The sequence below is a fragment of the Nesoenas mayeri genome (assembly GCF_963082525.1).
Source record: "Nesoenas mayeri genome assembly, chromosome: 21".
Classification (NCBI taxonomy): domain Eukaryota; kingdom Metazoa; phylum Chordata; class Aves; order Columbiformes; family Columbidae; genus Nesoenas; species Nesoenas mayeri.
In genome coordinates this window covers 3,487,501-3,539,749 of record NC_137571.1, presented here as the reverse complement: position 1 = coordinate 3,539,749, position 52,249 = coordinate 3,487,501, and the positions used below count along the sequence as shown (strand labels likewise).

The 52,249-nt window shown below is 46.6% G+C and overlaps 4 protein-coding genes across 18 annotated transcripts in view; all 4 read left to right on the top strand.

Annotated features, from left to right (window-relative positions):
- Positions 1–11,170: 11,170 nt before the first annotated feature.
- On the top strand, positions 11,171–30,403 carry NIPAL3 (NIPA like domain containing 3). 5 transcript variants are annotated; one of them, XM_080357492.1, is made up of 13 exons: positions 11,171–11,236; positions 12,363–12,776; positions 14,538–14,606; positions 14,705–14,876; positions 14,973–15,032; positions 15,570–15,715; positions 16,469–16,565; positions 17,766–17,901; positions 18,116–18,204; positions 19,490–19,553; positions 21,301–21,395; positions 21,659–21,854; positions 30,291–30,403. In XM_080357492.1, exons 2-13 carry the CDS (start codon positions 12,678–12,680, stop codon positions 30,295–30,297), a joined length of 1,230 nt encoding a protein of 409 aa, XP_080213618.1. In that variant the 5' UTR covers positions 11,171–11,236; positions 12,363–12,677; the 3' UTR covers positions 30,298–30,403. The 5 variants fall into 5 exon arrangements, with proteins under 5 accessions (XP_080213618.1, XP_080213614.1, XP_080213616.1 ...); XM_080357488.1 differs by lacking the exon at positions 30,291–30,403 and adding an exon at positions 25,254–25,738; XM_080357490.1 differs by lacking the exon at positions 30,291–30,403 and adding an exon at positions 24,520–25,738.
- RCAN3 (RCAN family member 3) lies at positions 30,335–34,231 on the top strand (the record flags this gene model as incomplete). The annotated part of the gene is made up of 4 exons (XM_080357493.1): positions 30,335–30,529; positions 32,044–32,217; positions 32,361–32,526; positions 32,881–34,231. 4 exons carry the CDS (start codon positions 30,335–30,337, stop codon positions 33,087–33,089), a joined length of 744 nt encoding a protein of 247 aa, XP_080213619.1. The 3' UTR covers positions 33,090–34,231.
- Positions 34,232–44,082: 9,851 nt separating this feature from the next.
- NCMAP (non-compact myelin associated protein) lies at positions 44,083–44,988 on the top strand (the record flags this gene model as incomplete). Its single annotated transcript, XM_080357686.1, has 3 exons — positions 44,083–44,167; positions 44,286–44,370; positions 44,847–44,988. The coding sequence occupies 3 exons, from the start codon at positions 44,083–44,085 to the stop codon at positions 44,986–44,988; spliced, it is 312 nt and encodes a 103-aa protein (XP_080213812.1).
- A 4,493-nt stretch (positions 44,989–49,481) lies between these two features.
- The window catches only part of SRRM1 (serine and arginine repetitive matrix 1), a 156,610-nt gene continuing 153,842 nt past the window's right edge, over positions 49,482–52,249 (top strand). For all 11 annotated transcript variants that reach the window (XM_080357387.1, XM_080357388.1, XM_080357391.1 and 8 more), the window contains exons 1-2: positions 49,482–49,589; positions 51,735–51,824. In XM_080357387.1, the coding sequence (XP_080213513.1) occupies positions 49,569–49,589; positions 51,735–51,824 (111 nt within the window). In that variant the 5' untranslated portion in view covers positions 49,482–49,568. The remainder of the gene's footprint in view (positions 49,590–51,734; positions 51,825–52,249) is intronic.

The following is a 52,249-nucleotide window of genomic DNA, read 5'->3' as shown; positions in this document are numbered from 1 at the left end:
TTCTATTTCGTTTACCAGCTGAAAGCACCAAGAGGAGTTATCTTGCACCTTGCATTAATCGTAGTAATCATTCAACATCTACACAACTGGAAGCTTTCGATCAACTTTAGCTAATTATCATCTTTCGATATATACTACGAAGCACCACTAATTAGCTGCTGAGCCACCAGCCACAGTGGGCTGAGGGCAGGGTTGCTCACTATGATGTAGTGTGTGTTTTGCACAAATCCTGTCTGAGGACCCTGCTCTGGTGCCCAGGTTCTGCTGCTCCCAGCGCTGGGAGCCGCTTCCCACCGCAGCTGTGGATGCCGGCACATTTCCCGGGTGCTTTGGGCGAACAAGCGCCCGCAGTGACAGAAATGCATTAAAAAAAGAGAAATGCATTAAAAAAGAGAGCCATGGCAGCACGTGAGCTGAGTTGTGCAAGAGCTCTGGTATCCCCGGTGCTGGGTGGAGGGCTCCGCTCCTGTCTTCTACAAATAACACCCAGTTTCTATGTCTTTATTCATGCTTATTCATTCCTTGCATCATCAACCAAGCAGCTGAGGATCTCGGTGTGTGGTGTGGTTCTCTATCGTTGTACAAGGAACAACAGCATCCTGTGTTCTGTTGGGACACCCACACGTTGTGTTTGAGATGCCCTGGTGCTGCGCTGGGTATCGAAGAGGATCAGAGACAAAGTCACCTCTGATCTCACGACTGCGAGTTTTGATCCAATGGAATTTTCTTCCCCTCTTTTCAGGCTGGAGAGGAGATGTGAGGTTTTTTTCTAGCAACAGAGCAAAGACTACATGGATGGTGACAATGGTGTCCCCTTGTCCATTCTGTGCACTGACATGTATTGCACGAGTTTGTAATATATTTGGCATGAAAGACTGAGGAAAATGAAAGACGGCATTTCTCTGCCATCTGCAGAAGCTGTTTCTAGCGCATCCACTTCCTCTTTAATTACTTTGGGTAACCCTCCTTAACAATTCTGGGCCAGATCTTCAGCATGAATAAACTGGCCCAGCTCTGTTCCTTGAACTGAGAGTGATTTACCTTGGCTGGGGATCTCGTCCCGGCTTAGTCAGCACAACAGCTCTCGGGGAGCTGCGTGTTGCCGCAGTGCATTACAAGTCTGGGATGTGATCCGGCCGCAGCTCCAAAAAGCCCATTTACCCCATTTGTGCTGCTGCAAGGGCTCTGGAGAGACCGATGTAAAGAGGTGTAAAGCCAAGCAGACGGTGCTGGGCGCTCTGTAACGCTGCTCTCAGCTGGGGCACAGAGGCTTGTTCTCTCTCCCTGTGAGCGCTCCTCTTTTCCAGTCAAACAGAAACACATTGCAGGCGAAATGTCTGTTGTCTCAACAGCCAGAATGATGTGATAGTTTTACACATGCACCAGAACTCACAGAACCTGTTTGTCAAACGCACTGACAGCCAGTGATGCTTTAATGGCCTTTACATTGCAAACACGCTTTTCTCAGTCTTGCCTTAAAAAATAATATTGTAAAATACAGATGAACAAGTTAAATAAAGAGCTGGCGGCTGGGACTCCGGCACTGCTTCTGCCACATTGCTGCTGTGGGGCCCTTTGGAGACCGCTCAGCCACGTTAGACCATCTAAACATGTCAGGAGGCGCCATGCTCCGATTTTATATGAATTTAGATACTTGGTGCTCATCACAAACCCACTGTGCTCCACTCACAAAGGGTCCTACATGCCCTGTGCGAAGCCCGGGTGGAGGAGGATATTTACTCGGTGGAATGGCTGGAGCAGGGAGTCAAGCAGCATTTCTGTCTGTCAAGAAGAAACAGATATAAGGAACTCATCCCAAACTGATGAGGTTTTATGCCTAGAAATAAAAGCTGCGGTTTCTGTTAAGTGCCCTGGGGAGGTGGATGCTTTATCTTCCTAAGCCAAAATCTTCGGGAACTGATGTGGGGGAAAAAAGGGTCCAGTTGCAATGCCATAGGCAGCCCCTTTGTTTGTTGTAAAATACCAAGACTTGTGGTCCAGCCTCTGCAGAGACCAACTGCTCCAGAGCATGACAGTGCTGAGCCCAGGACAGCCCAGGACAGCCCAGGACAGCCCGGGACAGCCCCAACAGCCCCGACAGCCGCGCCGAATGACTCCAGTTCTCTCCTCCAACCCCAGCACTTGGGCGTGGAGTGTTCTTGTGTTTTTTGATAATACATACTGGCGATCTTCTCATATTCAATTTGCCCTTTCCTCTGGTCCTCTGTTCTTATCAACTGCCACTTGGCACTGCTTCCCTCCCAGCCTACAGCTTCCCACTCTTTTTGCAAAACACCTGTTATGAGATACAACTGCTGAGAGATGTAGTAAAGATACACCTGTTGGGTAAGGAGAGCCATGGGCTCTCTCGTGTTCTCATTCTTTTCCATGGTCAGGAATTTATTGTTGATCTTAATCTTAGGCCAGGCAACGTCAGTGCATAGTGACAATAAATTTACTTGGACAATTTGCTGATAGGCAGATTTATTTGTCTTCTCATAAGGATACCAAGGGGGAGGAGGAAGAAGGGAGTTTCATTTCATGCCTTTTAATCTCTTAGAAACAAGTGGTAGGATGGATACAAGGGATGGCAGCTGTGGCTTGAATTAAGTAGCTGAGACTTTCACAAGCCCCTTTCCAGCTCTAATTCCCAGCTTTAGATGGGGCTGAGGAGATGTCAGTGTTTTACCCATCGGGTTCCTTGAGCTGCTGCACAGCAATGAGCATCCTCCACATTCCTGCCCAGCGGTTCCCATATTCGGCTCTCTGTGCTCAGCGTGTTCCTCTGGGGCTGAGTTTAGGCACTGGCGATGCAAAAAGAAGCGCAGCCTAACGCATAAAACCTCTTCCTGGGACGTGAAGGATCTTTTTCCAGGTCATGTGTGCTCTGGCTTCTTGCTCTGCGCAATGGGGATAAGAAATTACCCCTCCATCATAAGGGTGGTGCAGTATTTAATTACTGTTTGTAAACGTCTGAGGGATCATCTGATAAAGGTACCTCTGATACGCTGCTCCAGGGTGTTACCAACCCACACTCCCCTCCAAGGCAATGCCCTGGGACACTTCACCCCTGAGCCAGTTCCTGTGACCCTGTGGCAATAACTGGCCCCATCAGACCAGGTGACATAGTGGGGACGTTGCAGGAACACTGTCCCACGTCTGCCAGGCTGGACCTGCCTGCAAGGAGCTTGCTTTGCTTCCCTGGAGGTTTATATGAGTTGCAGGTTCTGGAGTAAATCTGTCCACCCTTGTTAAGAGGAAGGTTTTTGACTTGAAGCAAGATGTTATACCCTTGGGAGACACCTCGATGAGGGAACCGGTGATGTTGTAGTGACCTATCAAACAGGAAAAGGATGTAAATACCAAACAAGGCTGCAACAGCGGCACTGAGGAAAGAGAGCGCATCAGTCAGTGAACGTAACAGAAGGAAAAAGAACCGGTATAACAGGACTACATGAGGAAATCACTTCTGGATTTAAAACGTGCTGTCCTGGGCAGAGCTCATTTCGAGGGACGCTGATAAGGCAACACTAAACTTTGTCCTGAGCCATAGGAACAAATGGAGATACTAGCAATTAAAACAAAAATCAAACAGGAGGAGAACTCGCTCGCGGTATAACTTGTGAGATAAGCTACAAAGCTACGTGTCCTCGCACTCCGGGTCTCAAAGCTCACCAGGCACTGGGCCAGGAGCAGACGTCTTTTGCAGATGGAGTACTGTGGATCTTGGTACATCACGCACTAAAGTGGCTTCTCCTGAAGCCTCTGGCATTTACACGGAGTTGTGGGGCGTTCTAGTGAGTCCTCATGGCTACTCAAAAGTGTGAGGATGGTTTCTGGATGGTTGTCTGAGCAGAGGTTCAAAGGGACCTATCCACAGCTCACTAGTGTCCTGACAGCTGCTTACATCTAACGTGCCTTAAGAAGGTCTGAGTGACCTGAATGTGCGTGTGATGGTGCTTTGTCCCCTGCAGAATCAGAACTAAAATCACCAGCAACATCTTTCTTCCCAGCTCAAGGCTCATGCACACAGAGGAGGCCATTTTCCCAATTTTTCCAGTTTAATCCTCTTGTGGTTTTGGACACAGAAATGTTGTTGCTTTGCTTGCAGAAATCCATAGAGGTCTGCTTCAGAAAAAGAAAAAGGGCTTGTGAAAGCCTTTGAATTGACTTCACCTGTGGGTAATTACCGACAAAGGAAAACCCACATTTAAAATCCAGTTGTCTCCATTGTGAGTGACTCTAATGATACAGCTGTTGGCAGCATTAGGGCCAGAATCTGGGAGCGCTCAGCTGGTGTAGGCAGATCCCTTTGTGACCGTGGTGAGGCTGCATTTACAGACGCTGAGGGCTTGAAAGTCTTGCAGAAAATGTGATTCTGTGTGTTTAAGTCTCCTGATTGTTGGGACTTTTTCTAACCAGGCCATAGCTAGAGAAAACATCTACCAGGTAAGGCTGATTCATTGGTGTAAGTAGAAGACTCTATGCAGAAGAGTGAGGAGGTAGCAAGAAACTCACGTAATAGATTCAAACACAATACTGTTGCTTTTTCCCTGTTTTCTATATTCAACTAGTGAAATGCCTACAGTAGCCACAATGTTTAACTGGCTTTATTTTAATATCAGTTTTGAGGACAGCTTGGGACACTGTTTTCTTGTTTCTCACTCCTTTTTTTCTCTAATATTAGTGATCTTCCAGCTGTCTTTGTCCCAAAAGCTGATCCTCCAGTTACCAGACAAAAGCTTCTTTTAGCCTGAGAGGAGTGACCATGTAAAAACTGCAGGATTTGGCCTTCTTTTTCTTTTCAGATGTCTCTTTGTCTATAGTCATAAATTATCAGACACTGCCATCTTTTAAATAGATAGTTTCCTGTTCTGCTTCTTGTAGGTTAGATATTATCTCCTACAGTAAATCATGAGTCAGTGATTAATTCAAGAAGGCCGTTCCCAGAAGCAAATTCTTACAATGTTAAAAATAATATGATGTGAATCCATTATAGTATGATATAGAAAATAATTATGGCCTTCAAACTAGTGTAATCAACTCAGAACATGCCGGGGCAGATACTCAGTTGGAGTGAGTCACTATAAGAAAGTTCAGCCTTAGCGTATAGGTTGTGTGAGCGAACACGGTTACCTCACGTCAGCTGGGCCTCGGTAACCCTGTACGTGTGCTCTTTGCACACCCAGATCGTGAGGTAAGACATGTTTGTCTAAAACACCTTTGCTGATGTTTAAACTATATCAAATTACTTTATAAAAGCATGAATTGCTTCAAGAACATGCACGCAGCCAGTTAAGATGTCTCGGTTGATGAGTGGCGGCTTATTAAGCTTATTAAATGGTGTCGTCTTCGTTCTGTCTTCAACAGCTGTGCAAAGTCATCAGATATTACAAAGAGGCACTGTGCTCTGCCTCTCCACATAGTGGATGTATCTTGCATTAAAGCGCAGTTGAAAAACGGACAGGCCACTAGGAAACGGCTGCAATGCAGACACGCTGTGCGGAAAAAGACAAAAACTCTCCCGAAAGAATAACAAAACAATCCAAAAGTAATCACAGCAATAGCAACACGCCATTGAAGGGACAGGAAAGTCCATTAGCAGTGTGTATATTATTATAAACTATCTGATAATTGTTAATAACACTTTATGTTTTGTTATTATCTCCTGTATCTCGGAACACGCTCTGAATTCCTGCGGATTAAAGCTTACAACACCCCAGCGAAGCCTGGTCACCGTGGGGCGGGTGGGGAGCAGCAGGCCCAGAACAGTTAAGTGACTTACACAAGGGTGAATCAGCAGGAGGTTCAGGAACTGAACCCCAAGGCTGGGTCCTCAGCTGATGCAAATTGGTGCAGCTCCACGGCGAGCGGAAGGGCACAGACAGGTACACCGGCTGTACGTAGGCACACCTGAGCCCCAGCTCTGAGGCTGAACCTCAAAACCCAGAACCTGTTCAAGGTGTAACATTCACCTGCCTTGAGCTCCTTGGCGAGAGTTCTGTACAACCAACTAAGGCAGGTCGGATTTCTGGGATGAAAACGCACTGGATGCTTTTTGCTTTTGGCAGCAAAGCCAGTGACAGGTTGGTGACACTATCAAATCCTGCGCCTGGAGTTGCATTCTAGCGAGAGAAATAGCACACGCGTTGACCAAGGTGTAATAGTTATTATAATACCTGTCTCCCACAAGCACAGGCTCACCCTGATGCCAATGGGACAGCTCCTGTCCCCAGTGCATCCCTGCTCTTCATCTTCCTGAGCACAGACCAAAACATACCAATTATTTCTGGAATAACTCTGAGAACAGTGATGCTGGAGCAGAGCAACGGTCCGTAAAGTCCATATGTGTCCATATGTACCTAAACAACTTTTAAACCCCTCTTACAATTGATCTTACTGGCCCTCACAGCTGAGTTCCATAAATGAACTACTTTTTTTAGTTTTTTTAATTTGTGTATCTCTTGATCCAAACAGCTTTCATGGTAAACTACCATCCCACTTCACAAATAGAGGATGAACAGTGTTTGTACATTTACGTCCTCCTTTCACACTTAAATATCTTGGGTTTTGAGTTTATGATGATATTATTCTGCTTTATATGATACGGGAAAACTCACCATTTCATTTTTCCTAATTATGTCACATACATTTCAAGGTGTCTGGAACACCTTGCTCTCCCTTAGGCAGGGTCTGCTTGGTCTTGCTCTGCTTAGTCTTGCAAAAGAGTAGAGCAAGGATAAGAATGGATGGGAGTGGGCAGGCAGTGCTATCTGCTGGAGAAGACGCTGTTGATTTACAGTGAGATCACGGGCAAATCGCTTCACCAGTCTGTTTTTTCACTGCAGCTGAGCTGTTTCTTTCCTACGTGCATGGACAAGTGTAATAGTGTTCCTACAGTGCTAAAAATAATAAACCCCAAATATGTGCCACTTTGATGAAAACTGGAAGAGCACTGCAAGGCATCAGACCGCAGGTCTCCAGTTCTTGTTATCTGCACACATAATCCTTGTGGATTTGCTCACAAATAATCTTTTCCACCTGTTTTTCTTTCTAGGAAAACGCTCCAGTACAAACCAAAAGCTGCGGTATGTGATACAACTCCAGAAATTTCAGCAGAGCCGCTCTGACTTGTGCTTCATTTCAGTTTAGCCCCTGTGTGATTCTCCAAGGATGCCCAACTTCCAGGAGGTTTCTGAAGCCGTGGTGTGAGGGTTTGCCCACATGGAGCAGGATCCTGAGCTGGCTGGTTTTTATCAACCTCCAGAACTAGAAGCAGAACAGACAGAGCACTGCTCTGGTCTTCAGCTTGCATCTCCACATGGCCAAGCCATGTAGAAACCCTGCCACGTGCCTGAGGTTCTACACCCTGTGCTCCGTGGACAAGAGGGTTGTGCTGAGGAAAGCAGGATTGGTCCCATTTGCTAGAACTGGCTATTAAAATTGCAGCAGGTTTCCAAAGCAGCTGATAAAAAACTGCATCTGCAAGCTCCATTCCCTGACGTTACCCAGGCTTGGCTGCTCCCGCTGACCAGCCTGCTGAGGTTTGGATGGAGTCCCATGCTCAGCCCTGCCCTACAACAGGAGTTACCACTCTGGCAGCACGTTCTTGATTAACGCCTTCCAGGAGAGCACGTGTCGGGGAAACGGCTACAGAGCCCTTCTCCATCCAGTGCATCCAGCTCGGGTTTGCCATGCCCATCATCACCTCGGTGTTGTTGAAAGTAATTGGAGATTAGACATCTACACGCCTATGGAAATCTGCCTCCTGCTAAAGTGACTGCACACCTTGGTGCCCTTTGAATCGTATTCTGGTAATAGAAGGGGGTGCTGAGCTGCGAGGTGAGTCCATCAGAAATACCTTGCTAACTCTAGTGTTCTGATACCCAAAGGGATGTGTGAAGAGAGTGGTAAACTGGCAGAGGTACAAAAGTGGGTCAACTCACCTGTTAGGTATTCTAGGTCAGGCAGTAAGAAGCAAATAAGCTCTTTGTTTAAATTACAAGCGGGTAAACTTCAGGTACTGGCATTTATCCCTGACTACTCTGCTAAAGGAATGTGTTCCAAAATGGCTTGTGTTGGAGAGGATGGAGTCAAGTGCTTTTGGTGGAGGAAATGAAGTCAGCAGCCCCTCCACAGTCTAGTGTTAATGGATCGAATGCTTTCCATCCCCTCCCTGGTGCAGTAACTTTTCTCTAGGGATAAAGCTCAAGAAAGAATCAGCCAAGCCCTTGTGTAGCTTGTGGTTTGGCTTCCTGCCCACTCTGCCCTTCGAGCAGGAAATTCTCAAAGGGAAGGGAGTGCTTTGTGAAGCTACCTGAAGACTCTGCCTCTTCTCTTTTAGTCACAACTTAGCATCAGGTCACCTGGAACTCCTGGAAGCTGACCAGACAGACTGATGGCGCCTACAGAAGGTTATTTAAGCAACTTCTCTACCTTGATCATTTTCCCCTCATCTTTTGTCCTTTGCGTCCTTGATTGCTGTTATTCAATCCCGAGATAATACACTCTTGATATCACCGAGATGGGAGAGACAAGCGAGGAGGAAGAGATCAAAGGAAGAAGAAAGAGAAGATGCCAAAGGCAGAAGAAGAAAGAGGGAAGATGCCAAATACTTCCTTGATTTACCTACTTTACATACCCGGTACACAAAGTTTCAGAAATTCTTAATATACTTAATTTTCAGAGTTCTGGGGTTACCACGTAGTCACCAGACAGCAGGAGACTGTCAGCAGGGGCCACGGGCATCCTCCTTCCACCAGCCAAGGAAACAGCTTGAAAGCTGGATCCAGAAAGCCCAGGAGGCCCTTGGCACCTCCTGAGTGTTGGCTGGACTTGAAAAGGAGCCCGGCAGAGCTCAGCCTGCACAAAGCACGTTTTAAAATATCTTTCTGCTTCCCTCTGCTGGCCAGAGAACAGAAGCACCAGTGTAATTCCTCCACATCAGGAAAGGATAAGGGTGAAGAACAGGAAAAGATAGGAGCGTGCTAACACTACACAAGCATTAATTTCACTAATTTATTTGAATTTGCTCCTGAATTTCACAAGAAATGCAATATATATGTATGTGTCCTGGGGAGCTCAAGAATATTGGAAATGGGACCAGAGAGATGGTACAGGCGAAGGGCTTGTACGCGGAGTGATTTCGAAGTTTAAACCAATAATGTCACTTTACCATTTTTCTCATCCTGTTTTCAGTTGTGATTACAAAGTTATTTGAACAACCTTGATCTAAACTTCATTGTTGTTCTTGTTACAAAACAGGATTGGTATGAGTTGCAAAGAAATTCAGACCAAAAACATGAACTTCAAACATTTTTGTTACTCACTTGGTTATACTGAAATCTCTTTGGGAATTAAATCCCTTTTTTTTTCTGAGTTTGAGATTTCTTTCCTATGCTGTTTATAAGGACTGGAGGAAATCTTGAAACTTAAAAGGAATAGACAATGATAAAATTCTGAATATGGAGATACAGGAAATATATAACTACAGCACCGTCTTTCATTTAAATAGGATGTGTAAGTTAAAGGCAAATCTAACATTAATGCAGTATTCAAGGCAAGAAATCAGCAGACATTTCTGCATTCAATTTCCCTGTTTTATTTAAAAAGCAAAGCAGGGGGGAAAAAAACAAGCACTTTGAAGCACTACTGTTGATGAATGGGCTTGAAGGGTGACTCAGCGCTGTTAAATCACTTTTGCAGATTGTCCTCATGTTCTGAGTCAGGCGTCTGAACAACTCGCAGCACAGGGTTTACCCTCCCAAAACCGAAAATCTGAGCAAAGATGCTGAGTTCCCCGGCTCCTGCCCAGCTCAGACGTGGAGCTGCTCGGTGCCACCCAAGAAGTGCTCCAGGGTTATGATTTGACAGCATTTCTTAGTCCCTTGTGCTGGTTTGTACCCAGGAAGAGCAATTTTGCGTCTGAAACACCCGCCTCTGGCTGTAGATATGAACTGTTCTGGATGCCATTTCCTATTGCTCAGTTTCATTGATGAACTCTTGCTGTGCTTGGAAAGAAAAACCTTTGTTTGGTTGGGGTTTTCCTTTTTCAGCTGTGAAGTGATTGCTTCAAGTGCTGCTCCTGTTTGCTCCATGGCACCAAGCGGTGCTTTTCTGCTGGTTGCTCCAGAACACTCCTGAGTGTTTGTGGAAAGGCAGGCACCTATGTTAGAGCTACTGCACATCGAATGTAATGTCTCTGTGCAGCGCCATTTTGTGTTTTAAACAAATCAGAGCTATTAACGTCCAGCAAAAGGACAGAGGCTGGAAGGTCTGGGTTGGTTTTCTACACCGATACAACGGGTCAGCCATAACCTTTGGTTTCTCCATTCACCAGGCTGTTACAGTCCTGCTGCCTGCGCACAGGATGATGGTGCAGGGGCAGAGGGGAAGCCGGAGGAACTCGGAGCCGCGGCCTGAGAAGCCTCCATGGTGGGACAACGCGGTGCACGCTGGGATCGCCGTCAGTCCGCCCCGGGAGGCAGCGCTCTGCACGCCGGGAATGGCGGGTACCTGACCGGGCGAGGCAGCGCGGTGTGCGCCGGGGGGACCCCCTCGCCCAGGTGGGGCGGCCTGGTGCGGCCTGTACCTGCCAGTACCTGCCCGTGCGTCTCGGCGGCACCGGCGGCTGAGGTAACGCGTACACCTGGTTGCCAAGACAACGGCTGACCCAGCTCTCCTCCAATCAGTGCGCCTGTTACTTTGAGCCCTCCGGCAGGTGCCCAATCACAGACAAACTCTCAGAGCCGCTCTGCTCGCAGCTGGGCATGCGCAGTAGATTAAGGAGGGGGGCTCAGTGGAGCTTCATTGAGCATGCGCATTAGGGCGGCTCTGGCGGGCCGGGCGCGAAGCGGAGCCGTGGCCCCCGGAGCGGGCAGCAGGCGCGCACACGGGGCAGGCTGTGCCGCCAGGCTGTGCCGGGGCGGGTCGGACCTCGCCGGGTGAAGGTGCTGCCGCCACAGCCTCCGCCCCGCCTGGAACGAGCGGCGGAACTCTGCTCCTTCCTTCCTTCCGCCCGCCCCCTCGGAGTCCATAGGCTGGGCCAGGCCCGACCCACGCCTGACAGCCAATCCCCGCCGGCAGCCGGGGCCCGGCCCCTGATTGACAGCGCTGACGGCGAATCGGAGGGGCCGGGCAGGAACGGAACGCGGCGCTCGGCCAGGAGGTTGGGGGTCAAAGGCCCGGGCCATGGGGGCAGAGCGGCGGGGGTGCGGGGCGCTCCCTGGGGGAGCAGGTGAGTGCGCGGGGCCGGCGGGGGCGGCCGCCTCGGCCCCCTCGGCGTGGCGGGTTTTCCGGAGGGTTTCGGTGGGGAACAAGCCGTCACTAGGGTCCGGCTAAGGGACAGGGCGGCCTGACCCAGGGAGGGTGTCCTGGGCGCACCCGCTGCCCTCAGCCAGGCTCTGCTCTGCCCGGGCAGGGTTTTCTCACGACCCGGGGGGAGCTTTGCCCCCCACTTCCCTTCAAAACGGGGTGGTTTTGCCTTTTCATGGCTAGGCTGCCATGCTGCCCTTGTCCTCCCCACACTGGAGGCGCTGAGGCAGCCCATGAGTTAATGTCACAGGCCAAGAGATCTTGCATTTCGGTGCCTGAGTGTGGGATGGGTCCTGCTACCTCAGGATGTGACCACAGCCCAATTGTCCAGGGTGTAAGGGGTGCCCAGCCTGCACCATTTCAGGAAGACTTTGAGTGGGGCAAGAGGGACGCGTCACTTGTGAGGATCACACCCCTGTAATGTCTTTACAGCAGCATCCTCCTCTCTACAAAGGGGTCTTTCCACCATTCGTTGCTCAGGGTTGCTGATGCTCCTTGAGGTCTTTGGTGAAAGGAGCCATCGCGTGCAGGGACTTCAGACCGGTTTGCTGCGTGTGGTGCTTTCCAGACACTGGTAATGAGTCTGGCTCTAAGGAATGCAGCCTCCAAATGCTGCTCACAGCGATTACACTGACATGACCTCTGTTTGCCAGAAGAGCAGCACTGTCATCCCTGGCACGTGGGGAAGGCGTGACTAACGCTGCATCCTGAACAAAAACCAGAGGGATGCAGGCAGCAGAGAAATTAAAAGCAGGGCTTGGAGGACTTCAGAGGCTTTTTGATAAGAGCTTTCTAAATGGCAAGGCCTGATGTTAAATGCCAGCTGAATCTGGCACCCGTGGGGCCAAGCGAGGCTGTGAGCTCTTTAAGAGCAAGGTCTGTGTGAGTTTCTGGGTGTGAGACCTGATGTCAGACTTTGTGAGAAGGCATTTAAACGCTACTTTTGCTGCTGATACATGCAGCTGTTAGTTTGATTCTGGCAACTACCCTTCCTTGCAGACCATTGAGTTCATTTCACCTAATTTTCTCTATATTTTTTCTTTTCTTAGTGTCACCTTGGAAGAACACAACACTGCTGCCCCACTGACTTGCTGGAGATATCGGCTTATCTACACTTTCTGCCCACGGTACCTACCCTATCTCGATGTAGCCTGCCCAGAGAACAAAAGCAGCAGACAAACTACAGAGATATTTTTTTTTTGTACATCACTGAACTAATTGTTGCTTGTTCAAGAAAACAGGATGGATGGGAAAAAGTGGTACCAACTTACAGATAAGGCAGTTCCAGCAGGGTCCAAGTCTCTTCTTTGAAAAGAAGTTCCAGCATCAAAGAGGCTGAAAAGCAAACACTCTGATCAACCAAAATGGAAGGAGGCAACAGTCCAAATCTGCAACTTCAGCAACTCCCATTGGCCACAGCAGCAGTTTCTGTGCAGCCACACACTGACTCCTTTTCTTACAAGGTCAGATTTCTACCCCAGTCTATCCCTAGAAGGCCATAATTAGTCAAGTAAGCTGATAATACCACTGTATTTTGGTAATATTTTTACAGAAGGTGCACTGTCTTTGTACTCAGCCATGCCTGGGGGCTGCAGTGTATGATATTAAATTCTGTGTCTTGAAGAGCTAGACAAAGTGAAGAAAGAATGTCTGGCTGTTAAAAGATCATCTGGATGTCTAAAGGTGGTTGGGTGCAATAAATTCTGCTGAGTGCCTTTTCAGACTAACCCATTGGTAACAGAGATCAGCTGTTGTGGTGCCTGAACTTCAGGAGGCTCAGTCCGCGGTCAGGCACAGAGCCTGCAGCTGAGGTGGGACGTGGTTCCTCCTTAGTGTCCAACTGGGAACGGAGCTGTTCCCAAATACATTTCCTCTGAATTCCTGTTTTTGAATGTGCTCAGAAAATCCCAGTAAGAAGGGCTTTTTATTCAGTGGAAAAGGAACTTTGCGGTCCTCTGGTTGTAGGAGCTGAGCAGAGTGATGTTGGCTCGCAGGCTCACGCAGTCCAGAAGCCGATCCCGAACCTGTGCTGCACTTAGGGGCTTTTCACCTGCAGCATCATCTCTTCCATGTCTTCTAAACTGAAGGCCAATTGCTGAACCAGTAAACTGTGCTGAGCTCTCTGGCTACATCTGTGATCACACAGTGACATTTTTCTGCCAGCTTTACTGTCTGTTGTGTGACAGCTTTCAGGTGATTTTGAGTGAAGCTGCCTGGGTGAATCTTGGTTTTGTATATCCTGATAAAGAGATTTTTGTTCCACTGATAAGAACTTGAAATCTTAAAGTCTTTGTCTTACTATGTATGAGAAAATCAAGAATAGGATATTTACTGCTAAGGGAGGAGTATGAATGTGAGCTTGGTTATCCCAAATGAATCAAACTAGACTGTATCTTGGAGACCAGCACTGAAATGAAAAGTGCTAATGACACCTAATGAGATTTAGACAGTTGTTGGAAGAACACAAATACTAAATGGCCTGGCTTAGCCTCAGGCTGTTCTCTTCACTCCTAATGTACATTTCCTTTGTGACTCAGCCTGCTTTACATCCTTTTTTAATTTCAAATTCTGTCTTTAGACCGTGAGAATTATTGCTGAGCTGGGAATGTTAATGTAGAAGGGGTTGGGAGCTTGCTAGGAGCTGCTACTAGTTGCCTATTATCTTGGAATAACTGGTTCATATAAAAAGCAGTATAAAATCTGTGGTAATTGGGCTGCCTCATTAAATGGGCCAAATTACCCACTGAACCAGCAGATGTTATTAGTGGAGAAGAGCAGAGTAGTTCTTAAGATGTGACCTCCAGAGTGCAGAGGTTCCTGATCAATAGTCTGCTCCATTCCAGGGCAGCAAATGTCCTCATGAAAAGAGTTTTTCAAAGGGAAAATGAGTGCATGGGTCCTTGTGTTCAGCTTTATCTTCTTCCTCTCTGAGAAAATGCAAAGAATGCAAATCTATGCATGATAATTGAAGTCTCTTGTAGAAAGCGTCTGTTGAGGAAGGCTTATCGCCTGAGTTTCACAGAGTTGGAACACGGCCACAGGGAACTTAACCTGAGTTGCCCCAGATCAAGTAGAAAGGGAGGAACATAAACAGATTTTATTGACAGGTGATCTAGGAACTGTTTAAAAAAATCCGCTCTCTTCCTTATTGTGCAAAAAACTCCAACTTCCTTCAGGGCCCAGAGGCTAAATTTAATACTTATGTGTTTACTTTGTTTTTGCAGGAGAACTTGATTGGTGCATTACTAGCTATTTTTGGACATCTCGTTACCAGTATTGCACTTAACCTCCAGGTGAGTATCATGAAGCAAATAATCACCCTGCCTCAAGCATCCTGCATTAAAGAGCATCAAGCATGCCAAAGCTGCTTTGTCTTTATTTTCTTTTCCAGAAATACAGCCACATCCGGCTGGCAGGTTCCAAAGACCCCCGAGCGTACTTCAAAACCAAGACATGGTGGTGTGGACTGTTTCTGCTGGTGCTGGGAGAACTGGGAGTGTTTTCCTCTTACGCCTTTGCTCCTCTTTCACTGATTGTGCCCCTCAGTGCAGTGTCTGTTATAGGTAAGGGGGAAAGATACAATGGCCGTACAAGTGTGGGATTTGCTGATCGTTGGAGTGATATATAACTCGCTGTTTCTCTCTCCTTTTTTTTAATAGCTAGTGCAATCATAGGAATTATATTTATTAAAGAAAAATGGAAGCCCAAGGATTTTTTGAGTAAGTTCCACAGTTCCTTGTCGTTTTTTCTCTCTGTGCTAAATCATCTGAATCTCACAAACATTAGAAATACATGGAAATGGTGTTTGCAGGATTTGAGAATCACGGTTCTCTGGGCTGAAGCTGCAGCTTAGGGCCTTGACTCTGCAACAGCGTAGGCACAATTGAATCAGCTGAATTTCATCCAGGTGCAAATGTTTGCAGAACTGGGCCATTCTTTCTTCCATTTCCCAGAAGATGGGCTGTGGGCAGTGGCAGGCAAGGTAAGCCCCAGATACGAAGTTGTAGCTCCCATTTGTTTAGCAGATGCTACCTGGTAGGAGCTTTTTTTTCCTCAACTCAGAGCACACACATTGCCCAGGGTTTTTTGGTTTTACTGTTTTGAAAGTAGGGCATGAAGGGCAGAGGAATGAGTCATTCAGAGGAACGTGCACGATGCCGTTACTGGTCACTGTGCATGTGCAATATTAATTCTATGCATCCACACTAACCCACTAACTTTGTCCTCTCTCTTTTTTTGTCCTTTGGTTGCCGAAGGGCGCTATGTTTTGTCCTTTGTAGGCTGTGGTTTGGCAATTGTTGGAACTTATCTGCTGATAACTTTTGGACCTAATAGTCATGAGAAGATGACAGGAGAAAATATCACTAGGCATTTAGTGAGCTGGCCATTTCTGTTGTATATGGTAAGATGGCCCATAAAATGTGGGACAGTTTTCTGCTCTATGCCTGACTAGAAGTTTCATTTCAAGCATTATTTTTCCTTATTGTTACTAGCAATATTCCTCGTACTTTCTAATGAACCTATGCCAGCTTTTCCTGGTGTCAGTTCTACGTTGCCTGTGGGCAACCTGCATGCACAATTTGGAACCCTCCCATTCTTTCTCTGAATTATTCTGTTCAAACTTTACAGTGAAAGGTATTTAAGTGGTAAACTAGCCAGCTCTCTGCCTGACCCATCAGCTTCAGCCCGCGGCAGCTGCGCGAGAGGTGTCCAAATACTGCGCTTGCAGCTGGGCTTTCCCTAGACTGACTTTCCTGCAGCCATCAATCTCTCATTGTAAATCTTGTGAAATCTCTGATGGAGTTTGATCATGAAATAAGATGTGTGCTGCAGGGATCACTCAAAGAGCCTCATTACAGAAAGTAGGCTGAGATCTCTGATGTGAATACTCAGTCGGGATTATTTGATCTGGTGCTTTACCATGAACAGAATGTAAAAAGGGTCCCATGTTTCCTGTTCTGTAAGAAGCTATCTAATATCTCATCTAATTAGAGTCTAAGATCAGGCTAAATTTGATCTACAGTTGTATGAGATCCTTATTTTCCTTTTATTTGCCCTACAGTCTAATTCTAATGTTTGACTGACTCAGAATCCCATTTACTGTCAACCCCACGTACCCCACAATTTTTCACGTTCTCATTTCTGTCTCGTGTAGCTTGTGGAAATCGTCATATTCTGCCTGCTACTATATTTCTACAAGGAGAAAAATGCAAACTACATTGTAGTTATTCTTCTGCTGGTCGCTTTGCTAGGTAAGTTGATAGGGACTTGTAAGGTCTAACTCTAGCCTATAACAGTAAACTACAGTAAACTGAAGCATTTATAGCATATATATATATTGACCTAATATCTTGCAGTGATGTTTAGGATCTTTGCAAATGACTTTTGAACAATTCAGACTTATTTCCTTGAAGGATGAATCTGCCAAATACAGAAAGTGCAGGTTATTTATTAGTGTTCTTAATTTTAATCTGTGCACGCAAAGCATGGTACGATATCTATTCTGTGGGTAGGGAAGCCTGATTGAGCGGATCAAAGAGAGGATCTGACCCACCAGAATCTTCTTGGCTGTGGAAGGATTTTCTGTGTGGTAAAATAAATGATAAATACTCTGCCGTGCCAGTATGTCCCTATTTAAACTGGGAGATCCTCTGGGCATGGGGTTGAATGATGCCTTTGATATCCTCGTAGCCTAGAGTAGGATCCTACAGGGAATTTGGAAAGGCCAGGATTTCGCTTGTACCTTTCTCCCCATTAATCTGGTTTTTATTATTTTTAAGAAATGGATCAATTAAACTTTAAAAAGGGTTAATAATAGCAGGGCAGTGTCGCAGCCTGCCATGCTGTTGAATCTATGTCGCAGTTCTCAATTTTTGCTATTTATGCAGCTTTAGTCACCACGGTGTCTTTTTTTCTTCTTTTTTGAACCCTTTGGGGCTGGATTTCAGTACCTGGTGTCTCCGAGGCCGTGTGAATCATTGACAAAGCCACTCTCCTCATTCTGAATGGCCCCGACTTGTGCTTTCAAGAAAAGGAAAGGAAGTGGGCTCTTCCTGATTCTTGTTTTGAAAACTTGCTTAGCTTTATCAATTCCAATATGGCATCAGAAATGAAAATTTGTATCCTTCCATCATGTGATTGCACAGCCCTGTTTAAAAAACAAATGAAACCTGTAAGTGTTCCCAGTCCTGTAGACAAGAGAACCATGATACAGAGAGGTAAAGTGATGTATAGAAGGTCACTGTGATGAAGTAGTTGGGAATAAAACTGACAGAGTTGGGGATAAAACAGGCAGCTTGCATCCCTTGTTTGGCCTGGCAGAAGGAGGGTGCAAGTTCTTGTGGATCTTGGTGTTGTTTGCAGCTGCACGTCCTGTATAGAGTGACAGTGCAGTGTTCTGTCCTGCTGAGCATGGATCGGTGCTTCACCCAAGTCTTGGTAAACGTTCACAGGTTCCATGACGGTTGTGACGGTGAAGGCTGTTGCAGGCATGATTGTTGTCTCGATACAAGGAAACCTGCAACTCGACTACCCTATATTTTATATCATGTTGGTGTGCATGATTGCTACAGCCATCTTTCAAGCAACGTAAGACATTCGCTCTTTTTGGCTATAACTGTGCTTGTTTCAGTGGAGCAATAATGAGTGGGCTGTTCATTTTATCAGAAAGAGAATAAAGTTTCTTAAGTTTATGCATCAATTTTGAAAGGTGTTTCCAGAAAGGAGACCTATACCAGCCAATGATAACCGCTGTACAATTGGAATATCCTTCCAAATCAACCCCTTTTGTCTTGTGTTGCAGATTTTTAGCTCAAGCCTCCCAGCTGTATGACTCATCGCAGATCGCCAGCATCGGCTATATCCTGTCCACAACAGCAGCAATCACAGCAGGTACCAGGGCACAAAACAGTCTATTGGTCCTTTCCAAAAGAAAGGCAAAAGATTTTGGAAAATAATCCTCACTTAGAGACGAGGAACATGAATACTCAGCAAGATGATGACTTGTATTTTCCTGTCATCTCTCTTCTGCAGCTGGCTTTGTTTCTTTTTTCTTTCAAAAATGTGAATTATCCCACTAGACTGTGCTGAAATTTTCTGTTAAGTTCTGTCATTTTCTTTAAAGTGCATGGGAACTTATCTTTGGGACTGTATTACTCACCCCATGCTTGTGTGTAGAAGAGGGTGATGCATGCACTCAGATGTGCAACTGGAATACACAGCTAAAATTTCTCCTTGTGTAATCCTCTCCAGATTTTGTAGAAACATATTTGCTTCGTCTGTACAAAGGTGTTAATGATTCTCTTCCTGATAGTCTAGTTTGCATTGTATCTAGAGTGCATCTGTTCACAGCCTCATAGGTGCTTTGCTCCAATTTCAGCCCTTGCCCTCGTTAGCCAAAGCTTTTTCTGCATGAAAGATGAGCATTTTAAACCCCTTAGGCATCAAACCTGACCAACAGCCTTTGTAAAGTTTTGCTCTCCTCAGTTAGACGTATGAACAAAACTAGAGGGGAAAAATAAACAAAACAACCCAAAACCCCAGCACTGGAGAAAGCGCATCTGCTTGGCGCTGATGGATACGATCTGTGTAAACAGTAACGCTCTTCGAGGTCTGTAAGGGCAACAGCTTCCCCCATAAATTGCACATTGCCCTTTAATGCTCTTCTGCAATGTCACGAGAGGGTATGGCCTCCTCTTGGGCTAATGTTTGTTTTCTGTCATGTCCCAAGCCATATGCTGCTCTCAGATTCATCAGCTTATTTACTTTACTCCAATTAGAAATGTAAAGAGTAGGAGCCAGAATACGTGTCCTGTTCACATCCAAGACACCAAGGACACTTTCTATCTTATAATTTTGAGTTGTATATATTTTTGGAGGTCAGGAGTTTATATCCTTTCGTAGTTAGAGAGATCCGATGTGATTTGTCATTTGGACAACTATTTTGGTAATGCAATTCTAAAAGATTTGTCAATAAATTGTGTTAAAAGAGAAATCAGGGCATCTTTCTATTTTAAGATCATTTTTAAGAAACAAAACAAAACACCAAACAAAGGTGCTGACTATAAAATAGGGATCTTACATGATTTGGTTTCTAGAGGGACTAGTGCTAGAGAGGTAGCACCAATTGCTCGTGTAAGCTGGGAAGAAAGATGTCATGAATTATTTTGTTTTCAAGGAGCAACTTTTTACTTGGACTTCACCGGTGAAGATGTTCTCCATATATGTATGTTTGCACTTGGGTAAGTATTTAAAGTTTCCTTAATAGAAAACTGGAAAATATCTTTTTCTTATGACTAAACTGGCCCAGAGAGCTCGGTATCTTGTGTGAGTGAGGATGGATGCTCCAAAAGGATTCCATAGCACGAGGTGTGGCAGAATGCAGACCCCCCTCTCTGCCCCTTCCTCCTTCATCATGGAAGGAGTAGACACATCTCTCTCTCTGCTGCTTGAGGCCAACAGCTGCTTTTGTTTGGCCCCAGAGCCCCTTGCCAGGGCCGTTAATAGAGAGGAGAAGGGAGCGCCGAGGCGCCAGGGAGCCGCTGGGCACCTGCGGCCAGTGTGGGGGATGTTTGGAGGCTTCAGGGGCACCCACAGCCAGTGTGGGGGTGCAGAGAAGCTTCTGGAATGCCCACAGTCAGATCTGATCAGGCTATAAAACGGGATTCTCGTAGAGACTCCGCCACTTGTGCGGATCTCTTGGAGTTACGAGCTGAGCCGCTGCTGTCAGGAGCCACTGCCCGCACCCCTGCGATGGAGACTCCGCTTGCCTTGCGCCACCTGTGTGAGTGAATTAACCCTCGCAGGATTGTGAGTGTATCTACTTTCCGTGCACGTTTGCACGTGTATTTTCCTTGCTCAATATGAGCATGTGTATAAATTATTTCCTCGCATAATCGCAGGTGTATTTTCCTCCCGTGCTTCCACATAAGCACGTGCAATATTCCGTGCACATTTGCATGTGTATTTCTCCTCGCAGGATTGCGAGTGTATTATAAATTTACCCTCGCAGGATTGCGAGTGTACACTTTCCGTACTCTATACGAGTACATGTATCCCTTTAAAATAACCCCACACCGTGTTCAGGCCAGTGTGGGCTCTTCCTAGATTCAGGGACGGCTCTGACATTGTTTTGGTGAAGCCACGTGCATGCACACTGTGGACCTCCTGTTCTATTAGTTGCTGCCCCTTGATAATTTACCTCAACTGATATCTGAACCTATATTCAAGTCACTTTGGAGTGCTAAAACCCTGTTTCTCACTGGTTTAATACAAGTTGGTTTGGACCCTGTTGTCTCTTAAACTAACCTGGGGTGCCTCTGTGACACGGGGTTATGCACGATTGTACAACATTAAATACTAAATCCCTTACTGACTGCACTGGAGCCCTGTTCCTTAGGGCATGGGCACTCACACAGTGCAGATACAATCAGTAAAACATTTGCTGTGTAACTCAGGAATTAGTTCTAGTACGATGTCTTGATGTGATTAGCTCTCTGTAATCAGGGGACATTCTGAAATGTCTTTCACATTAGTACAGAAAAAAACAATTGGGAGATTAAGGTAATGAGCTGCGCCTTTCTCTGTCAACATACTGTCAAAATCAAGATCGACAGTTGTTGGTGTGTTTACTTATGGGAAACCTTTCAAAGGTCAGGCTGCTAAATCCTGGAATTTCATCAAAGAAAACCAGATTTTGATATGCTTCCTTTCCCCTTTAGTTACTCAAGGTTAATTAATTAATGTGAAAACTTTTCCCAGCATTTTGATAAAGAAAAGGTGAAACTGTTCTGGTTGCTAGGTGGATTTTGATACTGTTGAGAGGGTTATTCAGCTGAGGCAGTTCCCTGTAATTCTGACTTCACGGTTCTTTTGCTTCCAGTTCTGAATTCTTTCTGGTGCCACATGACAGGCACTCAGAAGCAACATGCAGAATTACCTCCCCTCCCTTTTCACAGTTGTCTCAGTAGATTTTGTCTTCTCTCTCAGGTGCCTCATAGCCTTTCTAGGTGTCTTCCTGATCACAAGGAATAGGAAGAAATCTGTACCATTTGAACCTTACATCTCAATGGATGCTATGCCAGGTAATGGTAAAAATACAGTTGTTTATCACTTTTTTAAGTGTTGGCCTTCACAGTGAAAGCTCCAGCTTTGGACTCTGTTAAGTATACAGACATATCAGGTGACTGTGGTGTTTTGTAGTTTTTCCTTTGTTTGTTTAACGCTCAAGGAACTGATGAGCCACATATCACGAACACCGAGACTTTATAATTTGCTGATGTAACAGAGTGCAGGCAGAATGCACTTTTGTTCCTAAGCATTTAATCTTTGTCTTTGCTCTTTTCAGGCATGCAGAACATGCACGATAAAGGGATTGCAGTTCAGCCTGACCTCAAAGCTTCTTTTTCTTACGGTGCCCTAGAGAACAATGACAACATGCCGGAAATTTATACTCCAGCTACGCTGCCGATCGTGCAGGAGCAACATGGCTCCAAAGGAGTTTCTGTTCCACCCTACCGAGTGCTGGAGCACAGCAAAAAGGAGTGAGTGACCTTTAAGGAACTGATTTGAATCCGCAGAATTATGACGTTTATTTATTTACTCATTAAAATATAAGCAAGTGTAAAGCCAACCTTTATGTAGTTTAAAGCCTGTCTCAAACTTAATGCCCAAGTCTGATTATTGAAATAAACAGCTCTAGTTGTGAAGTTGAAAGCATTCGTCTTAGCAAGAAGTAAATCCTGGTTCTCCATTGAAGGCCGCTGTCTGGAAGTGTGAAGTGGTGAGTGCAGCCTCACGGCTGTACGAGAGCAATGACATGGTGGAGCTGTGGGAAGAGAAGTGACGGTGCAGTTTTTAGTCCTGCGGGGAGTGTGTTTATCTCCAAATAGAAGTTTTCAGGAGTTGCTCACAGAGACAGGAGGGCAGGATTTAAGCTTCATATATAAAGACTGTGACTAATTTCCAGAAAAGCTGTAAATCCTCATGTCTCTGGCATGACCACTAAACTACCTTAACATGGCAATAAAATGTAATTGTTTTCAAGCACGAATACTGCAACTTACTGTGTCTTTAGAGCAGCGTATTTGGTTAGAGTAAGCAAGCTGCTTTAATCCTTCAACACATGAATCTTGGGCACTTCCTGTATAATTATTCTCTGACTAGTATCGAACATATGCATGGCGTACGTGAATTGTTTTTACAGCACTGCTGGATTATATGGCAGCATAGAACAAAGATTACTTGCCAGTTTTCTGGCTTCATAAGAGAAGCTTCCAGTTGGATGAAATGCTGCAGAGGGAACACTGTGAAGTATGAGAACAAGAAGTGGGAATAGTAACGTGACTGGTTCTCTATGACTTTTTTTTTCTGGTTGAGGCAGGATTTCCAACTTTATTTAGTGGTTTTAAACGTGTTGACATTCCTTAGTAAAAAAGCTCAGTCTAGGTGTTGTAGGCTGGGGTGTGCCCCCCATTTTTTTATTTAAAAAAAAAGGCAAAAAAATATATTAGTCTGATATTGTGAATGATCTGAGCAGTGTGCACAGTCCAGCACTTGGTGATGACTGTAAGAATAATGGAGCATTGTGTACTCATGATATTTATCTTTCCAGCTTCTAAGAGATGGCTAGAAGCTGATACGAAGGGAGAATAGACACAAGGAGGGGGAACTTTTCAAGAGCAAAGGACAAAGTACCACATTTACTGGCATACGCAAGTTACACTGGCACTTTGGTATCGTCATCTCCTCTAAAAGCCGCTGTTTTGCTGGGAAATAGAATTTTAAGTCTGCTTGGTGTGTCTTGGACTGTATGCTTAGTGGAGCGTCTCCAGGACCTTAGAAGACTTTATTTGAAATGAATAGTGCTTGTGTTCCATGCATTTTAAGTGGTTATTCTGGGGTTTGGGAGGATTTTGGATTTGACAGTGGCTTTTTGCATTTTTTTTAGTTGACTTATGGCCAGTTTCTGTTCCCACCACCAAAAATTCCCAAGAACTCCACTGACTTGTATATAATTATTCCAGATTCTTGCTATTGTATATGACAACAGAGCTGTTCTTTTCCATATGTTTGCCTAGCCAGCTATAAATACTAACTCAATCTGGAAATACTTGAGATTGCTTTAGCATTTTTGTGCAGCGTAGAAAAATTATAACCTTCCCCCCTGCGAAGAGTAGATCCCTGGTGGCTGTACGTGCACCTATACGTGAAGTTTCTTCACCAACTTGGCGTGTCTGACAATTCAGATCCTATCAGTGGTATCCTGGACACTACAGCTTATGAAACCTCAAGAAATAACAGCTTTTCTTTTACTCTCGATACTTTTTGTGCCTAAGTAAGATAACAATGTTAATGGGCTAATACTGCCAGAACATTAATCTTCTTAGAGTTGCAGTGACACTGATTTACTACCTTTGGCTTTCTATCCCCGATAATCAATTGTTTGTGAATTTATGTGCAGCTTTTGTTCATTAACAATACAAACCCAAGTAGTACAGGGGAGGCTGAATGGGAAGGGTACAAGAATGCTGGGTTTTCTTATCACTTCCCTTTTAATCAATGAGGCAGTAGCTGTTTTGACCTATTAGTTCTGAAACCACAGAAACATACCATTTTAAAACAAGCCGTGCTAAACCATGCATAGCTCCAAACTCTGCTTCTTACATGGCAATATTATCCATGTTTCATTATTACGGATGTTGCTGTGGTACAAAATAATCAGAGGCACCTAAATGTTTTGCTATTGACTTGTACTATTATGTGTAACAGAATGCAGTTTGCTCAGTTCTTAGTTTTTCGGTACTATTTAATAACTGCAGTTGACTGGTGTGCAAACTTTGGAGCCAGTAAATGGCTCGTTAGGTTTTTCTCCTAATCATGGGACTTGGCATCGTGAGAAACTGTGTGTTTTGCCAGGGGGGACAGAGCTACTCTGATGCTGAGCCCCTGCTCGGCCTTCTCTTTTGTGGGCTGCTCCCCCCTGCCAGAGAGCCCTCGGTTGTCAGCATGTGGGCATCTTCTGCTCTGAGTGACATTTCCTCCAGCCAGAACCTGAGCTTTACTATTTTTGCGCTGTTTTGGCCCTTTTCTTTCAAAGATTCTAAAGGCAACAGTCTTCCTCTAAAGCTTTATATAACCACACTTTATTTATGCAGTCTGTGTGTTTAAATAATTCTACTGAATAATGACAGTTCCCTTTACCTGCAGCGAGACTTGATTTTGGAAACTTCTTGACAAAGGACTCCCAAGGGAGGTGATGTCTGTTTCTACAGCACATAAATCACAATATTTTAGATTGCTCCATTGTGCCATGCCAGTAGTGCCTGAGGTGTTTCTTGGGCTCTGGGCCTCTGCTCAGTGCACTGACGATGTACGGGTTGCATTTTTGCTGGTCTGTGTTAGCCGCTGTACACACGGCAGTAGGATGGCCATGCTGCACCTCACTCCTGCTTGCTGCCTGTGTTCAATACTTGAATTTTAAAATGTGGTAGTGTTTTGTATTTTATGCACTTCCCCTTTCCTTGCTCTTTTTCCCAAGCTTCTGAAATATTTTATTTTCTGCACAGTCTTACAGCTGACATCTCTGTTGCTGAGAGGGCATGAACAGGGCCCCTAAAAGCCTAACATCTGACTGAAGGACTTTGTGCTCTAACAGCTGGAGGGGATAGCTCAGGATTAAAATAAACTCCTTACCTCCCTTCTAGTTCAGAGCTTAAAAGCTGAAAGACAAAGCAATTTGTACCCTCAAGTCTATACTTTTTAGAGAATATTTGTTAGTCTGAGGTGACAATAGCCATGCCTGGGATTGCAGCAAACACTTAGAGCTAAACAGCACATGAAGGTTTAAAGGAAAGGAGCCTCATGCCACATTCTGGTCCTTCTTGCAGCATGAAAAGGAATCTGTGGGTGTACAGCACACTTTAACACGTGTATGTCAAAAGTTCTGTTTATCCAGGGCTGATCCCGAGAGGCAGGGCACTGCAAACAGCAGAGTGCACTTAGATTTCCACACGTGTGATGTTTTTCAGCATCAAGAGCTGAAGTGTCCACCAAGATCAACTGACTGCTGTCTCCTTTACTAAACTGGTAGAATAGCTCCTTGACTCTCCATCTCTTAACTTCTTTATCAAATGTGAACTGACATCTCTTGCCTCCACCCTGTGCGGCTTTTTGATGCACCAGAGCACTTAATTTGTTCTCAGTGTATATCATACATGTAACTTAATGCTGTGGAATACAGCTCCTGTGTTGGCTGAATGTATAAAATGATCTGCTTACAATGGTCTCTTGTTCACATTAAAATGTGTCGATAAATAAGGCTTTACAGTATTGGACTATAAGGATAACTGCTTAATTTTTTATAAGCAATGTTGCATGTCTGTTTAATTCTATTTGTCCTTTAGGTGAGACCATTGGAAATGAAACTTAATAAAAGATTGTGGTAAAACCTATAGAATTCTGGCCTGCTCCATACTCTTGGTGTAGCTTTACTTGGCCATAAATATCTTGAGAGAAGACAAGATAGAATTTAGTTTACTGCATTAAGTACTACGGGCATTCAAAGGACCGTCTTTTCTAACAGGACACTTGTAAATGAAATGCAGATTGCTACAACTGTTTAGGGCTGCAGCATTAATAATGCTTGCAGTTTTACATGCGTCTCCAAGTATTAGGTGTCAGCTTCAGGAATCATGCAATTTAATTTAAAATCTTAGTTTTACAGGGCTTAAAAAAATCTACCTTAGCATTAATTATTTCAGAGAAGAGCTTGAAAATCTGATCCAAGTAGAGCCTAAAGGAGTGGGGGGGGCACAGACACAAGGTGAGCCAAATCACAAAACCAAAAGCATTATATTAGTGGTGGCCTGACTCATGATTTTTGCATGGCTGCCATCTCCATACTGAAACCGAGCCAACCGTGTGCTTCTCTGAGACAGCAAAGACCTCTCGAACTAGTTGGGAATACTACGCTGTAGGAGATGCCATCCTTCCGATACAGGATATCATGTCTTTGATTGCAGGAGAAAACAGCTTAAGGACATTTCCTAACAATGCCATTAAGAAATACAGTCATAAATTTAGAATACTGGCAATGTAGCTTAATTGAATGCTTGCCAACCTAATTAACACTCACCACATGTGTTTTAGTCCAGGGGGATAAGCAGAAGATAACCCTCAGGATACGCTTAATTAAATGTATCTCTTGGGGTCCCAAACCACAAATGGGGAGGGGAAAAGGGAAAAAAAGAGCAGCTGTATCCACTTTGGTGTTAAAGCTGCACTTCACAGAAGTCCCTGGAGATGAGTATTGAAGCACTGGCTAATGCTTTTTTTGAATACTTGTAGAAGCAGCATGCCTAAATCCCAGAGTTTCTGATAAATGTGCTAATACTTGTTAACATACATCATTTAAGGGTTAATTTGTTATATCAGAGACAACTGTGCTAAGTGATGGTCTAGAGGTGGTAAGCAAGCCAGGTGTTGGGATCATTATGAAGATACATGCTACAAAAGAGGTGATATTACAAAACAGAGCATTTAAAGTGCTCCTGAAATTGACACAAATGTTGGGAGTTTGTGGTACTAAAACCTAATATATTGCTGACCAGGGAGGAAGAACATGCTATTAAATTAATAAAGTATGTGACTGCGACAAGGCAAGGCTAATGTAATTGAGACTAACCGCTTACTGCCTAAATTTGCACTGCATCTAAATTGCAGAATCCCTTATCTGGACAAGTAAGGTGGATCTTACCTTTCTAAAGATGAATTCTGCTGTACGCTGTTTTCCTACGAGGGAAAGGTCTGCATTGTGGACAGATTACAAGCCTGGTAAAGAACACCAGCTTGGCATTACTTTCTGCCCTTCTTCTGTACCTAAACTTTAGGAGAAAGCTTTTACATCACAGAAATGTCGGTATTTGTTGAAATCCTGTCTTCTGGCTTTCCAAGTGAGGACAAAGCTGTTGAACTCAATATTTGTGTCAGGTAAATTATTTAGTAGCTTGGTGTGCTTTTTGTGGAAAACCAAATACAACCAAAAAACGGATGTTGGTTTGTGCTTCCTTCAGCTGTCAATGCACGCTGGCACTCATTTATCACACAGTTCAGCTGACCGCTGTCTCAAATCATCGCATTGCTGGATTAAGCCATGATTTATTCCGTGAGACGAGGGACACAAATTGTCACTGTTCCCATCTGGCAACTGCGTGTCCGCCAGCCGAGGCCAACGGTGGAGTAAAACCGATTAACTTTAGCTGCTGTTGAGGAGCGTCCGTGGGCCTTTTGCGGCAGAAACCCTCACACAAAGCAGGGGTACAGTGCTCAGGAGTCAGTCCCATCTCGTTCCCTGGCTGTAGCCTTTAGGCTCACCCGAGTCTCCTACTGGGACACCCCAAGGTCCTATGGTCTCACACGGCATTCCATGACTATTAATAAAAAACATGGATGAGGCCTTTGTCCTCCACGCTCGGCTCTGCCAGCACTGCAGCTACCGACGGCTTTTCCAGAGGCAGCTCTTGGAGAAATTTGCAGCTTTTGAATCAATTCTCATCTCCCTGAGCTCAGTCATTACCTCAGAGAACCCAGCAAAGCCTTTCCTCGTGGTCAAGGCCCATCACCTCAAGGATGGATGCGTGTAAAACACCTTTTGTTTCCTCAGCTGTGCTTCGTGCTCTTTGCTGTTGAGATCCCTGGGAGCCATGGGGGGTTGAATACACCAACCCCCCCGCAGAGCCCGAGGGGCGGCTGCGTGAGGCGGGGCAGGGGGCGGCAACGGGAACGCGCCTCAGAGCGGGACGGTGACACGGCTGCTGCGGGACAAGAACCCGCCTCAGCCCCTCAGCGCGGGAGGGTTACATGGCCACTGCCCCTCAGTCCCTCACAGCACGAGGGTGACATGGCCGCTGCCCCTCAGCCCCTCACAGCATGGGGGAGACACGGCTGCTGCCCCTCAGCCCCTCACAGCATGGGGGAGACACGGCTGCTGCCCCTCAGCCCCTCACAGCATGGGGGAGAAACGGCTGCTGCCCCTCAGCGCGGGAACGGGAACCCCCCTCAGAGCGGGAGGGTTACATGGCCACTGCCCCTCAGCTCCTCACAGCACGGGGGTGACATGGCCGCTGCCCCTCAGCCCCTCACAGCATGGGGGTGACATGGCCACTGCCCCTCAGCCCCTCACAGTGTTGGGGTGACACAGCCGCAACCCCTCACAGCCTGAGGGTGACACGGCTGCTGCCCCTCAGCGCGGGAACGGGAACCCCCCCTCAGCTCCTCAGAGCGGGAGGGTGACATGGCTGCTGTCCCTCAGTGCGGGGACAGGAACCCCTCACAGCTTGCGGGTGGCAGAGCGCCTGCCCCTCAGCCCCTCACAGCCGGAGGGTAACACGGCTGCTGCCCCTCAGCAGGCGGGCCACACGGCCACTGCCCCTCCGCGCGCAGCCGGCCCTGGCGCATGCGCAGTCACCCCCTCCATCCGGGTCACCGACCCCCCCCCCCCCGCAGCTCCCTCAGGCGATGCGGAGGCGCGGGGGGCGCGCGCGCAGGCGCGTTCCCGCCGCGCCCCTCCCGCAGGCGCTCGCTCCGCACGGCGCCGAGTGCGCGCTCCCGCTGCCGCCCCCTGCGCGGGGACTCCTCATCGCCGCCGAGGGGATCCGCGCCGAGGACACGGTGAGCGCCCCCCGCTTCCCCTCCACCGCCGGCCATCTGTTGCTCCGCCGTCCCTTGGCCGGGAGCCCCTTCCCGAGCCGAGGCGGCCCGGCTCGCTGCCCGCTCGCTGAGCATCGCCGAGCGCCGGCCGCCGCCTCCCGGGAGGGTCGGGGAGGGAGCGGCGAGGCCTGGCCGAGCCCTCCACAGCTACGGAGAACTTGTTTTCTCTTTTGGCAGTTGCTCGTTAGCACAGATAGAGACATTTGGGGTTGGTTTGTTTAATTAATCACCTGCCACCCCCCTCGTGTTGATCACATGCCCTGTTAACCGAGCTGGGGATGATCCCTCAGCCGGGCTGGCCCTGGGTAGACCTGTCCTCCGCGGCTTCGCAGCCTTGAGCCCCAGTTTAGCAACTCAGAGCAGATTTGGCTGCTCGTATGGAAATTGCCGTGTCTCTTTTTAGTCCCGGTTTTCAGAGAGAGATCTGATTATCACCCTCTGAAGCAATAGGATGCAATAACGTAACTGAGCTGCTTGTATTTCAGCGATGTCCAGGCGATGCAGAGGTAAAATCTCCGCTGCTGTCTGTACCCATGCTCTGGTGAAGAACTAAAGCCATGAAGCTGCATTTCCACAGTTTCAGAAGATCTTAGGCTTTGCATGAAGTTGGAGAGTTTGGTTTTAAGTGTTTTAGAGGTACCTATCCTCTGGTATTTAAATGATAAGCAGATATTAATTCTCAGGAGAACAAAGGACTTGGCAAAAGGTCTTATCCAAGTGGCTTTAGTTGTCGGCATCCTTTTAGTCCTGCTGTGTAAGGCCATTTAATCCAAAATCTAAGAGGGAACGAGTGATCAAATAGCTTCCTAAGGGGTGTTGTGAGTTGTCTACACAGTGAATTTGCTTATAATTTTGAATTGTTTGTTGCAGTTAATGACTGTAAGTTTTAGCCGATTGTCACAAATAACTGGCACTTGTGTGTTTCCATTTGTATCAGACTATATTATAGACAGGTACTTGGAGCAGAGGAAACTGAGGCAGAGCAGTTTGGCTGTTGCACCGATAATCACATCGCTGTCGTTACACAGTGAAGGGAATAGAAATCTCATTTACTTCACCGAGTGACTTTATCTTCCTTTTCATAGCTGGAACAGCAGTGTCTTTATTCCATTTACAAAAATGGGATACAGTGCTTCTGTTTTGTGGCCGAGAGAACAAGTTTCATGTTGATTTCTATGCTTTTTTTGTAAATTTATTTACCATAAAGAACAGTCAAAGCAATAAGATGCGGTATCTTGACACTGCTCTGGTTTTGTCTCTCGGAATGGCAGACCCTAGAAACTGGAACGTAAGGAAGAGCTGTGCTGGGTGAAGGATGCTCAGAGATACCATGAGGTCCTGGAGCGACAGCCAGTCAGACCTTTACAGCAGCGACCAAGAGGAGGAAGAACAGATGATTTTTGGAGAAAATGAAGACGATTTGGAAGAGATGATGGATTTAAGTGACTTGCCTACCTCACTCTTTGCTTGCGGTGTTCCTGAAGCCGTGTTTGAGGTACAGGAAGAAAAGGTAAGATAGAAGAGGTTTTCTGATTTATCAAAGACCTTGACATTGTACAGATTGGGGAGAATTGCACCCAAAAAAGTATTTTCTCAGAACTAATACGGGCAAGAATTTCTTCAGTCCTATTTCACATGAAAGCCCGTCATCCTGTAATTATTCTTACGGGAATGAAGGCTTCAACAGGATTTTTGTTAAGAGATCAGTGTATGTTGGAATCAAACAAATTAACTATGGTAAATGGAAAGAGTTCTTAATGAAAAAGTGTGCCTTTTCCTCTTATTTGCTGATGCAGATCTCTCTGAATAGCTGAATATTATCAGAACATAATGAATAAAATAGAAAAGAGATTGCTTACAGAACTCGAATTTGTTGATTTTAATCTGTTTACAGTGAATGAAAATTTACACTATGAAATTTCCTAGTGCATTTACACTAGGGAAAAAATATCTGCAAATTAGGTTTCATGTAGATCAGAGATCAGATATAAAAATGAATTGATTTGTGTGGTGTTTTTGGAGATGCTTGAGTGTCACGTGCAAGTACTGGTGTTTTTGTTGACATCTGCTCTTTTGATAAGTGTCGCTAGGTGGCAGTTTATGTATTAAGAGTTTCAGAGGCTTGTGCACATTAATTTGCTCTTGGAATTCAGATTTAAATAGCAATACAAAGCACAGTAAGTTGGGGAATAACCTATTAGAGAGCAGCGTAGGGGAAAGGGACCTGGGGGTCCTGGGGACAGCAGGGTGACCATGAGCCAGCACTGGGCCCTTGTGGCCAGGCAGCCAATGGTACCTGGGGTGGGTTAGAAGGGGGTGGTCAGTAGGTCAGAGAGGTTCTCCTGCCCCTCTGCTCTGCCCCGAGGAGACCACACCTGGAATCTTGTGTCCAGTTGTGGCCCCTCAGTTCCAGCAGGACAGGGAACTGCTGGAGAGAGTCCAGCGCAGCCACCAAGATGCTGAAGGGAGTGGAGCATCTCCCGTGTGAGGAAAGGCTGAGGGAGCTGGGGCTCTGGAGCTGGACAAGAGGAGACTGAGGGGGGACTCATTCCTGGGGATCAATATGGAAAGGGGCAGTGTCAGGAGGATGGAGCCAGGCTCTGCTGGTGACAACCAGTGACAGGACAAGGGGCAATGGGTGCAAACTGGAACACAGGAGGTTCCACTTGTTGGGGGTGAGGGTGGCAGAGCCTGGCCCAGGCTGCCCAGGGGGGTTGTGGAGTCTCCTCTGCAGACATTCCAACCCGCCTGGACACCTTCCTGTGTAACCTCATCTGGGTGTTCCTGCTCCATGGGGGGATTGCACTGGATGAGCTTTCCAGGGCCCTTCCAACCGCTGACATTCTGGGATTCTGTGAACTATACAGAATGGAGGTTTGCAAGTAACCGAGAGAAGTTTGGAATGTGCAGGTTTAGAAAGCGATTAAGGAAATAATCTGGATTTGGGAAAGTGAAATGAAAATGTGTTTTCATTGAGTGAAAATGTTCATTTGTGTTTGGAGAATCTTTGTACTTCATCTCTAGGAAAGATTTGAAGCACTTTTCACAGTCTACGATAATCAAGTTACATTCCAGTTGTTCAAAAGCTTCAGAAGAGTGAGGATAAACTTCAGCAATCCAGAGGCAGCAGCCAGAGCGCGGATAGAGCTGCATGAAACGGACTTCAGTGGCAAAAAGCTCAAGCTGTACTTTGCACAGGTACTGTGGAACGCTAAGATGCTGTGCACCTGTCCCTGGTTCTTCTTTGTCCCACTTTTGCCTGTGAGTTTAATTTGTAATAAATATCGGAGAGGATTAATATTTGTCACCTTGTTCAATATCTCCTGGCTTTTCGTGCTCAGGTGTCCAGCGAAATAGGTGACAAGTCCTACCTGCTGCCTCCGCAACCTGTTAAACAGTTCCTGATCTCACCTCCTGCTTCTCCACCGGTTGGATGGAAACAGAGCGAAGACGCAACTCCCCTGATAAACTACGACTTGCTTTGTGCCGTCTCCAAGTTGGGACCGGGTAGGAATATTTACCTGCTTTTGTTCTGTTACTTAACTTCAAAAATAGTTACCAAGGGGATTTATCCACTTCTCTTTCTTTCTGTGAGAAGAAAATGAGTCTCTTTTATGTGCTGATTCTTACTTGAATAGAAAGATTGATTGTAATCAAAGTACAGTGTAACAGACAACAGGGAATATTGTAAAACATTTAACGAGTCTGGCGAAACGTGGAAGTTGAGCAAATGAAAGATGAGATAGGAATAAACGAGTATTTGGTTGTGTTACTGCAGATAGTAAGGAGTTGGGAGATAAGGTGGCCTGACACTTCTCCTTGGGGATGTTCTTAGCATGAGTTTTGTTTGCTGCTCTTCAGGGGAGAAGTACGAGCTCCACGCAGGAACAGAATCAACTCCCAGTGTCGTTGTCCATGTCTGTGAAAGTGAGACAGAAGAGGAGGATGAAATTAAAAATCCCAAACAGAAGATCATGCAGACGAGGCGTCCAGAACCGCCTGCAACGATCCTCAATGAACCTAAAGCGTTTGATTGTACACTGGAAGTCGGGGGTACGATGCACTGTTAAATCGTGTGATGCTCGAGGTAGTATCAAAAATCAGACACTTAATGAGTACACGTGTTGATGTCTGTACTGCTGCTATATGTTATGTATAGCGACAACAGATTTTACTTGTAGTTGTCTCTCATGTTCAAGACTTTTGGATGCCAATGCTCTGACAAGCACTTTAATTTTAGGGACTAGTCCCCCAAGTGTAGCAAATCCACCTGACTTGAAATAGTGAAAAATAGGAGGTCTGGTTGTGGGTTTGGTTTGGTTTTGTTTAAAGTGTTACCCTTTTCTTTCTACTGTACAGTGTGATGTACCAAGCGCTGAAATAATACCTTACTGCCGCAATTGGATTCAAGAAAGCTCATCTGTACTGGTACAGCAACTTCCAGTTAATATAGTGTTAAATGCAAGTGAAACGTACTCTCTAGGCTAAAATTCCTTCCCAGCTACTAATCTCCTGAGGTGATGATTAATCTTTCTTTTCAAGTATGTGATTTTTATTTGACATGAGGCACAAATACAGGTAAGGAGTGAAATTCAAGTAGTTTTGCTGACGACACAGAGAAGAATAGGGGAGGAGGAACCACAGACCACGGAGGAGACGGACGCTGGGTCTGTCCCCAACACTTGCGCTGCTGCTGTCGCGATGGTACACAGTGGGTTCGCACCAACACCGCGTTAGGAGTACAATATACAGAGGGAAATAGGGATTCAGCTGTTTCACGTGTGGTCTCCCATCCTTTCTGAAGATACGGTAACGTTTATTCCTAGATGGCCTGCACCACAAACCAGTGACTGTTACGTTAGGACTCAATTATGTTAGGAGATAAAACACCTAGGGTTAATTTTTAAACTTCTCCGGTCTATTTTGTATTTTTTAAGGCAATCAGTTGCCTGGCTTAGTTTCTATGCAGTTTCAGCCCTTGTTTGCTGTTTTTCATTCTGATTTTGCTGTGGGACATCCCGTCTGCCTGATAAAGCATCAGCTGCTTTGGAGCCCGGGATGCAGCTTTTAAAATACAGAGCTTTGATTTTGTGATTGAAGCATTTTAGTAGGGGGGAAATACACCTCGGTATAACGACACGTGCTTCTATGCTATTTTATAACCAACCTTTTTTAGTCTAGACAGATTCTTCTTTTTTCTATACAATTATTTGTGAACAAACCAGGCTGCTGATGTTCATATATATATATATATAAATCATTCAGAAATTGGCCGTTTTCAAATTCATTTTAGTGTGTTTCAGTTCTACGTGATGTGTTTATTGGATTTTCCAAGGTGTTTTCACTTGATTGACGGTGGAGAGAAAAAGTAACGGTGGTGAATTAGCTTAGCACAGTCGTTTCATCTCCGTATCGTGTCAGCTCGTGATCCCTTCCTGCCAACAGCTTCAAGCTGCAAAATGGGATCCTGCAGGCAGGTCCTTGTTCGGTGGCAGGAATAATATATATTAAAACAAAAGGAAAATGGGTATTTTCCATCTTGCCTCCACAGGTATGATATTTATGTATCTCTTCAGGTATTAAACTCACTCAAAGTCTGACTTCTCTGTCTCACTGATCCATGTTCTTAAAGAAACAAAACCAAACTTGTACTGTCCATCAGGCTTTAAAAAAATCCAGCAGTCAGCTTTGGATTTTGTGTGCTGTTTGTATTTTGTTAACGGTTTCATTTCCAGCCCATTGTAGAAGTTGCTGTAAGTAGGAATAAGTGGAAAACCTTCAGAAACAGTTTTTCCAAGGCGAATCAAGCGAGCGGTGTTGTCAGCGTGTTTTGTGTGTGATGTATAACAACTTGCATCCCAACATCTTTCATGGTGTAAAGACACAATAAAACCAATGCAGTGCCATTCACATGTGGTTTTTTAACTATATTTCATATTTGCTCAAGTTTGATACATAAGTTTTTTAACAGGATTGTACCTTTGTGCAGTTGAGTGAACAGGGGAGGTAATTTACGGGTTTTCATCAGCAAATTATTGGAAAAATAGTGCTGAAGAAGTTGGGGGTTTCAACTTCTGGACCGAAGGAGGGACTGGGGAGGTTTTAATGGTGCTTTTCGGTGCTTCTCATAGCAGAGTTCCCTTTGGATTTCACATGAGTTTTGAACACGAGTTTAACCGCTGTTTAGCTGTGGGAGACAATGTCTGGTTTGGGCTGCAGAATCGACCTCTGTAAAACTATTGTTGTAATAAAGAGAAATAACTTGTTTTGAAAGAAGTCTCCAAAGCCCCACAGGAAAGAAATAGTCAGAGTTGATATAAAGCATGCGTGCACTGGTTAACAAAATTGTACAACAGCAGTAGCTGGTCTTGCAGGGAGTATCTGCTGCCATCCAGGCTCCGGAATCTGGTTAGGAAGCAATTCCTGGATGTGCAGCATCTTCCAGCTTCAGGATTTGCCAAGGTTGCTGCAGACAGCCTCATCTTCCTCTTGATGACACGGTGAGCGCCCCCCGCTTCCCCTCCACCGCCGGCCATCTGTTGCTCCGCCGTCCCTTGGCCGGGAGCCCCTTCCCGAGCCGAGGCGGCCCGGCTCGCTGCCCGCTCGCTGAGCATCGCCGAGCGCCGGCCGCCGCCTCCCGGGGGGGTCGGGGAGGGAGCGGCGAGGCCTGGCCGAGCCCTCCGCAGCTGCGGGGAACTTGTTTTCTCTTTTGGCAGTTGCTCGTTAGCACAGATAGAGACATTTGGGGTTGGTTTTTTAAATAATCATCACCTGCCACCCCACTTGTGTTGATCACATGCCCTGTTAACTGAGCTGAGGGGTTGATTCCTCAGCCGGGCTGGCCCTGGGTAGACCTGTCCTCCGCGGCTTCGCAGCCTTGAGCCCCAGTTTAGCAACTCAGTGGCTGCTTGTGTGGAAATTGCCGTGTTGCTTTTTAGTCCCAGTTTTCAGAGAGAGATCTGATTATTGCCCCCTGAAGCAACAGGATGCAATAACGTAACTGAGTTGCTTGTATTTCAGTGATGTCCAGGCGATGCAGAGGTAAAATCTCCACTGCTGTCTGTACCCATGCTCTGGTGAAGAACTAAAGCCATGAAGCTGCATTTCCACAATTCACAATCCACTTCCAGCTTCGGGATTTGCCCAGGTTGCTGCAGATGGTCTCACCTTCCTCTTGGTAGTGGCAACAAAGGCCCCAAAGCCTTCTTGGAGGAACGGAGAGACAGCTGCCCTGGAAATTGCAGACTCTGAACGCATGTGGGTGTGTTTGAAACTTCAGTCCCTTTCCAGACCTCACCTTGAATTTAATCTCCGCTTTATCAAGGTGCCCAACAGTGCCCTGAGGAGCAAGGCTGGGCAAGAGCTGTGATCCTGGGTAAATCCAGCCTCGGGTCTGGCAGCTTTGCGAGGGCACGTCCTTGTATTTGTACCAGCTCATAAATGCTCGGGAAGGTTGATCACAGAGATCGGCAAGAAGGCGTTTGCACCGTGTCTAGATCTGGTGTCTAGATCTGCTCTGGTTTCACGGTGGAGGGAAGGACGGGGTCTGGAGAAAAGCTTGATGTGTTCCTCACTGTGCTGCTTTTCACACCCATTCAAGACAACAAGTTAATTTGGTGAATCCACAGAACTTTTTCCTGTTTCCACATCAGCGCGGTCTGCTTGACAGTCACAGTGGCTGGGGTCTCCTTTCTTGTACTATTTAAATTGAGCCAGGACTATTATTTTTAATAATTAACTTACAGGTAACTATTTGTACCTCTTCCAAATTCCAAGCGTGCGCTGTTGAAAGCAGCCCCTGCTACTCTAGAGAGATCCAGCCCATCTGCAGCTGGAATTCCGCTCCTCTTCCCAGAATGAGCCTCATGTCCCTTCTTGTTTATGCAGGATGAGGCAAATTGTAAAGAAACCATTGAAACTGAATTTATTCCCTTTGAAAACATGAACGGTGAGTAATCCTTAACTGAGATTTCAATCTGTGGTTTTAAGGAGCTGTGGTATCTGCACGGGGGTTTAGTGTGGTTGGGTTTAGCTGGAAGTGACTAACGTTGGTACAGAAGGAAAGATAGATAATTGCATCTTCAACCTCTTCAATTCCGGTGGGAAAACCTCTGTGTTTTTGTGCTGGGGGGTTAAACTGGAGGTTCGGTGTAGAAACCCGCGCACCGTGCGCACCTTTCCCGTCCGCTCCGTCCGCTCCAGCCTCGCCGGTGCCCGCGCCTTCCAGCCGGGGCTCTGCCCCCTCGGCTCGGGGAGGCGGCGCCGGGGGCCGGGCCGGGCTGGGCGGCCCCGGGGGAACCACCTGCAGCGGCGGGGCCGGGCTGGGCCCCCCGGTACCGGCAGCGGCACCGCCCGCGGTCCCGGGGGCTGAGGCGGCCCCGGCCGGGGGAGCGCGGGGCGGCGGCGGCACCGCGGGCCAGTCCCGAAGCCCCGGAACCCCGGAGCGGAGCGGCCTCGGGTGAGCTGGCGGAGGGCGGGATGGACGGATCCGCGCTGGGAATCGGTGGGAACGGGACTTTGCTGCTGCAGGTTACTTTGTGCTGCCGGCGAAATGGCTGGAAATGGGCGCTGAGGGGAGTGACTCCGGGTTTGGGTGTGATTGTGTGTATTACACTGAATGTTTCTGCATGCAGCCACGATCTTTATCCGTAGCTCTAAACCAAAAAGAAATACAGAGCAGACGTCATCGGCTGATTTTCTGCTGATCGGCCGCTTTAGCAGTTCTTTCATTAATTAGAAACCTCCAAGGACTGGAACTGAGCTGCTTCCTCCCCGCAGAGGAGTTTGCGCGTCTGCTTGGAAGGTTGGTCTCTCGGTAGTACCATCTTTTCATCACTGTGGATGGGCTGAATCTCTTATCCTGACTTATTCAACCCCAGCAACATAAATAAGGTTGTGTTGGTGGTTTGGCTTTGGTTTTCTTTATTTCTTTTTCATTTTATATCTGCTGAGCAGCATGTTAGGAAGGGCTGGCAGACTGATATTTAACCCAACAAGAACTAGAAAGCTTTGCGATACAGTTCGCTGAGTGTCTCCAGCACAGAACAAAACGATACTGCTTCCATTATTTAGCAATAAGCTGAAGTTGCTTATAGATTTGAACTGCACTTTCTCATTTCTTATGGTAGTTAATGTCCATTATACCCCAGGAAAAGAAAGCACAGTATTTTGTAAACAGCTTTCCCTGATGCGATACATTGTGCTGATGGAGTGTTTGGGCATGAGGGTTTGATTTAGTGATTAAGCAGAAGGCAAAGGCAGCGCGGTGATGGGTGAGTTATTGTCGGGCTGGGGGTGCTGGGTCAGACATGGGGGGCTCGCCAGGAGCTTGGAGCGGTTCTGATGGAGGATCAGGTGTAAGCGCCAAGTATCGCATTTGCCTACACGGTGTTCTTGGAAGAGGGGAACGTGCCTTATCGATCCAACAAGCCGGCATGTGCAGTACTTGAAGGAATCTTGTGACCGCCTTCCTTTGTCCCGCTGGTTGTGAAGGGAAGGAGCTGGTGCTTCTGTGTCGCATATGGAATTCTCTCTGTGCTTTTTAACACAGAAAAAAAACTTAAGGATGTGAAACTTGGAGAGGTTCTTACAACAGTATTGAGCTTTGGGTTTTGCTGGTAGCTGAGCAGCTGGAATTGCAGCAGATGTAGGGCTGGGGAGCACATGGTGCCACAAGAGTCCTCAAGCCCCTGTCCCCGGGACAGGACACCTGCTTGCCAGTAATTCATGAAGGTTTCCGGTCCAGCCTTGCTCCTATCTTCCTACTGCTACTGAAAGCATGACTTTTATTAGTTACACTAAATTCTTCTTCTTACTGATGGCAATAAAACAGTGAATTGGGCACAAAGGAGGTGGAGAAGCCCGGGAGTGATGCAGCGAGTATCGATGGGCTCGGACCAGCAGCTGCTGCACTCAGGGTGAATCCACCGGTGCTGAACACCCCGTGGGGTGCTGGTGTCTGCCCAGAGCAGGTGCTGCCGAACGGCTGCAGCGGGTCCTGCAGCATCGGGGCAATTCCTAGAGCACTATACACACAAAGGAGACGGACGTTCCCCTGCGAGAACAGCCCGACCTCAAGGGCGAGCTGCTCTTCTGTGGTTTATTTGTCCAGATCCACTGAATTTGTCACCAACGAGCAGTTTGCTGGGACTTCCTTGAACAGCAGAGACCAATTGTGGGGTGGCGTGATTTGAAGGACGCGTGACACGACGCCCATGACACACGCAGGGACACTGAGGGTTCAGCCCAGGTTTGCCTTCTTGCTTTCCATCTGAGCGCTCACGTCGATGGCTTCTAGAATCGGTCCCCGTGACTCTCATTCGCCCTCCCCCATGAGTCGCTCCTGCCTTGAGGTTCACAGAGGTGCCCGCAGGGATTTTTCTTCTTTCTGAATCATTTTTTTCTGGGTAATATTTAACTGTTAATTACACGCCCTCCCCTCTTGTGCCCCCTCCTGAGTGCTCCCAGCAATACATGAGACCTTATCAGTGGGCAGAGCCACAGGATCGCAATCAAAGGCTCCGGACCGTGTCGGGTTTAAGGAGCCCATGGGGGTTTGGGGCTCCTGCGATACTTTGCACCTTCTGCAACAGTCGCTGCTTTTCAAGTGCTTGAGCACAAGTGAATTTTCTTCTGCCATTGCTGTGGCGATGATAAAGTAAAACCTCTAACGCTCCTTTCAAGAACAAGCTGCAAAATCGCTCCTGGATCTCTTGACATCTGATATATCTGTGCATTGCATTTAAAGAGCAGTTTTGTTTTAAAATGTTGTTCCATTTCCTCTTAAATGTATCACTGCGGATCTAAACAATGAAATAACTCAGTCTCCTCCAACCGTTGGACCGAATGATTTATTATCAATGTATTTATAAAGCCTTACTATATAATCTCAGCGCATTAAACAGACCGTTTTATTTTGGATGATGTATTAGTTTAAAATTTCAGGTTTGTTTAGCGTTTCTGGATGGAAGGGGTTTTATGCATCCCAGCTTCCACAGGTCTGCCTGCAAACTTAAGAAAGTAGTGAAGTGTGCTTGGGTGCAGCATGGGAAATCCTGGATGAGGCAAGGGGAAGCTTTAGGTGACATGTATGATATATGTCAGTGAAAAGAACTCAACAACAGGCACCTGAGCACAACCCGACAGACACCACGGAGCAGCTCTGTAACCGCACTGGAGGCGACGCTTGAGCAGCGCAAGTTTTGGGCTGCTGGGACATCACCGGTGTGGTAGCAGCTTGGGTGGGGGTTTTCCATGTTCAGTTCAATTCCTGTTCTGACATACATGGCACAAGTGTCTGAACAGCTCTTCTGATCCGACCATGCCATAGATCTGGCCTGTAACCAGTGGGAAAGTACCTCTGGCTTGTTTGGCGTGTCTGCAGGGACAGTCCTACCCGGGAGGATCGAGGCTGGTTTTATGATGTGAACGCAATTCGCTGAGTTTCTGTCGTTCCCATGAATTAGTGCATTAGAGCAGAAATGTGAGCTGGGTCGCTTTAGTTTGGAGAAGAGGAGACTAAGGGGTGACCTTATTAATGTTTATAAATATATCAAAGGTGAGTGGCAGGAGGATGGAGCCAGGCTCTTCTCGGTGGCAAACAATGATAGGACAAGGGGTAATGGGATCAAGCTGGAACACAAGAGGTTCCACTTAAATTTGAGAAGCAACTTGTTGGGGTGAGGGTGTCAGAGCCTGGCCCAGGCTGCCCAGGGGGTTGTGGAGTCTCCTTCTGTGCAGACATTCCAACCCGCCTGGACACCTTCCTGTGTAACCTCATCTGGGTGTTCCTGCTCCATGGGGGGATTGCACTGGGTGAGCTTTGCAGGTCCCTTCCCATCCCAAACATACTGTGATGTGTGCAGCCTGGTGTTTTACGGCAGAAAATGAGAAATCTGCAGGTCATACTCCGGTTTAGACTTTGACCAGTGCAAGTCAACGCCAAAATCTGGTTCGTATTTCCAAACGCCAGCGTTCCTTCCTGGGGACCTGTCTTCACTTCTCAGCTCTTGGCATCTGTGTGAGCTGAGGATTTTCAGCCCCTTTCAGGGTATAAACCACGCAGGTAGAATTACTGGTTTGTTTGGGTTGGTTTTTCTTGCAGAGTTGCCTGCAGTTCTGTGTAACTTTGTCTTGGCAAGGAAACGAAAGGCTTTTAATATGTGTTTTAACAACAGCTAAACCTGGAGAGCTCATGCCAGAACCTGAGACAAATGCTTATATAAAGGTGCTGGTCTGACATCAGGACACGTTGGGATACACAGGCTCCATACAGAGCGCGGCTGTTTGCCCAAGGCCACGTTTATGCCTCAGCTCCTGCGAACCAGTTTGAACTCGGGGTTTTTTCCACCCGCTTCCTCCCTTTTAGAGCCTCACAAGGTAAATTCAGGCACATTCAGGTCTCACTGAAGCACATTGTGTTGTTATGACTTTCTGAAATGACAGTTTGTCTCAACCCCCCGGTGATGTTCCTGATTCTGGTGGCTCATGGTGCTTTTCTTTAGACCTGGATAAGGAGGGAAAACTCACCAGTTTTTCAACCTGTGTTTGGCCACAGTGTAAGATGAAAACACTATCTGTGCAGCAGTGCCGTTGAAAGGATGAATTAATTCTCTAATTGAGCTTCTGAGTCAAATTTAGTGTATATTGCTGCTGGAGGAACAATAGCTGACTTGGTGTCTCATTTAAAGGCTGTAACACAGCTCGATGCAAACCCCACCTTTTTCTGGGTGGCAAAGCACTGAATTTGTGTGTCTTCCTTAACCAGCACCCTAAAAAGCTCAAATGAACCCCTCTGTTCGCCGTCACCCTCTCCTGTCATTGCCAGGTGCTGCAGGAGCCGCTCGACAGCTGAATTCTGATCCCCAAACCACTGGAAATGAGGCCATTCAGCTGGAAATGGGGGCAGGGGGAGGCAGGAAGGTTGTACAAACGGGGGCATTGCTGCCACTTGCCAAAACCAACCTTTAGGTTGTATCTGCAAAGGTGTTTTACATGGAAACGTGCCCAAAGCTTGACTTTATAGCAACATTTCCAGGTCCATAATATAAGGACGCAAAAATAACCATTGGCGTGTGCCTCCACCCCCAGTCTCAAGAGCCGCGGGTGCATTAGTGGCTCTCAAAGCCCGGCAGGTGTGTGTGCAGAGAGGGAAGTGCTGGCCCTGTGTCATGAAGAAAGAATGTCCCGCGATTGCTGTGTCAAAGTCCATTTCTTCTCCCTTGTTATACAGCTTTTCCGGAGCGCTCTTGAGTTTCCAATGTGTTTTTCTTTCTAAACAGAGGAGGGTCCAGCCTGTAATACCTGGTTGGTTCCCATGGGTGTCAATGGGCTTTGCTGGGTCCTTGGTCAGGAGTGATGGTGTGAATCAGAGGGCAGGAATGGAGCCGAGACTGCTCCGCTTCACCTGCGGCATCCGCACCTCACACACACACCTCGCGCCTCTTTACCTGCTACATAATACAGGAAAAAAAACCCAAACATGCATTTTTCAAATTGCATCTGAGATCGCTACACCCTGCCGGATAAAATAATCCTTCTTGTAAACAGGCGGTTTCACTGACAACCATAAGAATTCTTTGGTTATAGGTGACTCATGCAGAAATAGCTCACCATTACCAGGGTGGTTGGAGCCAGGTGGAGGTTAGTAAGTATGAATATTACATGGCTTATTAGTGAGATATTTGGCCTACTGTATTTGAGATATTTATTTGAGGAGCCAGAGGAGGAGAAAAACGCTTGTGTGAGTGTGGAATTTGTGCTCTCCTGGTCGGGAGCAACAAGGTGAAAGTTGGATGTGGCTTTTTCTGAATTATATCTGTAGCCAAAATACTTGCTCGGCTTTCCGCAGCCTTTTCGGTCTCAGCGGCCCTGCCCGCAGCGCCGCGGTTTGGGAGGGGTGGGGGGGAAGCCGGCGCTGCCGGTGCCTCTCGCGGGTTCCCCGGGGCTGCGCTGTGCGGTAATCCTGGGCAAACTCCAAACGCAAAGTGTTTCTTTCAGCGTGGAAACATCGACGACTACAGTGGACGATCATGTTGCTGAATTAACTTGGCCTTGGCTAAACAAAGGAATCATTCAGTCCGAGGAGAGTGACCCAGTTACAGACTCAAGACTGAGTTATTTTTGTTGGTGTTTTTAAAGAATCCCCCCCAACCTTTTTAACTTAAGAGGACTGAAGTATTTGATGACCCCTCACACCCCAGCAGACTCTGATGTTACTGATGTTTCTCATTCCTCACCCATCCATTTGTGGAGCCTCCCAACTTCACATTGGGTGTTGACTCAGCTACTGGCCTCCCCACCCTGAAACAACACCGAAACAACCCCAAAACAACACGGAAACAACCCCAAAACCTGTTGAAAGCCATCAGAGCTGTGTCCTCCTTGTCTCCCAAAACTCGACCCCGCCACTAAAGGTGTTTTATTTGATGGATGCTCCTTGGCAGAAGCCTTTAGGAAAACATCAACAAGGGGGAAGGGAAGGGAAGGGAAAGGAAGGGAAGGGAAGCTCCTTTCATATTTGGGAAACTCAATTCCAGTATCAAGTGGTAAAGAATAATCTAATTTTCGGTGGATAGTTTGAGGGTATTAGCTCTGTGAAGCTGGGAGCTGAAATGGTTTCAGAGGTCGGTTTGAAGTGGTTTTCACACCCTCCTCAGGCTGAAGGAGGCTTTTAATGGCTAAGGTTGCAAGTCACATTTAGAAAACATTTGGAAAACACTTATAAAATCAGTAAACACACAGGCTGCTCTTTCTAGAGCTACAATTTTACCCTACCAGAATGCAAGAGCGGGCGTATTTTCAGCTGTGCCCTTGCAGGCTTGTCCTGTTCCAGGCCTGGGATGACACTGGGATGAGTGAGGTGCCTGTTTGAACTCACGTCAACTTTCCGTCATAGTCACATTGCCCTGTTTTATTTTCTGTTGTGGGATAAGAACCCCAGTTCAGTGAGCCTGCACTTCATAGGCTCTCAGTCTTCAATGGGTAGTTGCCTAATTATCACTGTCAAATTTTCGTTAATATTTTATAAAATTATTCTTTTCTTTCTTCCATAGGCGAATAAAGATGACGACAGCCGCGCCGCCGATCAATAACACTCAGTTCTCAGTAAATGTGACTGCGAAATCTCAAGAGCAAAGTCTCTATCAAAGTAAGAAAAGTAGTAGGGCGGTGGCTCTTTTTTAATGGACCTTGAACTCAGCAAACTTCAAACAGCACAATGCCAACTTTGTAAATAAGACTTTTGTCCCTTTCTGCTTCCCTATTAGGTTCTGGAGCAATAGTTGCTGCCATCGTAGTAGGAGTGATTATTATATTTACAGTGGTTCTGCTCATATTGAAAACACATAACAGGTATGTGGCCAAGTTCTGGACTTCACCAAGGCAAGATAAACTGAAATCACCGTTACGTGTGCTCTCATCTACCAGAACATTTCAGTAGTTGCTGCTGAGAATTTCTGGGAGAAACCAAACTATAATGTGCTTGATTGAAGTGTCCTGAATCTCACCGTCAGGGTTGTGATTGAATTGATAGGAAGTAGAAAGAGGTTATTGATGGAGGATGCTTGAGGGAAGCTCTTTTTGGGGGTTCCTGTTGACATAGGAAAGATCTGAGGGTGCCATAGAGGAGCTGGATTTCCCTTTTTGGGGCATTGGGTTAGACTTTGATGCTCTATAAGCACTTATTGGCCATTTTAGTATCTTTGGGATGAAATCCTGGCTTGTATTGACTTTTCAGTAGCTGTTTGGTGTAACCTGCTCCTGCAGGAACCTTCCCAGTACTTACCGTGGGAGACACCACAACAAAGTGTTCATTTTTACCCTTACAGACGCATGAGAGTGAAGCGGGAGCTGGAACCCAAAGCCACCAAACCAGCGATGCCACCCGCGTTAGGGCAGAACAGCACCAGCACGTCTCAGCACCCCGTAGTGACTTTCATCCCGGTCGACATCCACATGCAGAGCAGGTAACTGGGAACACTGGTCCTCCCTGGGAGAGAAAAGAGATGAAATTCTTATTCACACGCACCCAGGACTCCTCAGCAAAGTGACGCTGCGTTTGGAACAGCAACAAGCTGGTGTTTTGCCTATAGATTGGGATTTATCCTCTTTGGGATGAAAAGTAAAAGGTCTGGATACTTTTCATATGGTTGAAGTCAGCTGGTGGAGGCACAGGAATCATCAGGAATGCTGTGAGCGTCTTACGGAGCTCTGGGTACGGAGAGACCGAGTCAGCCAAGCCCGTTTGTTGGAAGAAAGGGTGCACACTCCTATTTCGTGGAGCTTTTCCTGTTCAGCAATGACGGATGATACATGGGAAGAAAAATTTGGACACGCAAGCTACAACTCAGGGTGAACCCGGGTTTGTCACCATTTATGTGAAACAGGTGTGTAATTTTATACATGATGGATAGTGCAGGAAGTATCAACATCGTATTTATCTTTACTCATCTTTTGTGTTTCTAATGGCACACATGTATGGTTTTAGATGAAAGTTGCTTTTTATTTCCAAGTATTTTTCCAATATTTCTATAAATTGGATAACCTGTCTGTTTCCAAATGAACTCAGTGTCTAAGGGTTTTCACTCTCCTGTCAAGAGTAAGCATGGGAAGGCAGCATAAAGCAGGCGAAGCTTTATACAGCTACTGAAATGCTTTGTTCTCTAATACAGACTGGCCTTGAACTATTTTTAGGGTTTTTTTTATTCTAGAAAGTAACCAGAAATGATGTTGTTTTGCAAGTGTGGGTGTACAGTAATGCAACAAAGACATTCCCGAGGATATTCACAGCCCACCGCGCGCCAACACACAGCGGCATTGTCAGATGGTCAGTGGCCGATTGTCTCGAGCGTGCGGATCAAAGCAGCCCTGAAACACTGGCTGATGGAACAGATGGAATTAGCGAGAAATCCAGGAGTTAAACGCTGTTTTAAATAAACTAGGTGAGGCTCTGAGATACATCTACACTCTTTGACACAAGCATCTTAAATTTTAGGGAATCACACGCTTGAATGGTCATGATGCGATTGGGTATTGTTATAATCTGGATTTATTTTGTGTGTCTTGCACGCAGTTGCTACTATGGGTTTGCTCCAGGTTGCTGTGGCCGTTAGAGGGCTCCAGCCTGTTTGTAGAGCTTAGTAAAACTGTTAGTAGGGATTTTAACTCCTCTTGGGGACCTAGAGAGAGAGAAGTTACTCGTGTCTAACTGAATTATCCCAGAGAGCCTGCAGCTTTAAAGCATCTTGTCCCATAGCGGCTCACTTGCTGTTTTTGCCAATATGGTGACCCGACCAGCAGTCACAACCTTAAATCAGCACTGCCAAAGCAAAGCTGACCAGTTCTCATCATAAAATACTGAGAGGCTGGGGCGATAAGTTGATATATGTTTTCCAAGATGTGAATGCATCTCTCGAATATTTCTCCTGCTTGGTATTTTTGTGCAGAAACGAAATCCAATTACTTTGCAATATTTTTTTTCATATGAAACTGGAGCACAGTTTGAATTCCAAACTAAATATTAAGACAGCTGTTTGTGAAGTTTCTAAATCTTGTAAATATTTTACTTGTCCTAGTTCTCGAAGTTAGTTTTTGTGGCAGGAATGATTGGTATCATCATTCAGAAGGGACTGCAGGTGCCAATTTCCTGTTCCTATCTCTGGACAGCTGAGAATGTTTCCTGAGCATGTCCCACTGTATCAAAATCAAGATGGTTAGAAAAGATAAGCTCCATCTTACTGGTATTTTTAACATACCCAGCCAAATCTACTTCTAGCAAATTATGTTTACAGAATTTCAGAATAATGAGGTTGACTTTGCTTCACTGAAGCAGAACAAGCAATACTTCTATAAGCAATTCTAGATCAGTAGAATTACTGTTACTGGCAGGAGAAATTCAGCCTTGGCCACGCTGGAATTGCTCAATCTGAAAAATTCAAAGCGTGCTGTTTTACCAGTAAAATCTGCCGTATGTTGGCACAGCCTGGGAGGCCCCACGATCCATTCTGCCTCCTGTCAGCAAAATCCAGAGCTTGTGCTGACCGAGCAAAATCACCTTATTGAGAAACAAAAATCACGGTATTTCCACTGCATTACCACTGTAATGCTTGTGTCATTTGCTGCAGATTTAACAGTTTTCCAGGCAGAATCCTGCGCTGTCCGTGTCCAGCAATAGCAGCTGATTTGACCTGCCCTGTCCTCGCACCCGGCTTCCACTTTCAAACCTCCTGTTTTTGGAAGAAAGTTCCCCTTTGCGTGCAGATTTGCCATCAGGTGAACCTGCTGGTTAAAAACCACACAAGCGAAAGCTAATATTGCAAATTGGTTTGTTAAAGAAATCCCAGACTTCGGAGAGAACAGGCAATATAAGTGTTAATGTATAAACTGATTAACACAAAGTCATTAGAGATTACCCATGAAGCTCTACAAATTAATTCAAAGTTGTACATTAACACAAACTTGAACCCTCAGCGACACGGAGCCTCTTGAGCGCCTCCTTGCTCATCAACGTGATACGAGCCACCTTTCCAGTTTCTTACTCTGTTCTTTGGTTAAAGTTTCTTCACAAAACACCACCGGGGCTATATTCAGCAGTGACAATGAGAACATTTGGTCATATGATGAAAAATACCACTGAAATGATTTTTAAGGCCATACTCAATAGTTATCTGTAGTGGGTCTTGCAAGAATATTGTTTTTCTTGCTCCTAAAAGGCTTCCAGAATTTATGGCTTCAATAGGTTGGATTCTTCGTTCTCACTGGCACTTCAGTGATGCTGGCACAGGGGTGAGATGTTGGAATTTTCACTGCTGAGCAAGTCCTGGTTTCCCAAACTGTAGAGCCGCTTTCAGCCCTTGGGAAACCGTCACCAGGTTATTCCAGGAGGGAGCACGCAGCCCCACCTAGTGTCCTCCTCCCAGCTTGCAGCTCCTATTTCTCAACAGGTAAACCATAAAGTAATTCCAAGTTTAGTTGCCAACTTTACTAATTTTCAGAGTCTACCTGCACCCCATTCCCTTCCCTTCCCTTCCCTTCCCTTCCCTTCCCTTCCCTTCCCTTCCCTTCCCTTCCCTTCCCTTCCCTTCCCCAGGAACATTCAGTAGCCGAGTTGAACACTGTGTAAAATGAAGGGTACGATCATTGCGAGTCTAAGCGGTTAAAATCCAATAATGTTCTTTGGGTCTTTTCTCAAGTCCCATGATGAATTTATTTCCCAAAACAACATCTGTAAACCCACGTGTCTCTCACATGTGACAGATACCAATAATTGCTGATAAAGCAGGAAGCAGCTGTTGTGCTTTAAGTATAACTTTGTTTAAAGGAACCTACTGTTTCCTTTTTAAAGGATATACGAGCTTCTTCTGGATAAAGCCCCAGGGCTGTTACTTTGGATAAATTTGTATTCAGCCCAATGAACTGCACGTTTCAGTATAAGTTGGGGAACGACCTGTTGGAGAAAAGGGAGCTGGGGGTCCTGGGGACAGCAGGGTGACCATGAGCCAGCACTGGGGCCTTGTGGCCAGGAAGCCAATGGGACCTGGGGTGGGTTAGAAGGGGGTGGTCAGTAGGTCAGAGAGGTTCTCCTGCCCCTCTGCTCTGCCCTGGGGAGACCACACCTGGAATGTTGTGTCCAGTTGTGGCCCCTCAGTTCCAGCAGGACAGGGAACTGCTGCAGAGAGTCCAGCGCAGCCACCAAGATGCTGCAGGGAGTGGAGCATCTCCCGTGTGAGGAAAGGCTGAGGGAGCTGGGGCTCTGGAGCTGGACAAGAGGACACTGAGGGGGGACTCATTCCTGGGGATCAATATGGAAAGGGGCAGTGTCAGGAGGATGGAGCCAGGCTCTGCTGGTGACAACCAGGGACAGGACAAGGGGCAATGGGTGCAAACTGGAACACAGGAGGTTTTGCTTAAAGATGAGAAGCAACTTGTTGGGGGTGAGGGTGTCAGAGCCTGGCCTAGGCTGCCCAGGGGGGTTGTGGAGTCTCCTTCTGTGCAGACATTCCAACCCCCTGGACACCTTCCTGTGTAACCTCATCTGGGTGTTCCTGCTCCATGGGGGGATTGCACTGGATGAGCTTTCCAGGGCCCTTCCAACCCCTGACATTCTGGGATTCTGTGGAGGATCCGCCGTGCCCGCGCAGGGGACTGAGAGCACTGAGGGGGCCGAAGGGACCGCAGGTGCCGCTGCCGCCACTGAGGGACCGCTCACGGCCGTTAACAGCCGCGCACGCGCCGCTGGGGTCACCTGACCCGCGCCCCTCGCGCATCCGGCTTCTGCGCCGAACGTCAACGTCTCGCGAGAGGAGGATTCACCACCACCACCCCCTCACCCCGGCGGAACGCCGAGCTTTCTGATTGGCCGGCTCCCGCGCGCTCACGGACCCTCCGCGGGCGCCTTCACCAATCAGCGAGCGCCGGGAGAGGCCTTGCGGAGCGTCCGGCTCCGCCCCCTTCCCTCCCCCAGCGCGGCGAGCGTGCGAGGGGGCTTGCGGGCGCGCGGTGCACGCCGGGACGGCAGCGCGCCGCGACCAGGAGGAGGCGGAGGAGCCAAGATGGACGCGGGGTTCTTCCGCGTAAGTGCCGACCGCGGCGGGCCGGGCGGGCGGAGGAGGCAGCGGGACAGCCCCGGCGGGGAACGCGCGGCCGAGCCGGGCCGCTTCAGGCCTCTCCGCCGCGGAGGAAGCCGCTGGCGCCGCGCCCCCCCCTCACCTCTCCCCGCCCCCGCCCTGCGCAGGCTCCTGTGAGGAGACGCCGCGAAGAAAATGGCGGCGGGAAGGAGGCCGGTGCGGCCCGGGCCGCCCGCCAGGCCGCGGCGCCGGGGGATGGGGAGAGGGAGCGGAGCGGCCGGGACGGGGTTTTCTGCTCCAGGCCAGGGCTCGCCGGAGGGGGCCGCGCTCTGTGACACGCGTGTCCGCGGCTCCCTTGCCGTCCCCGAGGGCTGCGCTCGCCCGACCCGGCCCCGCGCCCGGTGCGGCCTGTGAGCGCCCGTGCCTGCGCGGGGCCTCGGGGCGGCCGGGCCGCTGCTCCCGGCGGCGGGAGGGACGTCCCTGCGCTGCCGGCCCTGGAGCGTGAGGAGATGTGGAAGGAAAGGCCGGCGGGAGGTGAAGCGGGTTGTGCAGGGAAACGCGCTTTGGTGTCCACATTCGAAGCAAATAAACTCCCTTTTTTTTTTTTGAAAGAAACTTGTAAATTGCGACACGGAGTTTATTAAGCACATTCGAAATAAAAAGAAACTACGCTAGGTTTTTAGATAGGTTTTTTTTTTTTAATTATTGAGGTTTTATTACAGCTGTGCTGTATTTTCTGCAGAGACTAATGAACCATAACATACCTGCGGTGCATTTATTTTCAACATTTTCTTGCTTTAGTTGGAATGAACCTATTTTATTCCGATTTTTTAACAGTTTTGAAAATCTGTGTGTCTGAGCATACTTACATTTACATGCAGTTAACTTTTTCAAGATTCATTCGCCCAACTATTTTGCATTCCTGCAACTAGGATGCTCTTAAAACATGAGAGCACATGTAACCCTCCGCTTTATTCAGTTTTGTGTTAATGTGCGCTCCTGAGAAGAAATATGACGTTGACGCTACACTTGTCCTCTCTAATGCAGTAGTTAAAAGGTTTACAAATCAAATAGTTCTAATTGATAGCTGAATTACTGGGGGTGAAACCGCATAATTAGAAATCTAGTATTCATTATAGTGGCCTGTGAAAGGTGGCTGTTTAAAAAAGAAAAAAAAGTGTTTGATGTGTGTTATAAACAGGCAAAGAAAATTTTTATTTCTATTTCGCTTCTGTGTTGTGAAAGACAGAATTAAAAAAAAAGTATAGAACTTTAAATACTTGAGTAATCTGACAAGTATTGCTTTTGTTGCTGTTGTATAAACCTCATGGTGAACTGCAAATGTTATAAAGGGCTTTAAACAGACTTAATCCTGGTAAGTGCCGGTGCCACAATCAGCCTGTATTCCAGAACAGCAAAGGGGAATGTTAATAGTTTCAGTTCCCTGACAATATCTGATGGCTTTGAAGGCTGTTAATGTGAATTCGAGGTGTTTTCTGATCATAAGAAGTCGTTGGGCTACCTTTGAATTTGAGCTTTTGTTATTTCTTAGCAGCTTGTGTTATTGCTGGTTCTCAGCACCTTCTTCTGTGTGTAGGAAATGGTATTAAATTCCTATGTTTTCCATCAGCCAAGTAGGTTTCCTGAGTAAACTTCCCCTCAGGTGTGAACTCTGGGTTTCTTTCGAATCATTATCAGGCTGTTGGTATTGGGATGCAGTTCTGCACATACTCTTGTTCATGTGTGGTTCTGTTTACTGCTGTACAAATAAATTGTCCAGAACTGGACGTTCAAGCCTTTCAATTCCAAATGAATTAACCTATAGTTTCTGTTCATGAAAGTGGAACGAGTCGGTGAACTTTTAACAGGGCATGATCAATAAAGTAGTTTCCTTTGTGCTCTTGCTGGCTCCCTGTTGGCTGATTTGCTTTACAGAAATGTACCCAAAGTTTTCATACATGTCACTGTAAACCAATATGATGTTTTTGTTCTTGGGCAGAGGAAAAAGAGCTTGTTCTTTCTGAGGAGTTTGTGTGGAGTGGTGTGGTTGGTGTTGCTGTGCACTGGCCGGTGCAGACATGGGGGTAACTAATACGTGGAGATGTCTGGATGTCAGACTAAAAAAATCTTCCTTTATTTCCTGTGCTTTAGGGAACAAGTGCAGAACAGGACAATCGCTTCAGCAACAAGCAGAAGAAGCTGTTGAAGCAGTTGAAATTTGCAGAATGCTTAGAAAAGAAGGTAAGTTGAGGATAAAATAGGAAGTGAGACGCATGAATTGAAGACAATTCTCAGTGGAGTAGTTGGGTATGGGTGGTATATGCAAGAATGAGGAATGTCTCTTCCTCTGAAACCATACTGGAGGATAATTGGAATATCCATTTGAGCATCAGAGATACAGTAGTAATACATATGGTCTAGTTATAGTACTAAATATCACCAGTAGGCTTTTATTAAAATACAGCTTCAAAATATGTCTGATTTCCAAGTGATGTTAAGTAATTTAGAATTCTAGGTGTCCTTAAATGTCACCCCCCAAACCCTCTTTTTTGGGTTTGTGGGTTGTTTCAGGTTTTCCAGAATAGTGCATTGGAAGGGTGTACTGGTTATGCTCTAAGTTTAGGTGAAGTTCTTGCAATGAGGCTGAGAGCGCGCTGCAGAAAACT

Excerpts from the sequence above, each read along its gene's own strand:
- NIPAL3 (XM_080357488.1), top strand. The coding sequence starts at position 12,678 with ATGGAAGGAGGCAACAGTCCAAATCTGCAACTTCAGCAACTCCCATTG. Across the intron at positions 14,607-14,704 it reads GTATTGCACTTAACCTCCAG|AAATACAGCCACATCCGGCT; the intron begins GTGAGTATCATG and ends TTTCTTTTCCAG. Across the intron at positions 14,877-14,972 it reads CAGTGCAGTGTCTGTTATAG|CTAGTGCAATCATAGGAATT; the intron begins GTAAGGGGGAAA and ends TTTTTTTAATAG.